The 60948-nt window shown below is 52.0% G+C and overlaps 2 long non-coding RNA genes across 4 annotated transcripts in view; both read right to left on the reverse strand.

Moving 5' to 3' along the window:
• Window positions 1–9337, reverse strand: part of LOC140001456 (uncharacterized) — a 9522-nt gene extending 185 nt beyond the window's left edge. Inside the window, exons 1-4 of one of the 3 annotated variants that reach the window (XR_011806687.1) lie at window positions 8842–9337; window positions 8660–8767; window positions 8218–8406; window positions 1–1330 (exon numbers count right to left, since the gene is read on the reverse strand). The exon at window positions 1–1330 is cut by the window's left edge and continues 185 nt beyond it. This is a non-coding gene — a long non-coding RNA (uncharacterized lncRNA). Of the gene's footprint in view, window positions 1331–8147; window positions 8407–8659; window positions 8768–8841 lie in introns of those variants that run through there. The other 2 variants (XR_011806688.1, XR_011806686.1) reach the window with 2 other exon arrangements.
• Window positions 9338–48631: 39294 nt separating this feature from the next.
• LOC139999336 (uncharacterized) lies at window positions 48632–59046 on the reverse strand. The gene is made up of 3 exons (XR_011804724.1): window positions 58792–59046; window positions 58168–58356; window positions 48632–49013 (listed from the first exon to the last, which is right to left on the reverse strand). It is a non-coding gene; the product is annotated as an uncharacterized lncRNA (long non-coding RNA).
• Window positions 59047–60948: the final 1902 nt, after the last annotated feature.

The following is a 60948-nucleotide window of genomic DNA, read 5'->3' on the forward strand; positions in this document are numbered from 1 at the left end:
CATTTTTGCAAGTAACCCTTTAACCACATTGTGTTGGGTCTGTCTGAGCTGGAGTCACCTTTTCCCTGCAGCAGCCCGCACAGTGCTGTGCTCTGCACTCGTAGCTGGAACAGCACTGATATCACTCCAGTGTTGTGTCTATTGCTGCGTAGTGCTGGCACAGCATCAGGACTCCTAAGCCCCCAAGAGCCAGCAGGCTGGGGGTGGGCAAGTGATGGGGAGGGGACATTGCCGGGGCAGCTGACCTAAACCAACCAAAGGGATATTCCATAACACCTGATGTCACACTCAGCAATAAAAGGGGGGGCTCTCGTGGGGGAGGGGGCTGTTCCTCCTGAACAACCACTACGCGTTTGAGGCCCTGCTTCCCAGGACGTGGCCGAACACCGCTCGCTGATGGGAAGTAGAGAATAATTTTTCTCTCTCTCTGTGCTTCCGCGCGGACTGATTGTTTCTTTTGTACCTGTTTCTCCTTCCCGTTCCCTTTCCCTTTAATTAAACCTTTCTCATCTCAAACCTCGAGTTCTCTGTGTTGTATTTTCTCCCCCTCCTTCTGAGGAGAGGGGGAGTGAGAGAGCGGTTGTGGTGGAGCTTGGCTGCCCACCTGAGTAAAACCACCACACACATTTATCACAATACTACATGCAATGATGATTGACACCACAGCGAACAGAATCCCTAATCCCTCTTTGACTAATACCAGTAACCATCTATGCATTGTTTCAACCAAATCAGTGAACCATTGATTGGAAGGGTTGATACCATATTGAATCTTTCTCATGTGCTCTTTCAGGAAAGTAATGAATTTGTGAATTGACTCATTATGATCAAAAAGGTTTAAACAGTACATTCCCTTAAATTTCTCCAAGTGGCTACTTCAAACACTGACTCCGTACTTGTGAAACATGATTTTGCTCGACCGATTGCAACTAGTCCTGCTAGTTGCTTACAATCGACTCCCCGTTTTTCTAAAAAGCGCTGTAATAAATCTAGGGCTACTTCGGCCTCCATTTTCCTATGATTTTTGCCGGCACCAATTTCCTATGCTTTCAGCCTGCACTATGGCAATAACCTGCACTATGGCAAAAGCATGCTCTCACTCACACAGTACACAGCACAATCGCACACACAGAGCACAATCGCACACCCAGAGCACCCAGATGTCCCTCTGGCACATCCCAATCTCAGTCATACCACAATCTCATTCACAAGAATATAATTTAGCTGCTGACTCTATCTGCTGTTTACTCTTCAATATTCTCCTTCTGGCGACAGCCGCCTGTGTCTTCAACGGCTGGTTTTACGCATCGGCTAGGCACCCAGATTGCACCTGTAGGGGAAGAAACACAAGCGTAACCGCGCCCCAGGTAGATCACTTCAGCAGGGCCTAGCCATTGCCCTGTTTTCATGTCTCTGTATAACACCTTCACGCGTGGTGGCTTAGAAGTTTCTGCCCCGGCATGGTGACGTACTATAGGGGGCTCAGTGCTGTCCCCAAACACACATAAATGGTTAAGTACAAAGAGAGCCTTTCCTATTCTTTCTTTTACGTCTTCAACGTCTCTGAACTTTTCTAAGTATCGTTTCATTCTTCCATTTGCCCTTTCCACTATCGCCTGTCCTGTGGAGGAGTGTGGGATACCAGTGACATGATTGATACTCCATAATTGCATAAATTGTTTCAGTGGCCCACTAGTATAAGCTGGACCATTGTCAGTCTTGATAGTGCTAGGTACCCCTAACACAGCAAAACAACTAGTTAGGTGACGCCGCACATCCCGAGCCTTTTCCCCAGGTTGTGCAGTAGCCCATATCATGTGGCTATAGGTATCTATCGTTACATGCAAGTATTTTAACCGTCCCAAGGCTGTAACACGAGTGACATCCATTTGCCACACTTCATTAGCTTTCAACCCTCTTGGGTTAACTCCACACCCGAGTCCCATTCCTAAATTATGATTACATATGGGACAAGCCTTCACGATTGCTTGAGCGTCAGCATTAGACAAATTGTAGGCTCGAGCTAGTCCCTTCGCGTTCTGGTGAAATATGGAATGAGCTTCTCGAGCTCGGCAAAATGGTGATAGTGGAGCTTCAGTGACTGTAGCAGCAACTAATCGGTCGGCTCGGGCATTGCCTTCTCCGAGCCCTTGTTCCCACTGATGACTGCAAATATGAATCACTGCATACGGCTTACTTCTCTGTGCGATTGCAAGCTGCAAACTTGTCAATAGTTGAACCAGTCGTCCATTCTGCACTTCTCGCAAACTCGAGTCCTCAATGCGATTGGCTATGCCTACTACATAAAGAGAGTCAGATACAACATTCAATGGAACATCTTTCCATTTTACAAACGCCCATACTACTGCGAACAGTTCTAGTGTCTGTAATGAATCCTCTTTCTGAGCTTGCAAAATCTGATGTTGCCAGCCATGCTCATCCTTCCATGTCACTGCAGCAGTTCTGGAGCACTTACCGGCATCTGTAAAGACTGTTATTGCATCTGCAACTGGTTGGGGTGATCGCTTTGGTCTACTTATCCAGCCCTGGTTTTTCATCCAGGACAAGACAGGAGATTGTAATGGTTTTGCTATTAACATGGCTCCATCATGCAATAGAGCAGTTTGCAGTTCCTCAGAATTTTGTATATACCATTCCACTTGACTTCATGGGTAACCATATGGTGTTAGGAGGGGCCCCGTCTCCTTGCAAGGTTCTACTTCGTCCCTTTTTAATTAATTCTGCTAGTGTGGTGATTTTTTCTTGAATTGTTTGTCGTGGCCGCAACGGAGGAGCTAGCCATTCTAGTACCACCGTATCTCCCTGCTTCTCCCCCGTTTTTATTTTTTGCTGTGTTATCGCACCCATCAAATATTGGGGGCCACACAGAGTAGTTAGATCAAGAGGCGCACCCTCTATACGCCAATGTGTAGCCCGTGTTGTAATCATTGAGGCTATTAGCTGTAGTGCTTGTTTTTGTTGGTCTGTAAGCTGAATTGGTGCTGCTGGATCTGTCCCTCGTAGCAAAGGTCATAGCTGATTTAACAGCTCGTTGGGAATACCAACCACTGGTCGAATCCATTGCAAATCACCCATCAGCTTCTGAGCGTCGTTAAGAGTCTTAAGGTCTGATTGTATTGTCAATTTCTGCGGTTGGATCGTAGCATCGGTGATATGTCGTCCAAGATATTTCCATGGGCTTGTCTCCTGTACCTTCTCGGGGGCAACTACTAATCCTCTCTGTTTAAGTTGTTTCGTTAGTTCATCCTTTTGCTGTGAAGAAAATGGTGTTGACTGGGCCAATAGAATATCGTCCATATAATGATAGATTATTGTTCCTGACCGTTTTCGTCGCAACGGCTGTAGAGCATCGTCGACATAGAGTTGGCGAATTTCGCATTCCCTGCGGCAGGACCGTCCACTCAAATCTCTGGTCCGGCCCTTCTCGGTTTATTGCAGGAAGTGTAAAAGCGAATCTTTGTTTATCGTTTTCATGGAGAGCAATTGTGAAGAAACAGTCCTTTAAGTCCACTATGAGTAAATGCCATCCTTCAAGTATCATCGCACGATTAGGCAACCCTGGCTGCACTGCTCCCATATCGTACATCTGCTTATTTACCGCGCGCAGATCGTGGAGCAGTCAATACTTTCCCGACTTCTTTTTAATCACAAAGATAGGTGTATTCCACGGGCTTGTTGACAACCTTAAGTGCACCTGTTGAAACTGTTCTTAAACCAGCTCATGCGCTTGTATCAGGCTTTCCCTTTTTAACGGCCATTGCTCGACCCACACAGGATCATCATTCTTCCACCGGAGCGGGATCGGGAAAGTCCAAACAATGGCCATATCTATAAAGGGCGTTCCGAGGTAAGGACCATTCCCATTGGAGCAAGGATGTCCTGCCCTATTAGTGCGTGCACCCCGTCAGGCAACGGAATAACAGAGACACAACATTTCACCACTTTGTCCCCTATTGTCCACCGCAGGGGTGGTGACTGACGGGCAAGTGTCATTCCTCCTACCCCGGCCACCGTGGCATTGGTTTCAGATGTTGGCCAATGCTGCGGCCAGTTTTGTGTGCTGATTATAGATACATCGGCTCCCTCTTGTGGCTGGTCGGAGAGGAACGGGTTCCCCCTCGGTGTTGCTGTGTATGCGGCAGCGTTTTGTGTCGTCACGGGGCGACTCTTCCCGCTCTTCCGGCCGTTTCCCAACACCTTGCGTCGACATGCCGCTTCATTGGGATTGCCCGACTGACAATTTGAGCACCATACTGCCCCAGCTTTGCAGTTTCGTCTCACGTGTCCAAAACCACCACAACCAGAACATCGCAAGCGGGGTGGTATTTGGCCACTAGGGGTGGTACTTGACCACCAGAGCGTGAACCGGCCATTTGCAAAGGAGCAAGAGTTGCAAGGACCTGACTCTGTGTAAACTGAGCATGCTCTTTCATAGCCTGTGCCTGCTCTCGCATGCTGTCACCTAATTGCTTTACTGCTTCTACTAACATAGCCTGGGGGCCTACTGGTACCTGAGCCAATATTTCCAACCCTTCCTCGATTGTCCATGTCCCGGGTAAGGAAGCCAATATATTGCGAGTAGAGGGGTTGCTATTCCGAATTGCGCACTGTTTTAATATCATGCCCTGGAGGTAATCAGGCACCCCAGCCGCCTGTATGGCGTTTGCTACGCGGTCAATAAAAAGCCCAAATGGTTCCTCTCTACCCTGTTTGATTCCCATGTAGGAAGGTATTCCCCCTGGCCCCTTTATCCGATCCAATGCTCTTCTGGCCATTCTCATCGATTCCTTCGCTTTATCAGGTCCCCGCGAGGCCTGTGCTTCTGTCCTAAAATACGGTCCTACCCCCATCAACTCTTCCAGCGTGACCCCATGTAAAGGGTCCCCAGGTGCTCTTATCACTGCGACTGCTTCTTGACAAGCAGCCTGCCAATGGGCATTAAATAAGAGCTGCTGGTGTTGGGTCAATATTAACTTCATTATGCTATGTATGTCTCCTGGAAGCAAAATATTTGTTCCCCAAATATAGTCCAACATCTGTCTCGTGGGTTCACCTTTCAGACCTGAGTCGTTCACTGTGGACCACAGCTGAGTTAACAATTTCCAGTCCAAATTCACTAGATTAACCGTAACATTACCCTGGGCGTCCGGTGGTGAATATACTACCGGGAAGGCCTCTTGAACCAATTGTGCAGCTATCCCGTGTTCACCCTCGTGTAGAGCCTCATCTGCTATTTGCTTCCACACCCTCTGCCTCTCTTGAACACCTTCTATAAACGGGCTTGTATTTTTTCTTTCTGGTTTTTGCTCTCTTATTTCCTCATCCATTTCCCCACTTTTGTGAGAAGGAGCCGGTGGTGCTGCTGGTGATGGCGAGAGCACCAACGCCGACTCTGAGAAGGATGATGAGAGAGGAGGAGGCTCCCATTGCCCCATAGCCCCCTGAGGCAGCGTTATCGTCCTCACTGAAGGCGGCAATGGGTAATCCCCAGCTCCCCCCATCCCTCCCTGTTGAGGGTTAACACTACCAGCACTTCCTGGCAATCCCAGTCGCTCTGTAGCAGCAGCAGCGACTCTCTGCTCAGCCTGATGTATAGCTAAGGCATTAGTGACTGCTCTCCAAGGCTTCAATAATTTTTTAGCAGCCTTATTTTCATTAATAACTTCATCAAACAATTTGTCCCCAAATTTACGCCACTCTGTTTGTTCAAAAACTGTATCCGGATTGATAAAACAACCCTTTGTTACTCCATATTCTAATAATCCTGGTAAATCCTTTTTGCAGTCTATACCCTGCGTGCTCCGCTTATCTAAAAAGCATTTGAGCAAATCATACGCCGCTTCTCTCTCCATACCTTTATTTATGCTGTTGCAGCCTTTGCGAGACCTCGTTCCCGCGTCCCTGCGCAGTTCCGTTTCCCGCATTTCCCCGCGGATCTCTTCCCACGCTCCCCACGGTTTCTTTTCCCCGTGTCTCACCGTGAGTCCTTTGTCCGGGTCCGTGCGTGGAGTTTCTCAGTGCCTCTCAGGTGTTCCAGCTTCTGTCAGGTCTGTGTCTTTCAGAGCCATCCGTGGCTCTGCAGCGTCTCTCAGGGCTCTCTCCGTCCGGCAGGAGTCCCTCTGTGTGCCTCGGGTGTCCCGGCGCCGCTCCGATGTGCCGATGCTGCCGCTCTGATGTCCCGGCACCACTGCTCTCCCTGGGCTCCCGGCGCCGCCGGTCTCCCGCTGTGCTGCGATGTCCCGGCGCCGCTGCGATGTCCTGTTCAGGTCTCAGCCTGTTCGGGCGCCATTTGTTAGGAAGCACGGCCGAAAGCATGACAGACACCGGTTGAGTCAGATCATGCTGCTCCATTTTATTGCCCAAATGGCCTAACTTTTATAGTGAACTTAACAGGGGCAGACAGTGTTTCACACAAGATTATTGGTCAGCAGCACTCAGACAAACAACTAGAAGAAAACAACCCCACCTGCAAGAAAACAACCCCCCTTGTGTTTGTATGGGCGGGGGGAACGCTCTGCCCTTCCTGCTCCCCCTACCTGCGCTAACTGCTGCGCCACAGCCTTCTGACACGCCGTGCCCTGTTTGCCCAGCCATGCCCTGCGCCCCACATTTGGGGACCTTGCAGTAGCACGATTCTCAGAGAACCCCTTTCCCCCCCATTATTTTTATTCCCAACTCAGGTAGCCATGCCTTTAACAGCAGCTTCAATTTTTCTTCCTTTACTCTCACCGTCTCTGCATGGTCACGCTGGTAGAACCACAGGGTGGCACGGGCCTTGGTCCCGCTCTGCTCTCTTCCTTTCACAGAAGGACGCTTTCCCCAATACCTCAGAAACTGGTTTGTACAGCTCGATAGGCATGAGCCAGGCCCCAGCACGTTACAATGATTTGTGTTACTTTGGAACTGCCAGAGTCAAGACACCTTTTTTTCAAGCATTCTATCAGTTTTTTAGGATTTTGCAGTTGTTCGGGGGTGAATTTCCAGAACACTGGAGGTGCCCGCTGCTCTAGATGCCTGCCCATATCCTCCCATACTCCCTGCCACTCGCAACTATCCTGCCTCCAGGCAGATATCTGGATGAGATTCCTAAATAGTTGTTTAACTTCAAGCAAAACCTGAAGCATATTCAGGAGGCGTAACAACAAGAACATGCTGGTCTGAGTATCCCAAGGATATTCAATATCTTGGAGAACTATTGTAACTAGCTTGGAGGATTAGAGGGTGGTGAAGGAGAAAGGGAGAGTGAACGAGTATGAAAAAGTATCTTCCCCTTTCCCCGCCACAGACTGCCTCCATGATGAAAAAAGGCGATAGGTATAATTGCTAATAGTTTCCGAGATATGGTTTCCAGAGTATAGAGTTGACGACATCACTGAGTACAAATACCAAGTTAGAGTCATGACCAGATATTTCATCGTCTCATAAGCCACTGCTACAACACACAGTACCATAATGATCTTAAACCAGGGCCCAGAGAGGATAAACAACATGACAGAGAGCACATACGGAAAATAATGTGCTATAATGCTCAATTTGGAAAACAGGCACAGCAGACTTGGGATAAAAGCAATCAGTATTATGACAACTAACTATTAAGCAAGTCTAATACTTATAACAATTTTAGTTTAACACACTCTGGTCAGATCTGTTATTATCTCAAAACTTTGTGCCCCACGTTGGGCGCCAGAATGGACTGTTGTGGTTTAACCTGGCTGGCAGCAAAACACCACATAGCCATTTGCTCAACATCCCCCCTCCCTCTCTGGGATGGGGGAGAGAAACGGGAAAGTGAAGCCCGTGAGTTGAGATAAAGAGAGTTTATTAAGACACAACAACACTACTAATACTGTGTAAAAACAAGTGATGCGCAACGCAATTGCTCACCACCCGCTGACCGATGCCCAGCCTAAACCCGTGCAGTCCGGCACACCTCCCCAGGCTAGCCAATCCTATATATTGTTTAGCATGACGTCAGATGGTATGAAACACAGCTTTGGCTAGTTTGGGTGACCTACCCTGAGTCTGACCCCTCCCTTCTCTTGCTGCGCAGCCAGCCTGCAGATCTGGGGACCAGATCTGGGGACCTTGCAGTAGCACGATTCTCAGAGAACCTCTTTTCCCTCATTTTTTTTTTATTTACAACTCAGGTAGCCATGCCTTTAACAGCAGCTTCAATTTTTCTTCCTTTACTCTCACCGTCTCTGCATGGTCACGCTGGTAGAACCGCAGGGTGGCACGGGCCGTGGTCCCGCTCTGCTCTCTTCCTTTCACAGAAGGACGCTTTCCCCAATACCTCAGACACTGGCTTGTACAGCCTGGGAGAAAGATAGTCTCTCCTCACTGGTGGACCTATTCCAAATCTTTCTCCATAGCCGAGACGCAGGCCTGCAGGGAAGAGGAGAGGCTTTCTTCATACTGCTTTTGACTTACATGTTGTGAAAGCGGCATTTCTTTTAGGAACAGCACAGTCTCGCAACTTCCACTTAGTGAAAGTTATGATAACTCCACCTGTACCTTCCCCATCGCTTTCGTCTCACTGCAAGGCATAATCTGAGTGCACATTAAGGCACCTTTTTCCACACTGCCTGTTGTTGAATCCTAACAAATAGTTAAGAACATTCTTCAAAGTCATGCTTACCTGTAAGCACTTGAGCTTCTGAGTTGGTGGGGCTTTCTTTTTAGCTTTCATTCTCATTATATTTGGAAGGGCTGGAAAGGGAGCTTAGAAGCCACAGAAGTAATTTCACTGAAAACAGACAAGGTGAAGGAAGTACTCAAACTCCTCAACATTAAAGAACCGTAGAACCCAGGAACACTTACCTGCCAGCTCCTGAACTTGAGTCACTTCCACGCTGCTTCACAGTGACTTCGCGTAACCAGGGTCTCACTGTACTGAGAGGGCACCAACAACGTAGCTAGCTCATAGAGTCACTAAAACTGTTTCACAGAGATGGGAGAAAACGTGAAGAAATAGCAGCCCACCGAGGAACACTGAATCCGCTCCACCACAACAGCAGAAAAGCACCCTAGAGAACCTGAGCCTCAAACTCTCCCACCGGGAAGGCAATTCCCCACAAGTCCTCAGGCTTCCTATATAGCAAAAGTCAAATGATCCACACCTGGCAGGTTTCACTTCACAAGGGTGGAGCCAAGAGACCTCCTGGAATAGGCTCATCTACCTGGCTTCAGTCTTTTAAGCTTAATTGCTCCTTGTCACTACTAGAAATAACCTGACAAGGGGCTTAGTGGTTAGAGCTGACCTAATGAATTAACTACAAAAAGTGCACAAGGGTCATATTTCTGTTAGTCATTCTGTGAGGACAAGTAGTACAGAGCCTGTTTAAATAAATAAATAAACAGACAAACAAACAAACGAAAGAAAAGACATCAAAGGAAAAAAGAAAATGACCTTAAAGGCAAAATTGCTCTCATAGATTTTCATCTGTCTAGTCATGACAGATAAAGAATATAGCAATCAGAGTTACTTTTCTTGGCATTAATGGTATTTAAATCTGCTTTTCTGAGATGTCTTCTTTATGCAGGACTTTTCAAAATCTAGCCCCGTGACCTCCGACTACACTGTTTACTTCCACTGCGTATAAGCTATCACGTATGAATGCCAGGATCCGGATCGTCACTCACTATTCAGGTCAAGGACTGGTCCAAAGGTTTGGGTTTTGATTTGGGTACATGCCTACCTTGCTGTTTCCTGGCAGGTCATGGGAAGAAGATTGGCTGGCTTGGGGGAGCTCCTGTACACGTGGCTTTTAGGCTGCAGCCAAAGTGTTCCTCTAGATCTGGAAGTCTGAAGAGGGTTGCAGCCTCCAAGCTCAGATACAACCACATGTTAGTCTGGCGCAACTGATTTTTGTGTTCCTTGCACTGGCTGTGCAAGGAACCTCCTCTCCAGAGGCAAGGACATGCGTCTCTTTCGTGCTCCTTCGTTAGTGTCGCATTAAGGGGTGTAGCTGATTAACCGTTATGGGACCGGTCGGATTCAGGGTACCGAACCTGTCAGATACACCAATGACGCGTTAACTGTCTGGGGTCCGGTCAGATATTCACCAATAACGTGTTAACCGTCTGGGGTCTGCTTGGATTCAGAACACTGAACTATCACGGTCACAGATGCACCAATAACGTATAACCACCCTTACCCTAGTTGCACTTAATGAGAGCTATGACAATGCAATCAAGTGTGGTTTATTACAGCAACAGATAACCAGGTTCTTTGGATTGCCGGCGATAGTGCCTGTCTGCAAAAGCAAGCTAGCATGCATGAAATACACAGGTGTTTCAGGTGCGCAGCCTAGAAATTAATGTGTTAAATGGATCAAAGATTCTAGAAAGATTTTTAACTGTTATATATGGAGTGGTAATTCGTGTCGAGGAAACGGTTGATATTAATAAAGAAGGGGAACTTTGGGAATGTGGCCATGGGCGTTGGAAAGCCCTGTGGTTGAGATAACATTAGACTCTTAACGACGAGGCCATCAGGAATATAAAAATGTTTAGAGGGAACAAAGAAGGGTGATTCAGGAGACACCATGCAGTCTCCCGTTTCTTGTTCTCCAGTTAAGGCGTGGATGTTTCTGGGTGTTTGCTGTTGTCGTTACATTCAAAGTTGTTTGAGCAATGAAAAGTTGTTTTGAAAAGAACTGCTGTGGAGAGAAGGGTATAAGAGGAGAGCCTGCCCTCAAAATAAAAAAAAAAGGCAACACGATGAAGTTGCATCAATAAAGAAGCAGGAACAAGAAGTGAAGAGGAACAGGCTGGCAGAATGGAGACCAGGACGGGAACAGGCACTTTGATTGCCTCATGAAGATAGGTTCGGCCAAACTCAGCAAACTGCTCAGAGAAGCTCGTACAGAAAGTCGCTGGAAATAGGCGCACTGGAGCTGGAGAGAAGCTCGAGCTGAGAGAAGCGGAGCTGTGCACACAACTGCCTCTCGCTGGTAAGCAGTTGTGCATTATGGGGAATCATTCGTCCTTAGGAACAAAGACCGTCCTGGTAACCTTACAGCTTATTCTCCTTATTAACAATTGGACAGTTTATGAGCCTCAAATATGGGACCAAACTGAGGTTAAGGTGTGGGTCTCTGCAACTAAAAATGACAAGGTTGCAGTGGGATTTATCGGCACCTGGCGAGCAGTCTCTGAGGCCTTAAAGAGCCACGTGGAGCCACAATCACAAACGCGTGGCTTGCCAGATAGTGAGGGAGCTGCAGGCCCCTTTACTGATCTGACTGCTACGCCATGGGCCCCTCTGCTGTTACAGCCATCGAAGGCTTTTGCTGTTTCGCCCCCTGCTGACCTGAACGTGCCTTTTGACCCAGGCCTATTGGCCTTGAAAAGGAGATGGATATGCTTTTCTTCGATCTGGGAAGAACGAGATACATAAGGCCTGAAGACCGAGTTGCTTGACAACTTAAAGCGAGACACATCGCTCAAAAGGAATGGAAAATGGAGACTGTTAAGTCATGGAACTTAAAGGATTGTTTGTTACCTTTTCTGATCGTGCATATGTATAGGCGTACTCGATTTTTATTAAGTTATGGAACATAGAGGATTGTTTGCTACCTTTCCTGATTGTACATATGTAGAGGCATACTTGCGTTTAGTATGTAAAGCAATGTTCTGTATATTTAGAACGTTTGATGTTTGTGTGTGAGTGTTGGTGGAGCGTAGATCCCCCGCACGCCCAGCGCTGTTTACTTGCTGTTTATGCTTTTTATAGCTTTTATACCTTTTAGAAATGTTTGTTTTATAAATATTACAAAATTCAGATTGAGTTGAGACCTCATTTATAACAATGACCAAGTGTTCAAATCTCACCCAAAGGCATTCCAAATGGGGGGGGGGGGGGGGGGGGGAGAGAGAGAAGAGAGAGAGTCTCAGCCCATCGACTGGTCCCAGGAGTCAGGAGGTCCTAAGGATGTTGTATTCCCTCGGGGTGGTATCTCCCCTAACATCCCCTCTCTCTTAGGCCAATTTATATTATTTTCTCTCTTTTGGGTGGAGCTTGAGTGGCTCTAGTCAAGCATATCTTAGTTATGATTGGTGAAAAGTTCTCCCGTCTCCGTTTAAAGTAATAGGCTCCGAGAAATTCAGAGCGCATGCTCGGTGAGGGGTGGTTGCTAGTGAACAAAGCAGGAGAGATTAAAGCCTCCTTCTTCAAGTCAGTAAGATACTGGGCTACAAAGATGGCAAAGGGCCTAGAGGGGAAGTCGTATGAGGAGCGGCTGAGGTCACTGGGCCTGTTCATCCTGGAAAAGAGGCGGCTGAGGGGAGGCCTCGTCGCAGCCTACAGCTTCCTTGAGAGGGGGAGTGGAGGGGCAGGGACCGATCTATTCTCTTCAGTCACCACTGATAGGACCCACGGCAACGGTGTCAGCCTGAGGCAGGGGAGGTTTAGGCTAGACATCAGGAAGAGGTTCTTCACGGAGAGGGTGGTTGCACACTGGAACAGGCTCCTCAGGGAAGTAGTCGCTGCACTAAGCCTGTCAGCATTCAAGAAGTATTTGGACTGCGCACTTGGTCACGCAGCCTGAATTTTTGGGTACACCTGGGTGGTGCCAGGAGTTGGACTCGATGATCCTTATGGGGCCCTTCCAACTCGGGATAATCTATGATTCTATACCCGCCTTTGGTTTCAGTGAGAATTCAGGCCCTGAAAACAACCGAAGTTTCTTCTGGGTGGTGTTTTTTTTCTGAATAGGGTAACTTCATTTCCCTTTGAAGACTTACGAGGATGTCCTAACAAAAGTTACAAGGGCAGGAAACAGTACCTGAGGCATAGGCTACTTTGCAGCCGGCAGCAGACTATAGGTATGATATTATCATTGCAGACAACTATAATCTATGTAATGTGAAGTGTTCCAGCATGCTAACACTCTGCCAAGGGCCAGAAAATGGGACCTTCATTTTAAGACTGTATCAAAAAGGAAACAGAAGCAACAACAGAAACAATGGCGGCGAGGCCTGGCGGCGGCGGCGCTGCCACCGCCCGCCCGGTAACGACCACGGAGGAGGCTGCGTCACTTCTGGACGCCTGCGGGTCACCGGTGCGCAAGGCCCACGCCAAGCGCACGGCGGCCGCGCCCCTGCCGGAGGCTCCTGAGCAGAAACGGCGCCGCTCCTGGTCCCTAGCGGCCTGGGCTCCCAGCAACTGCACCCCGTTGCGGGCTATCAGCGTCCCGAAAGCACCAGGCCCAGGGCTTTTCACCAGCCAGTGAAAAGGACTCGGGGGCGGCTTCGGGATCGGCAGTGCCGCCTCTGGTACCGGGGGTGCTGCGGTGGGCGGCGGGGGACCCGAGGGGGCAGCTGGCGGAGCTGTGGGAGAAGACGCGGGGCCTGGAGGATGACATCCGCTCTCTGCGCACGGAGCTGCAGCAGTCCCGGGAGGAGTGCTCCAGGTGGCAACGGGAGGCGGAGGCGGGCGAGTGGTGGCGGCTGGCGGCCGAGCTCCAGCAGCGGAGTGCGGCCAAGCGGCAGCGGCTGGCGGCTGAGCTCCAGCAGCGGCACCGGGAGCTGGAGGAGCTCCGTGTGGCGGCACGGGACCGGGAGGAGCGGCTGGGGGCCGTCCAGATTTTGGGGGCTCTTCCCCGAATTCTGCTTGGCTTTTCCTGCAAACTTTGGGGGAGTTTCCACCAATTCTGTGCGTTTCCCAACCAAAACTTGGCAAAGCTGCGGGAGGTGTCAGGGGCGCTGTCGCGGCGCGAAGCGGAGGTGTCGGAGCTGGAGCGGCACCGCCTACACAACCAGCTGCAGGAGCTCAAGGCAAAGCTGCGGGAGGTGTTGGGGGCGCTGCCGTCGTGCGAGGCAGAGGTGTCGGAGCTGCGGTAAAATTCTTCTGTTACTTTAATTTTTCCAGGGAACTACAGGCCGCTCAGTTTGACCCCAGTACCAGGGAAGCTCATGGAGCAGATCCTCTTGAGAGTCATCACACAGCACTTGCAGGGCAAGCAGGCGATCAGGCCCAGACAGCATGGGTTTATGGAAGGCAGATCCTGCTTGACGAACCTGATCTCCTTCTATGAAAAAGTGACGCGCTGGGTGGACGAGGGAAAGGCTGTGGATGTGGTCTACCTTGACTTCAGCAAGGCTTTTGACACCGTCTCCCACAGCATTCTCCTCAAGAAACTGGCTGCTCTTGACTTGGACTGGCACACGCTTCGTTGGGTTAAAAACTGGCTGGATAGCCGGGCCCAAAGAGTCGTGGTAAATGGAGTCAAGTCCAGCTGGAGGCCGGTCACTAGTGGCGTCCCCCAGGGCTCGGTACTGGGGCCGGTCCTCTTTCATATCTTCATCAATGATCTGGACGAGGGCATTGAGTGCACCCTCAGTAAGTTTGCAGATGACACCAAGCTAGGTGCGTGTGTCGATCTGCTTGAGGGTAGGAAGGCTCTGCAGGAGGATCTGGATAGGCTGCACCGATGGGCTGAGGTCAACTGCATGAAGTTCAACAAGGCCAAGTGCCAGGTCCTGCACCTGGGGCGCAATAACCCCAAGCAGAGCTACAGGCTGGGAGATGAGTGGTTGGAGAGCTGCCAGGCAGAGAAGGACCTGGGAGTGATGGCGGACAGTCGGCTGAATATGAGCCAGCAGTGTGCTCAGGTGGCCAAGAAGGCCAACGGCATCCTGGCTTGTATCAGAAACAGTGTGACCAGCAGGGCTAGGGAGGTGATCGTCCCCCTGTACTCGGCTCTGGTGAGGCCGCACCTCGAGTGCTGTGTTCAGTTTTGGGCCCCTCGCTACAAGAAGGACATCGAGGTGCTTGAGCGGGTCCAAGAAGGGCGACGAAGCTGGTGAGGGGCCTGGAGAACAAGTCCTACGAGGAGCGGCTGAGGGAGCTGGGCTTGTTCAGCCTGGAGAAGAGGAGGCTCAGGGGTGACCTTCTTGCTCTCTACAGATACCTCAATGGAGGCTGTAGCGAGGTGGGGGACAGCCTGTTCTCCCACATGCCTGGTGACAGGACGAGGGGGAACGGGCTTAAGTTGCGCCAGGGGAGTTTTAGGTTAGATGTTAGGAAGAACTTCTTCACTGAAAGGGTTGTGAGACGCTGGAACAGGCTGCCCAGGGAGATGCTGGAGTCACCATCTCTGGAAGTCTTTAAAAGACATTTAGATGTAGAGCTTACGGATATGGTTTAGTGGGGACTGTTAGCATTAGGTCAGAGCTTGGACTCGATGATCTTGAGGTCTCTTCCACCTAGGAATTTTGTGATTCTGTGAACAACAAGAGAGAAGGAAGTTTTCCTTCACCTAAAGTTTATGATAATTTTGCAACTCCAGCAGGTGTCCACAAGAAATTTTGCCCATGCCCCCAAACTCCCCCAAAGAGAATAAAAAAATAAAAAATAAAAAAACACACAGAAAAAAAGAGCGACTCTGCGCCCCAGCGACTCTGCGCCCCAGCGACTCTGCGCCCCAGCGACTCTGCGCCCCAGCGACTCTGCGCCCCAGCGACTCTGCGCCCCAGCGACTCTGCGCGTCTGTTTCTACTGACCACAATGGATATTCTGCATTCACGTTAATGCACCTTTTTCAACAGCCCGTTTTTCAATCTTCCAAATACTTAAGAACATTCTAAGGCACGGTTACCTGTGTGCACTTGGGTTTAGGAGGCCTTTTCCCCCCCACCCCCCAGTGCTTTGAATGGAGCCTAGAACCCACGTAAGTAATTTCACGGAAAACAGACAAGGTGAAGCAAGTACTCAAACTCCTCCACAGTAACAACCACAGAACCGAGGAACACTTACCTGTAGTCTTCTGAACTTGAGTCACTTCCAAAGCGCTTCGCTGTGTAATAGTGCCACCAGCGTTTTACTGAAGAAGGCACCACCAATGTAACTGGCTTATAGAGTCTCTAAAACTCTTTCACAGAGAGGGCAGAAAAGTTGAAGGAAAAGCAGCCTACTGGGGAACACTGAGCCCAATTCACCACAAGAGAAAAACACCCTAGGCAACCCAAGCCTCAGTTTCTCCTGGGGAGGCAACTCCCCCCACCTGTCCTCAGGCTTCCTATATAGCAAAGGTCAAATGACCCACACCTGGCCGGTTTCACTTAACAAGGGTGGAACCAAGAGACCTTGTGGAATAAGCTCGTCTACCTGGCTTCAAAGTTTTGAGGTCAATTGCTCCTTATCACTAGTAGAAATAACCTGACAAGGGGCTTAGTGGTTAGAGTTGACCTAATGAATTAACTACAAAATTTGCACGAAGGTCATATTTCTGTTAGTCATTCTGTGAGGAACATTAGTACAGAGCCTGTTAAAAAAATAAATACTAATAAATAATAGATATGAATAAAAAAGAAAATGACCTTAACGGCAAACTTGCCATCATAGAATTTCATCTGTCTAGTCATGACAGATAAAGAATGTAGCAATCAGATTTCCTTTTCTTGATATTAATGTTATTTACATTTTCTTTTCTGAGATCCCTTCTTTATGCAGGACTTTTCTAAATCTAGCCCCATGACCTCTGACTGCTCTATTTATAGAATCATAGAATATCCCGAGTTGGAAGGGACCCATAAGGATCATCAAGTCCAACTCCTGGCACCGCACAGGTCTACCCAAAAGTTTAGACCCCGTGACTAAGTGCACAGTCCAATCTCTTCTTAAATTCAGTCAGGCTCGGTGCAGTGACCACTTCCCTGGGGAGCCTGTTCCAGTCGGTTGGGAGTTTATTGTTCCCACCGTCGTGGTCCTCCAGCTCAGGGCACCCAGGGTGTATTTACTTTGGCTGCGTAGAAGCTATCACGCATAAATGCCAGGATCCGGATCCTCACTCCCTATTCAGGTCAAGGACTGGGCTGCAAGTTTTGGCTTTAATTTGGTTACCTGCCTACATTGCTGTTTCCTGGCAGGTCATGGGAAGATTAGCTGGCTTGCGGCAGCTTACATACACGTGGCTTTTAGGCCGCAGTCAAAGCATTCCTCTAGATCTGGAAGTTTGAAGATGGTTGGAAAAGCCATCTGAGTGGTTAGAAAGCTGCCTGGCAGAGAAGGACCTGGGAGTGATGGTGGACAGTCGGCTGAATATGAGCCAGCAGTGTGCTCAGGTGGCCAAGAAGGCCAACAGCATCCTGACTCGTATAAGAAACAGCATGGCCAGCAGGACTAAGGAAGCGATTGTCCCCCTGTACTTGGCTCTGGTGAGGCCGCAGCCCAAGTACTGTGTTCAGTTCTGGGCCCCTCGCTACAACAAGGATATTGAGGGGCTCCAGTGAGTCCAGGGAAGGGCAACAAAGCTGGTGAGGGATCTGGAGAACAAGTCCTACGAGGAATGGCTGAGGGAGCTGGGATTGTTCGGTCTGGAGAAGAGGAGGCTCAGGGGCGACCTTATCGCACTCTACAGATACCTTAAAGGAGGCTGTAGCGAGGTGGGGGTTGGTCTATTCTCATATATGCCTGGTGATAGGATGAGGGGGAATGGGCTAAAGTTGCACCAGGGGAGGTTTAGGTTGGGTGTCAGGAAGAACTTCTTCACCAAAAGGCTTGTTAGGCATTGGAACGGGCTGCCCAGGGGAGTGGTTGAGTCACCATCCCTGGAGGTCTTTAAAAGATGTTTAGGTGTAGACCTTAGGGCTACGGCTTAGCGGAGGACTTGTTAGTGTTACGCCAGAGGTTGGACTACGTGATCTTGGAGGTCTCTTCCAACCTAGGTGATTCTGTGTTGTGGTCTCCAAGCTGGGATACAACCACCTGTTAGTTCGGCATAACTGAATTTTGTGTTCCTTGCACTAGCTGTTCCTTTGCCTCCTCTTCAGAGACAAGGACATGAATCTCTTTCACGCTCCTTCATTAGTAAGCAAACCAGGATAGATAAAGCCCCTTTCTTCACGTCAGTAAGATACCTGCCTTTGGTTTCAGTGAAAATTCAGGCCCTAGCACCTGAAGTTTCTTCTGGATGGTGTTTCTTTTGTATAGGGTAATTTCATTTCCCCGTTGAAGACTTACAAGGATGTAGTAACAAAAGCAAAGGCATAAAACAGTCCAGGAGGCATAGGCTGCTTTTGAGCCTGCAGCAGACTATAGGTATGATATTATCGTTTCAGACAAATACAGTCTACGTAACGTGAATGGTTCCAGCATGCTTGCAATCTGCCAAAAGCCAGAAAATGGGACCTTCATTTTATGACCAGATGGAAAAGAAAAACAACAACAACAAAATTAAGAGAAGGAACTTTTCCTTCACCTAAATTTTATTATTTTGCAACTCCTTCAGGTGTCCCCAAGGAATTATCAACACCCTCCTCACCCCTCCCCAACCCTCCCTCCCACCCCCAATAAATAAATAAATAAATAAATAAATAAATAAATAAATAAATAAATAGAGGGACATTGTGGCAGAGAGGTATAATTTCAGTTCACACCAGAAGACGTTCTTCTCACTGAGGTACAGTTAAGCCCCACAAAGCATCAAAACAAAACAAAAAAAAGAATGCCAACAAGGGATATATCTACAAGTTAGTTTTACGTGCTGGCATTATTTCCTTGTCTGGTGTCGCATTCAAGATCTATCTGGGGGGGGAACGTGTAATGCCGTGCAAGGTTGTTTGGTGGTATGACTGACAACATGACTTTAAAATTTTGAGCTGTTTGTATAGAAGCAAAGTACAGAAGAGTACACTATCCCCAAGGGCAATGTAGAAACTACCTGTTGCTTCTCAGGTTTAAAAGTTAAAAGGTGTAAGCAGCTGTTTGAGTACAATACTGACGTATACATGAACATTTTCCTCTCCAATGTACAAGTTTGTGTGCAACATTTTTCATCGTGCTCTCAGATCAGGATTCTGATTCTAACAATGGTTCCTAGTGCAAACTTCCAGAGAAGAGGGAAGCAAACCAGTCCTGACTGCTTTGAATGAGATGGAGAGAGCAAGCAAATGTAAATGAAGAAGATAAATCTGTAGGAATGTTTTCAGATAATTGCCACTGTCCAAAAGCTTTAAAGTGGTTGAATCCTTGAAAGTTCATTACTGAAAACTCCGGCTGCATCACTGAATTTGAAGGAGTAAGATAGACTTGCACCATCGCAGAGCCTCAGTCACAGTTTAATTGGGCACTGCCTCTAACTTCACAAGAATGAAAGAGAAAAGGTCATCTTTCTACCTTGTCAGCTACTGGCAGACCTAGAGAAAGAAAAAACAAGAGCTGTTAACATTAAGATGTAATGTATTTTTTTTTAGGACTTCTCACCAAAGGTGTAATATTGAGTAGTAACCTGACAACAAATGAAAGGGAAGATGAAAGAGTAGAAGGTACTTGCATGGCCTTAATTTACGTGGCAATTGACAACAACCACAATCCGCAATGATTTCTAAGTGCCTTACACCATTGACCCTTGAGGCACAAAAACGGGATTCCCATATTAGGTAAGGGGAGTACAATCCCTCTCAAAACACGGGAGTCTGGGGTACACGACTGAGTACTGGAAATCTAAAGACTAGGGTGGTCACGTACCAGAAAGGAAACTCACATTTTAGCACTAAACAACTATCTTTAGAGACAGGCTGGGAACCATAGAATCACAGAATTTCTAGGTTGGAAGAGACCTCAAGATCATCGAGTCCAACCTCTGACCTAACGCTAACAGTCCCCACTAAACCATATCCCTAAGCTCTACATCTAAATGTCTTTTAAAGACTTCCAGGGATGGTGACTCCACCACTTCCCTGAGCAGCCTGTTCCAGAGTCTAACAACCCTTTCAGTAAAGAAGTTCTTCCTAACATCTAACCTAAAACTCCTCTGGTGCAACTTAAGCCCATTCCCCCTCGTCCTGTCACCAGGCACATGGGAGAACAGGCCAACCCCCACCTCATTACAGCCTCCTTTAAGGTATCTGTAGAGAGCAATAAGGTCACCCCTGAGCCTCCTCTTCTCCAGGCTGAATAAGCTCAGCTCCTTCAGCCGCTCCTCGTAGGACTTGTTCTCCAGGCCCCTCACCAGCTTCGTCGCCCTTCGTCGCCCTTCTCTGGACCGGTTCTTTTTAACCCAGGGTCCATTTCAGCATCTTCAAAGCTAAAGAAATGGTTGACTGCTCTGTTGAATTGTGTTCCAGGCAGAAAGACTCACGTTCCTATTAACATAAAGAGCTTAATACCTTGTGTAATAAATAGCTCAGTCTTCAAAATAGGACTATAATCAAAGTTTACAATTTATTAAAGGAATAAAGGTAAGCAAACAGCGCTGGGTGCACCAGGAGTCTCTGCTCCACCAAGACGCATACCAGTTACATCAAGCAGCTGATTTTTATGCTCCTAGGCTAATACATATTCATTACTACTTCTAAAAAAAAAACAACACAGGGTTATTATAATTAGATTCCGGAATCCAAACCCTCCTACTGGAGCATGCGTATCAGTCTCCAGTGGTCCCTCTGGGGGTCTCTCGTGCTGAAGGCTCATAGTCTTCCTCTCTCTTTTCCAACTTGGCTGTATGTCAGAGACTTGTGCAACATCCCCTGCAAGCTTTGTCTTTTAGTTGTTCTTCAGCTCTTCCCGTCTCCTTAATCTCCTGCCCAGATATCATGGACTTGCAGCGACTCCGCGCCCCAGCGACTCCGCGCCCCAGCGACTCCGCGCCCCAGCGACTCCGCGCCCCAGCGACTCCGCGCCCCAGCGACTCCGCGCCCCAGCGACTCCGCGCCCCAGCGACTCCGCGCCCCAGCGACTCCGCGCCCCAGCGACTCCGCGCCCCAGCGACTCCGCGCCCCAGCGACTCCGCGCCCCAGCGACTCCGCGCCCCAGCGACTCCGCGCCCCAGCGACTCCGCGCCCCAGCGACTCCGCGCCCCAGCGACTCCGCGCCCCAGCGACTCCGCGCCCCAGCGACTCCGCGCCCCAGCGACTCCGCGCCCCAGCGACTCCGCGCCCCAGCGACTCCGCGCCCCAGCGACTCCGCGCCCCAGCGACTCCGCGCCCCAGCGACTCCGCGCCCCAGCGACTCCGCGCCCCAGCGACTCCGCGCCCCAGCGACTCCGCGCCCCAGCGACTCCGCGCCCCAGCGACTCCGCGCCCCAGCGACTCCGCGCCCCAGCGACTCCGCGCCCCAGCGACTCCGCGCCCCAGCGACTCCGCGCCCCAGCGACTCCGCGCCCCAGCGACTCCGCGCCCCAGCGACTCCGCGCCCCAGCGACTCCGCGCCCCAGCGACTCCGCGCCCCAGCGACTCCGCGCCCCAGCGACTCCGCGCCCCAGCGACTCCGCGCCCCAGCGACTCCGCGCCCCAGCGACTCCGCGCCCCAGCGACTCCGCGCCCCAGCGACTCCGCGCCCCAGCGACTCCGCGCCCCAGCGACTCCGCGCCCCAGCGACTCCGCGCCCCAGCGACTCCGCGCCCCAGCGACTCCGCGCCCCAGCGACTCCGCGCCCCAGCGACTCCGCGCCCCAGCGACTCCGCGCCCCAGCGACTCCGCGCCCCAGCGACTCCGCGCCCCAGCGACTCCGCGCCCCAGCGACTCCGCGCCCCAGCGACTCCGCGCCCCAGCGACTCCGCGCCCCAGCGACTCCGCGCCCCAGCGACTCCGCGCCCCAGCGACTCCGCGCCCCAGCGACTCCGCGCCCCAGCGACTCCGCGCCCCAGCGACTCCGCGCCCCAGCGACTCCGCGCCCCAGCGACTCCGCGCCCCAGCGACTCCGCGCCCCAGCGACTCCGCGCCCCAGCGACTCCGCGCCCCAGCGACTCCGCGCCCCAGCGACTCCGCGCCCCAGCGACTCCGCGCCCCAGCGACTCCGCGCCCCAGCGACTCCGCGCCCCAGCGACTCCGCGCCCCAGCGACTCCGCGCCCCAGCGACTCCGCGCCCCAGCGACTCCGCGCCCCAGCGACTCCGCGCCCCAGCGACTCCGCGCCCCAGCGACTCCGCGCCCCAGCGACTCCGCGCCCCAGCGACTCCGCGCCCCAGCGACTCCGCGCCCCAGCGACTCCGCGCCCCAGCGACTCCGCGCCCCAGCGACTCCGCGCCCCAGCGACTCCGCGCCCCAGCGACTCCGCGCCCCAGCGACTCCGCGCCCCAGCGACTCCGCGCCCCAGCGACTCCGCGCCCCAGCGACTCCGCGCCCCAGCGACTCCGCGCCCCAGCGACTCCGCGCCCCAGCGACTCCGCGCCCCAGCGACTCCGCGCCCCAGCGACTCCGCGCCCCAGCGACTCCGCGCCCCAGCGACTCCGCGCCCCAGCGACTCCGCGCCCCAGCGACTCCGCGCCCCAGCGACTCCGCGCCCCAGCGACTCCGCGCCCCAGCGACTCCGCGCCCCAGCGACTCCGCGCCCCAGCGACTCCGCGCCCCAGCGACTCCGCGCCCCAGCGACTCCGCGCCCCAGCGACTCCGCGCCCCAGCGACTCCGCGCCCCAGCGACTCCGCGCCCCAGCGACTCCGCGCCCCAGCGACTCCGCGCCCCAGCGACTCCGCGCCCCAGCGACTCCGCGCCCCAGCGACTCCGCGCCCCAGCGACTCCGCGCCCCAGCGACTCCGCGCCCCAGCGACTCCGCGCCCCAGCGACTCCGCGCCCCAGCGACTCCGCGCCCCAGCGACTCCGCGCCCCAGCGACTCCGCGCCCCAGCGACTCCGCGCCCCAGCGACTCCGCGCCCCAGCGACTCCGCGCCCCAGCGACTCCGCGCCCCAGCGACTCCGCGCCCCAGCGACTCCGCGCCCCAGCGACTCCGCGCCCCAGCGACTCCGCGCCCCAGCGACTCCGCGCCCCAGCGACTCCGCGCCCCAGCGACTCCGCGCCCCAGCGACTCCGCGCCCCAGCGACTCCGCGCCCCAGCGACTCCGCGCCCCAGCGACTCCGCGCCCCAGCGACTCCGCGCCCCAGCGACTCCGCGCCCCAGCGACTCCGCGCCCCAGCGACTCCGCGCCCCAGCGACTCCGCGCCCCAGCGACTCCGCGCCCCAGCGACTCCGCGCCCCAGCGACTCCGCGCCCCAGCGACTCCGCGCCCCAGCGACTCCGCGCCCCAGCGACTCCGCGCCCCAGCGACTCCGCGCCCCAGCGACTCCGCGCCCCAGCGACTCCGCGCCCCAGCGACTCCGCGCCCCAGCGACTCCGCGCCCCAGCGACTCCGCGCCCCAGCGACTCCGCGCCCCAGCGACTCCGCGCCCCAGCGACTCCGCGCCCCAGCGACTCCGCGCCCCAGCGACTCCGCGCCCCAGCGACTCCGCGCCCCAGCGACTCCGCGCCCCAGCGACTCCGCGCCCCAGCGACTCCGCGCCCCAGCGACTCCGCGCCCCAGCGACTCCGCGCCCCAGCGACTCCGCGCCCCAGCGACTCCGCGCCCCAGCGACTCCGCGCCCCAGCGACTCCGCGCCCCAGCGACTCCGCGCCCCAGCGACTCCGCGCCCCAGCGACTCCGCGCCCCAGCGACTCCGCGCCCCAGCGACTCCGCGCCCCAGCGACTCCGCGCCCCAGCGACTCCGCGCCCCAGCGACTCCGCGCCCCAGCGACTCCGCGCCCCAGCGACTCCGCGCCCCAGCGACTCCGCGCCCCAGCGACTCCGCGCCCCAGCGACTCCGCGCCCCAGCGACTCCGCGCCCCAGCGACTCCGCGCCCCAGCGACTCCGCGCCCCAGCGACTCCGCGCCCCAGCGACTCCGCGCCCCAGCGACTCCGCGCCCCAGCGACTCCGCGCCCCAGCGACTCCGCGCCCCAGCGACTCCGCGCCCCAGCGACTCCGCGCCCCAGCGACTCCGCGCCCCAGCGACTCCGCGCCCCAGCGACTCCGCGCCCCAGCGACTCCGCGCCCCAGCGACTCCGCGCCCCAGCGACTCCGCGCCCCAGCGACTCCGCGCCCCAGCGACTCCGCGCCCCAGCGACTCCGCGCCCCAGCGACTCCGCGCCCCAGCGACTCCGCGCCCCAGCGACTCCGCGCCCCAGCGACTCCGCGCCCCAGCGACTCCGCGCCCCAGCGACTCCGCGCCCCAGCGACTCCGCGCCCCAGCGACTCCGCGCCCCAGCGACTCCGCGCCCCAGCGACTCCGCGCCCCAGCGACTCCGCGCCCCAGCGACTCCGCGCCCCAGCGACTCCGCGCCCCAGCGACTCCGCGCCCCAGCGACTCCGCGCCCCAGCGACTCCGCGCCCCAGCGACTCCGCGCCCCAGCGACTCCGCGCCCCAGCGACTCCGCGCCCCAGCGACTCCGCGCCCCAGCGACTCCGCGCCCCAGCGACTCCGCGCCCCAGCGACTCCGCGCCCCAGCGACTCCGCGCCCCAGCGACTCCGCGCCCCAGCGACTCCGCGCCCCAGCGACTCCGCGCCCCAGCGACTCCGCGCCCCAGCGACTCCGCGCCCCAGCGACTCCGCGCCCCAGCGACTCCGCGCCCCAGCGACTCCGCGCCCCAGCGACTCCGCGCCCCAGCGACTCCGCGCCCCAGCGACTCCGCGCCCCAGCGACTCCGCGCCCCAGCGACTCCGCGCCCCAGCGACTCCGCGCCCCAGCGACTCCGCGCCCCAGCGACTCCGCGCCCCAGCGACTCCGCGCCCCAGCGACTCCGCGCCCCAGCGACTCCGCGCCCCAGCGACTCCGCGCCCCAGCGACTCCGCGCCCCAGCGACTCCGCGCCCCAGCGACTCCGCGCCCCAGCGACTCCGCGCCCCAGCGACTCCGCGCCCCAGCGACTCCGCGCCCCAGCGACTCCGCGCCCCAGCGACTCCGCGCCCCAGCGACTCCGCGCCCCAGCGACTCCGCGCCCCAGCGACTCCGCGCCCCAGCGACTCCGCGCCCCAGCGACTCCGCGCCCCAGCGACTCCGCGCCCCAGCGACTCCGCGCCCCAGCGACTCCGCGCCCCAGCGACTCCGCGCCCCAGCGACTCCGCGCCCCAGCGACTCCGCGCCCCAGCGACTCCGCGCCCCAGCGACTCCGCGCCCCAGCGACTCCGCGCCCCAGCGACTCCGCGCCCCAGCGACTCCGCGCCCCAGCGACTCCGCGCCCCAGCGACTCCGCGCCCCAGCGACTCCGCGCCCCAGCGACTCCGCGCCCCAGCGACTCCGCGCCCCAGCGACTCCGCGCCCCAGCGACTCCGCGCCCCAGCGACTCCGCGCCCCAGCGACTCCGCGCCCCAGCGACTCCGCGCCCCAGCGACTCCGCGCCCCAGCGACTCCGCGCCCCAGCGACTCCGCGCCCCAGCGACTCCGCGCCCCAGCGACTCCGCGCCCCAGCGACTCCGCGCCCCAGCGACTCCGCGCCCCAGCGACTCCGCGCCCCAGCGACTCCGCGCCCCAGCGACTCCGCGCCCCAGCGACTCCGCGCCCCAGCGACTCCGCGCCCCAGCGACTCCGCGCCCCAGCGACTCCGCGCCCCAGCGACTCCGCGCCCCAGCGACTCCGCGCCCCAGCGACTCCGCGCCCCAGCGACTCCGCGCCCCAGCGACTCCGCGCCCCAGCGACTCCGCGCCCCAGCGACTCCGCGCCCCAGCGACTCCGCGCCCCAGCGACTCCGCGCCCCAGCGACTCCGCGCCCCAGCGACTCCGCGCCCCAGCGACTCCGCGCCCCAGCGACTCCGCGCCCCAGCGACTCCGCGCCCCAGCGACTCCGCGCCCCAGCGACTCCGCGCCCCAGCGACTCCGCGCCCCAGCGACTCCGCGCCCCAGCGACTCCGCGCCCCAGCGACTCCGCGCCCCAGCGACTCCGCGCCCCAGCGACTCCGCGCCCCAGCGACTCCGCGCCCCAGCGACTCCGCGCCCCAGCGACTCCGCGCCCCAGCGACTCCGCGCCCCAGCGACTCCGCGCCCCAGCGACTCCGCGCCCCAGCGACTCCGCGCCCCAGCGACTCCGCGCCCCAGCGACTCCGCGCCCCAGCGACTCCGCGCCCCAGCGACTCCGCGCCCCAGCGACTCCGCGCCCCAGCGACTCCGCGCCCCAGCGACTCCGCGCCCCAGCGACTCCGCGCCCCAGCGACTCCGCGCCCCAGCGACTCCGCGCCCCAGCGACTCCGCGCCCCAGCGACTCCGCGCCCCAGCGACTCCGCGCCCCAGCGACTCCGCGCCCCAGCGACTCCGCGCCCCAGCGACTCCGCGCCCCAGCGACTCCGCGCCCCAGCGACTCCGCGCCCCAGCGACTCCGCGCCCCAGCGACTCCGCGCCCCAGCGACTCCGCGCCCCAGCGACTCCGCGCCCCAGCGACTCCGCGCCCCAGCGACTCCGCGCCCCAGCGACTCCGCGCCCCAGCGACTCCGCGCCCCAGCGACTCCGCGCCCCAGCGACTCCGCGCCCCAGCGACTCCGCGCCCCAGCGACTCCGCGCCCCAGCGACTCCGCGCCCCAGCGACTCCGCGCCCCAGCGACTCCGCGCCCCAGCGACTCCGCGCCCCAGCGACTCCGCGCCCCAGCGACTCCGCGCCCCAGCGACTCCGCGCCCCAGCGACTCCGCGCCCCAGCGACTCCGCGCCCCAGCGACTCCGCGCCCCAGCGACTCCGCGCCCCAGCGACTCCGCGCCCCAGCGACTCCGCGCCCCAGCGACTCCGCGCCCCAGCGACTCCGCGCCCCAGCGACTCCGCGCCCCAGCGACTCCGCGCCCCAGCGACTCCGCGCCCCAGCGACTCCGCGCCCCAGCGACTCCGCGCCCCAGCGACTCCGCGCCCCAGCGACTCCGCGCCCCAGCGACTCCGCGCCCCAGCGACTCCGCGCCCCAGCGACTCCGCGCCCCAGCGACTCCGCGCCCCAGCGACTCCGCGCCCCAGCGACTCCGCGCCCCAGCGACTCCGCGCCCCAGCGACTCCGCGCCCCAGCGACTCCGCGCCCCAGCGACTCCGCGCCCCAGCGACTCCGCGCCCCAGCGACTCCGCGCCCCAGCGACTCCGCGCCCCAGCGACTCCGCGCCCCAGCGACTCCGCGCCCCAGCGACTCCGCGCCCCAGCGACTCCGCGCCCCAGCGACTCCGCGCCCCAGCGACTCCGCGCCCCAGCGACTCCGCGCCCCAGCGACTCCGCGCCCCAGCGACTCCGCGCCCCAGCGACTCCGCGCCCCAGCGACTCCGCGCCCCAGCGACTCCGCGCCCCAGCGACTCCGCGCCCCAGCGACTCCGCGCCCCAGCGACTCCGCGCCCCAGCGACTCCGCGCCCCAGCGACTCCGCGCCCCAGCGACTCCGCGCCCCAGCGACTCCGCGCCCCAGCGACTCCGCGCCCCAGCGACTCCGCGCCCCAGCGACTCCGCGCCCCAGCGACTCCGCGCCCCAGCGACTCCGCGCCCCAGCGACTCCGCGCCCCAGCGACTCCGCGCCCCAGCGACTCCGCGCCCCAGCGACTCCGCGCCCCAGCGACTCCGCGCCCCAGCGACTCCGCGCCCCAGCGACTCCGCGCCCCAGCGACTCCGCGCCCCAGCGACTCCGCGCCCCAGCGACTCCGCGCCCCAGCGACTCCGCGCCCCAGCGACTCCGCGCCCCAGCGACTCCGCGCCCCAGCGACTCCGCGCCCCAGCGACTCCGCGCCCCAGCGACTCCGCGCCCCAGCGACTCCGCGCCCCAGCGACTCCGCGCCCCAGCGACTCCGCGCCCCAGCGACTCCGCGCCCCAGCGACTCCGCGCCCCAGCGACTCCGCGCCCCAGCGACTCCGCGCCCCAGCGACTCCGCGCCCCAGCGACTCCGCGCCCCAGCGACTCCGCGCCCCAGCGACTCCGCGCCCCAGCGACTCCGCGCCCCAGCGACTCCGCGCCCCAGCGACTCCGCGCCCCAGCGACTCCGCGCCCCAGCGACTCCGCGCCCCAGCGACTCCGCGCCCCAGCGACTCCGCGCCCCAGCGACTCCGCGCCCCAGCGACTCCGCGCCCCAGCGACTCCGCGCCCCAGCGACTCCGCGCCCCAGCGACTCCGCGCCCCAGCGACTCCGCGCCCCAGCGACTCCGCGCCCCAGCGACTCCGCGCCCCAGCGACTCCGCGCCCCAGCGACTCCGCGCCCCAGCGACTCCGCGCCCCAGCGACTCCGCGCCCCAGCGACTCCGCGCCCCAGCGACTCCGCGCCCCAGCGACTCCGCGCCCCAGCGACTCCGCGCCCCAGCGACTCCGCGCCCCAGCGACTCCGCGCCCCAGCGACTCCGCGCCCCAGCGACTCCGCGCCCCAGCGACTCCGCGCCCCAGCGACTCCGCGCCCCAGCGACTCCGCGCCCCAGCGACTCCGCGCCCCAGCGACTCCGCGCCCCAGCGACTCCGCGCCCCAGCGACTCCGCGCCCCAGCGACTCCGCGCCCCAGCGACTCCGCGCCCCAGCGACTCCGCGCCCCAGCGACTCCGCGCCCCAGCGACTCCGCGCCCCAGCGACTCCGCGCCCCAGCGACTCCGCGCCCCAGCGACTCCGCGCCCCAGCGACTCCGCGCCCCAGCGACTCCGCGCCCCAGCGACTCCGCGCCCCAGCGACTCCGCGCCCCAGCGACTCCGCGCCCCAGCGACTCCGCGCCCCAGCGACTCCGCGCCCCAGCGACTCCGCGCCCCAGCGACTCCGCGCCCCAGCGACTCCGCGCCCCAGCGACTCCGCGCCCCAGCGACTCCGCGCCCCAGCGACTCCGCGCCCCAGCGACTCCGCGCCCCAGCGACTCCGCGCCCCAGCGACTCCGCGCCCCAGCGACTCCGCGCCCCAGCGACTCCGCGCCCCAGCGACTCCGCGCCCCAGCGACTCCGCGCCCCAGCGACTCCGCGCCCCAGCGACTCCGCGCCCCAGCGACTCCGCGCCCCAGCGACTCCGCGCCCCAGCGACTCCGCGCCCCAGCGACTCCGCGCCCCAGCGACTCCGCGCCCCAGCGACTCCGCGCCCCAGCGACTCCGCGCCCCAGCGACTCCGCGCCCCAGCGACTCCGCGCCCCAGCGACTCCGCGCCCCAGCGACTCCGCGCCCCAGCGACTCCGCGCCCCAGCGACTCCGCGCCCCAGCGACTCCGCGCCCCAGCGACTCCGCGCCCCAGCGACTCCGCGCCCCAGCGACTCCGCGCCCCAGCGACTCCGCGCCCCAGCGACTCCGCGCCCCAGCGACTCCGCGCCCCAGCGACTCCGCGCCCCAGCGACTCCGCGCCCCAGCGACTCCGCGCCCCAGCGACTCCGCGCCCCAGCGACTCCGCGCCCCAGCGACTCCGCGCCCCAGCGACTCCGCGCCCCAGCGACTCCGCGCCCCAGCGACTCCGCGCCCCAGCGACTCCGCGCCCCAGCGACTCCGCGCCCCAGCGACTCCGCGCCCCAGCGACTCCGCGCCCCAGCGACTCCGCGCCCCAGCGACTCCGCGCCCCAGCGACTCCGCGCCCCAGCGACTCCGCGCCCCAGCGACTCCGCGCCCCAGCGACTCCGCGCCCCAGCGACTCCGCGCCCCAGCGACTCCGCGCCCCAGCGACTCCGCGCCCCAGCGACTCCGCGCCCCAGCGACTCCGCGCCCCAGCGACTCCGCGCCCCAGCGACTCCGCGCCCCAGCGACTCCGCGCCCCAGCGACTCCGCGCCCCAGCGACTCCGCGCCCCAGCGACTCCGCGCCCCAGCGACTCCGCGCCCCAGCGACTCCGCGCCCCAGCGACTCCGCGCCCCAGCGACTCCGCGCCCCAGCGACTCCGCGCCCCAGCGACTCCGCGCCCCAGCGACTCCGCGCCCCAGCGACTCCGCGCCCCAGCGACTCCGCGCCCCAGCGACTCCGCGCCCCAGCGACTCCGCGCCCCAGCGACTCCGCGCCCCAGCGACTCCGCGCCCCAGCGACTCCGCGCCCCAGCGACTCCGCGCCCCAGCGACTCCGCGCCCCAGCGACTCCGCGCCCCAGCGACTCCGCGCCCCAGCGACTCCGCGCCCCAGCGACTCCGCGCCCCAGCGACTCCGCGCCCCAGCGACTCCGCGCCCCAGCGACTCCGCGCCCCAGCGACTCTGCGCCCCAGCTCCAGATATCCATCATTGTCTGTTTCTACTGACCACAATGCAAATTCTGCGTTCACATTAATGGACCTTTTTTACACAGCCTGTTTTTCAATCTTCCAAATACTTAAGAACATTCTTCTAAGTCAGGCTTACCTATGTGCACTTGGGTGTAGGAGGCCTTTTTTTTCCCCCCCCAGTGCTTTGAATGGGGCCTAGAACCCTCGTAAGGAATTTCACAGAAAACAGACAAGGTGAACGAAGTACTCAAACTCCTCAACAGTAACAACCACAGAACCCAGGAACACTTACCTGTAGTCTTCTGAACTCGAGTCACTTCCAAAGCGCTTCGCTGTGAAATAGTGCCACCAGCGTTTTACTGAAGAAGGTGCCACCAATGTAAGTAGCTCACAGAGACGCTAAAACTATTGCACAGAGAGGGCAGAAAACATGAAGGAAAAGCAGCCTACTGGGGAACACTGAGCCCAATTCACTTCAAGAGCAAAATACCCCAGGCAACCTAAGCCTCAGTCTCTCCTGGGGGAGGCAATTCCCCCCACCCCTCCTCAGGCTTCCTATATAGCAAAGGTCAAATGACCCACACCTGGCCGGTTTCACTTAACAAGGGTGGAACCAAGAGACCTTGTGGAATAAGCTCGTCTACCTGGCTTCAAAGTTTTAAGGTCAATTGCTCCTTATCACTAGTAGAAATAACCTGACAAGGGCCTTAGTGGTTAGAGTTGACCTAATGAATTAACTACAAAATTTGCACGAAGGTCATATTTCTGTTAGTCATTCTGTGAGGAACATTAGTACAGAGCCTGTTAAAAAAAAAAATACAAATAAATAAAAGATATGAATAAAAAAGAAAATGACCTTAAAGGCAAACTTGCCATCATAGATTTTCATCTGTCTAGTCATGACAGATAAAGAATTTAGCAATCAGAATTCCTTTTCTTGATATTAATGTTATTTAAATTTTCTTTTCTGAGATCCCTTCTTTATGCAGGACTTTTCTAAATCTAGCCCCATGACCTCTGACTGCACTATTCATAGAATATCCCGAGTTGGAAGTGTGAGGAATGTTTTAACAATTCCAATTCGTGTCCATAAATTCGTGTCCATAAATTCATGTGCATAAAGAATAATTCTGTTTGAATCCTGTCTGCCTCTGGGCCCTGCACTGGCAGTTTAATTCTTGAACCACAGATGCAGTGTGCCCCAGTCTCCCCCTCATTCTAGTCAATTTATCACGTCTTCAGAAAACACTCCTTAAATTTATGAACCTGTTTGCTTTTGTTATTCCTGACTTCTAGTTCTAACAGTTACAGGTTTTTTTTCTGTCTTCTTCGAGATTGATTTAACACTGCTATAGATGTTATGTAGATGACTGTGAATAGCTGGGAAAGAATGTTTTAATTGCTCGTGAGTCGTCAACCTGTTTGGGAGTTTCAGAACAACTGATAATAACTGGTGACTGCTGGTGACTGTTATGAGATCCTTGGTATCTGGCCAGGGGGGGCCAAGAGATTAAGAGGAAGAAAAAAGAAGCTGAAGGACGGTTGGGAGACAAGACCTGCGGAGAGTGTACAGAGAGTGTTCCATAAACTTGGAATAGTGCCGAGTAAGTACAAAGGGTGAGAGGAAGACTACGAGCCTTCAGCATGAAAGACCCCTAGAGACCCCCAGAGGAGACTGATGCGCATGCTCCAGTAGGAGGAACTGGACTCCGGAAGCTAATTATAATAATCTACTTTTTTAGAAGTAGTAATGAATATGTATTAGTCTAGGTGCATAAAAATCAGCTGCTTGATGTAACTGGGGTGCGTCCTGGTGGAGCGGAGACTCCCGGTGCACCCAGCGCTGTTTGCTTACCTCTATTCCTTTATATTCTTTTAATAAATCCTATTTTTTTATTTAATCCTAATTTGAATCCTGAGCCATTTATAACAATTTGGGGGCTCGTCCGGGAGGGCTATAGTTCCTGAATTCTGATTTAATCTAGGAGAGGCGCCCCACCATTTGGTGGCTCCTGTTTGAGTCAGATCGGGACTAATGCCATCCTGAACCTGAATAAAGGTAAGCAAAGAATTTGATTTTTTTTGAGCTCCCTTGTTGCCGGCTGTTTTTTGCCCGTAATTCTGCGCGCGAAGATCCGGACGAAGACGACAGAGTCGTTTGGATACCGTTCGGTTGGATTCCGGTGCCCGGAATCGAACCGGATGAAGATGACAGTCGTTTGGATACCGTCTGGTTCGATCCCAGACGAGGACAGCAGAGACGCTGGTGGATACCGTCCGATTGGATTCTGGACGAAGACGACTGATTCCTAAGATACCGTCCGGTTGGGTAAGGGTACGGTTGCCATTTTTTGTGTGTGTGAGTGTAACTGAGACTTCTAAAGTCAGCGTGGAGGTCTTTTTGTTTTCTCACTGGTTCTAATCTCCTGTCGGGGGGGCTGGGCTGGTGAGAAGAGGGATACGTGGGTGGGTGATAGGTCCTAAACCCCCTGCAAGACACTCTCACTGGGCAGCCAAGGGCTGTGGGAATTGCCACTAGTAAAATTCCCGGATGGGTCAGATAAAATCGAAGACCAAGGACCAGAAAGGGAGCAAATTACCAGATATATGACCAAAAAGTCCATTATGAATAATGATTAGAAATTGGAACAATAGGGGCCCCAGAAAATTAAAGAGTAAATTAAAAATGATCCAGTATTTTATGATAGACTGACCAAAAGAACCCTTAAGACCCCCTGTATTTTGATCCACGGAGGACGGGGTCTGTCAGGCTTTGAACATTAATAGTAGAATACCCGTGGATCCAGAAAAGAGCAAGCTGAAACATTGGAATTAGAAATTAGAGAGCAATTGATTAAGAATGAATATGTGCTACTGTGCTGTGCTGCGCTTATACCTCCAGATAACAGGAGCCTCTCGGGCCCCGAGAACCAGATCAAAAACAACCTCATGGTTCAGACTTTAATCAAGGGGTCTAAGATAAGGAGGACTGTTCATAAAGGGACAGGTTATGTATATGTATAGGAATGTTTATGTATATGTAACTCTTTACTAAAGCAAGTTGCCACATTAGGCGTGCACGACTTTGGTGGGACTACCTGCCCCGTGCCGCCCAGAACTGAGTAAACATACCTACTTTACAATCCTACTGATTGTGGAGTCAGCTTTCTGTGAGTCATTTTGGTGAGCCAGGCAGGAGACACTCTGCTTGGCTGCGGGATCGGCTGCAGCGTGGACGCCCCTAGGTGCACCCTGAGTGTTTTTGCTCGGAGGGGACTCCACTCTCAGCTGCTCACCGCAGGAGCAAAGATCTCCTGAAACTGCAGACAAACGGTATGTTTTCAGCTGCTGGAGGGATACTAACTGGAGTGTTAATAATTGTATGTGTTTTTATGTATGTATTTTGTGTTGAAAGTATTTGTGTAAATGTAAGGGTTTGAAACAAAGTGTTACAAGTCACTTCACGAAGAACACAGTCAGAGACAATACTTATTTGGTTGGTTATCATTCTAAATTATATTCCTGTGGTATGAATGAGATGTGCTGGAGGCCTCTGTGTGCGAGTGTGCTGTGTGAGTGAGACGCAGCGTTGCTGCAAAGCGAGTGCAGAGTTCCGATCCGTTGTTCCTTACTCTCTGCAAGGGAGTGGGCAGAGACGAACAAAGTGCTTGACAGACTGGAAAGAAGTGCCGTTTTATCCAAGTTTTGAGTGGTGGTGCCTAATATATGGGCCCGGTGTATCTTGTGTATCTTGTGTATCCTATTTTTGCTCTTAAATGTTTTGACTGTGACAAGAAAAAGGCAGGAGCATGATATGACATGCTTCCTGCAACATATGAGGCCCGCACAGGCCGAGACCTGGACTCGCTGAGACCTGAACAGGCCAAGAGACCGGAGCGGCGCCAGGAGACCCGAGACACTACGGAGGGGCTACCGCTGGACGGAGAGAGCCCTGAGAGATGCTGCAGAGCCACGGACAGCTCTGAGAGACACAGAATAGACCTGACAGAAGCTGCAAAACGCGGGGAAATTGAAGTAATTGCAGTGCGACGCGGGACATCCGAGATCGAGTTGCTACGGGAGACCAGAGGCGTCAGTGGACACCGGTAGCTGACCCTCAGCGTGTGGCGAGTCGGCACAGAGCAGAGGGGCGGACATCAGGACCCTGCAGCCTGTCTGACATAACCATGGAGGCAGCGGCAGCAGCGGCTGTGCTGCTTCACTCTAGCATTCTTTTTATAAAAGGTTTATCTTGCAATGCAAAAAAAAAGACTATTCATCCTCAGATCGGTGTTATAACTATTACTAATGACGACTTAGCTCTATTGCAGGGCAGGAGTGCAGAGACGCAGATCACACTGCCAAATGACCACCGGCAGGCTCTTTCACAAACCTAAGGTTGCAGCTGGCACTGCCTGCAGCCGTATAGCAGACGTTACACTCTCTTTCCTAACTAGTAATCATGTGTCTCATCCATTTGTGGTGAATGGCCAGTGACAAAAAGAAAAGGGGGGAGACAAAGACAGAAACGGTACAAGGAGGATGCCACTGACACTAACAGCATGGGTAACAGGAGTAGTATAAGTGACACAGGTGACGGTGCGGGGTGCTCTGCCTGCTGCTCGCCCTCACCTGACTGTGCACTGCTGACGACAGTGCTAGAGTAAAATGTGAAGACTGCTCAGATGGCAGTGATGAGAGTGAAAAAGATGTGTGCTGAATCTGACTTTGTGTGCAACAGTGGTCAGTGTGTGCCAAACAGATGGCAGTGTGATGGGGATTCGGATTGTGAAGATGGGTCTGACGAAAGTGCTGAGCTGTGTCATATGAGAACATGCCAGGTAAATGAAATCAGCTGTGGTCAGCTGTGGTCCTCAGTCGACCCAGTGTATCCCAGTGTCGTGGAAATGTGATGGTGAAAGAGACTGTGACAGTGGAGAAGATGAAGAGAATTGTGGCAATGTGACTTGTAGTGCAGCAGAGTTCACATGCAGTAGTGGACAATGTATTTCCAAAAGCTTTGTCTGCAATGGTCAAGGTGACTGCTCTGACCACTCAGATGAATCTTTGGAGCAGTGTGGCTGCCAGCCTGCACCTCCGGTGAAGTGTTCTGTGAGTGAACACTCTGTGAGTGAATGGCGCAGGAGCGGTCTATTCCCATGCGCCCAAAGATGAGCCAGCGGGGAAGAAGACCAGCCTGGCTCAACAGAGAATTGTGGCTTGAGCTAAGGAGAAAAAAGAGGGTTTATAATCTTTGGAAAATTGGGCAGGCCACTAAGGAGGACTATAAGGATGTAGCGAGGCTGTGCAGGGACAAGATTAGGAAGGCCAAAGCTCATCTGGAGCTCAATCTGGCTACTGCTGTTAAAGATAACAAAAAACGCTTTTATAAATACATCAACACCAAAAGGAGGAGTAGGGAGAATCTCCATCCTTTACTGGATGCGGGGGGAAACTTAGTTACAAGAGATGAGGAAAAGGCGGAGGTGCTTAATGCCTTCTTTGCCTCAGTCTTTAGCGGCAAAACCGGTTGCTCTCTGGATACCCAGTACCCAGAACTGGTGGAAGGGGACGGGGAGCAGGATGTGGCCCTCACCATCCACGAAGAACTGGTTGGTGACCTGCTACGGCACTTGGATGTGCACAAATCGATGGGGCCGGATGGGATCCACCCGAGGGTACTGAGAGAACTGGCAGAGGAGCTGGCCAAGCCCCTATCCATCATTTATCAGCAGTCCTGGCTATCGGGGGAGGTCCCAGCTGACTGGCGACTAGCAAATGTGACGCCCATCTACAAGAAGGGCCGGAGGGCAGACCCGGGGAACTACAGGCCGGTCAGTTTGACCTCAGTACCAGGGAAGCTCATGGAGCAGATCCTCTTGGGAGTCATCATGCGGCACTTGCAGGGCAAGCAGGCGATCAGGCCCAGCCAGCATGGGTTTATGGAAGGCAGGTCCTGCTTGACGAACCTGATCTCCTTCTACGACAAAGTGACGCGCTGGGTAGACGAGGGAAAGGCTGTGGATGTGGTCTACCTTGACTTCAGCAAGGCTTTTGACACCGTCTCCCACAGCATTCTCCTCAAGAAACTGGCTGCTCTTGGCTTGGACTGGCGCACGCTTCGTTGGGTTAGAAACTGGCTGGATAGCCGGGCCCAAAGAGTTGTGGTGAATGGAGCCAAGTCCAGTTGGAGGCCAGTCACTAGTGGCGTCCCCCAGGGCTCGGTGCTGGGGCCGGTCCTCTTTAACATCTTCATCAATGATCTGGATGACGGCATTGAGTGCACCCTCAGTAAGTTCGCAGATGACACCAAGCTAGGTGCGTGTGTCAATCTGCTCGAGGGTAGGAAGGCTCTGCAGGAGGATCTGGATAGGCTGCACCGATGGGCTGAGGTCAACTGTATGAAGTTCAACAAGGCCAAGTGCCGGGTCCTGCACCTGGGGCGCAATAACCCCAAGCAGAACTACAGGCTGGGAGAGGAATGGTTGGAGAGCTGCCAGGCAGAGAAGGACCTGGGAGTGATGGTGGACAGTCGGCTGAATATGAGCCAGCAGTGTGCTCAGGTGGCCAAGAAGGCCAACGGCATCCTGGCTTGTATCAGAAACAGTGTGACCAGCAGGGCTAGGGAGGTGATCGTCCCCCTGTACTCGGCTCTGGTGAGGCCGCACCTCGAGTACTGTGTTCAGTTTTGGGCCCCTCGCTACAAGAAGGACATCGAGGTGCTTGAGCGGGTCCAAAGAAGGGCGACGAAGCTGGTGAGGGGCCTGGAGAGCAAGTCCTATGAGGAGCGGCTGAAGGAGCTGGGCCTGTTCAGCCTAGAGAAGAGGAGGCTCAGGGGTGACCTTATTGCTATGTATAAGTACATTAAAGGAGGCTGTAGAGAGGTGGGGGTTGGCCTGTTCTCCCATGTGCCTGGTGACAGGACGAGGGGGAATGGGCTAAAGTTACGCCAGGGGAGTTTTAGGTTAGATGTTAGGAAGAATTTCTTTACTGAAAGGGTTGTGAGGCACTGGAACGGGCTGCCCAGGGAGGTGGTGGAGTCACCATCCCTGGAAGTCTTCAAAAGACGTTTAGATGTAGAGCTTAGGGATATGGTTTAGTGGGGACTGTTAGTGTTAGGTTAGAGGTTGGACTCGATGATCTTGAGGTCTCTTCCAACCTAGAAATTCTGTGATTCTGTGATTCTGTGAGGTGCAGTGCGGCTCAGGTGAATGTATCTACAAGAAGTGGTGATGTGACAGAGATCCTTATTGCAAGGATGGAAGTGATGAAATTAACTGCCCTTCCTGGACCAGTTCAGATGTGAAGATGGGAACTGTGTCCATGTGAGTAGGCAGTGCAGTGGTGTGAGAGACTGTCTGGATGGCACTGATGAAGTAAACTGTAACAATGTTATTCAGTGCTCTGGACCTGGCAAATTCAAGTGCAGATCAATAAAGTGTGTAACCAGCAGAGAGACTGCAAGGACTGGGGTGATGCCCCTGAAGGAATGCAACATAAATGAATGTGACTGTCCAGCTGGGAAACTGTGGAGATAGTGATGAATGCCAAAACCCTGGTATCTGTAGTCAAATCTGTATCAACCTGAAAGGCTATCAGATGAATCCTGCTACGGGAACCTGAAAAGGGCCATACGGCAAAGTAAATTAGATAACTGTTATTTAACTTGTCAGAAGATAAAAAAGAAAGTGTTTCAACAAGCAGCCAGGGGAGGGAAGAATCACTGAACCCTCGATGTGAGGGACTGTACCTTGTTTTACTGACTACTGAAACAGCTGTGAGAACTGCAGAAAGGGACCCATGCATCCAGAATAAAAGGACCAGTAACTACTGAAACTTGGAGAGTTGAGTCCGCTCCTGGGAAACTGAAACTCAAGCTAAGGAAGAACTAATATTCTGGCAACGAGGCTCTGCATGAATTAAGGATGCCAAATAAAGGGGACAAGTCTGAAGGGAGGAAAGGGAGAAGGCAAGACCAGGGCAGGACCCTCCACTGCGGTGTGTATGGTCTACCGAGGGAGGCAACCCCTATGGGTATTGACTGCCGAGTGAGAGGGCCTCGACTGGACTTCTCCCACACTAAGGTCAGGTTGTCCTGAGAAAATAACATAAGAACCTTTTTTTTAACCTATATAAAATTGTGATTCGTTTTCCAGGAGCTGGATCACCCTGACAGGCCGAATGGTAACACAAGCCTGAATCAACCCTGAAGGTGTTTGCCTATTATGATCCAGATACGTGGGCAGAAGACAGATCCTGGGACTATAGGACCCCAGTATATATACTTAATAGAATAATTAGGTTATTAGCTGTAATAGAAATAGTTATAAATGATGAGAACTGCTTTGTATCAAAATAGCCTAGCTTTGGATTATTTACTAGCACAAGAAGGAGAAGTCTGTGGAAAATTTAGCTTTAGTAATTGCTGTTTAAAAATTGATAAAAAGGGTGTTTCTTCCTAGTAGCTGATAGAAAGTTATGTTCTGGTTTAGGATGAGAAGAATGTTAATAATATGCTGATGTTTTAATTGTTTTTAATTGTTACAGAGCAGTGCTTACATCAAGCCAAGGACCAAGCTAAATTCAGCTTCTCACTGTCCTGTCAGCAGGCAGGCTGGGAGGAGGGCCGGACTGCTCGGGGTTAGGTTGGGCATCGGACAGCAGGTGGTGAGCAATTGCATTGTGCATCACTTGTTTCGTACACATTATTACTAGTAGTACTATTATAATCATTATTGTTATTATTATTATTGTTATTATCTTCTTGTTTTTATCTCAACTCACAGGCTTCACTTTCCCATTTCTCTCTCCCATCCCAGAGAAGGAGAGGGGGGAGGTGAGCGAGCAACACAAACCTGGAAGGATATGGAATGGGATTTATTTTCATTTATTTTCATTTATTTTTATTTTCATGGCTGCCTGGTGGACCATGGGTTAAAAGAGTGTTATTTTTATTGTTATGTGGTGTAAAGATGTTATTGTTTATACCTTGTATGATACCTTGTCTTACATTATTAATACACCGGGTGATAAATAGTACATTGGTAATAACTTCATTTAAAAAAAAAGAAGAGAATATGTCAATTATGATGCTTAAGAATTGGACCCTCCAAGAACAAACTGATGAAATCCAATTATTAATAACAGAAGAGACACGAATTGGGGATATTAAAAAGAAGATAAGGGATTGTGAGGAATGTTTTAACAATTCCAATTCGTGTCCATAAATTCGTGTCCATAAATTCATGTGCATAAAGAATAATTCTGTTTGAATCCTGTCTGCCTCTGGGCCCTGCACTGGCAGTTTAATTCTTGAACCACAGATGCAGTGTGCCCCAGTCTCCCCCTCATTCTAGTCAATTTATCACGTCTTCAGAAAACACTCCTTAAATTTATGAACCTGTTTGCTTTTGTTATTCCTGACTTCTAGTTCTAACAGTTACAGTTTTTTTTTCTGTCTTCTTCGAGATTGATTTAACACTGCTATAGATGTTATGTAGATGACTGTGAATAGCTGGGAAAGAATGTTTTAATTGCTCGTGAGTCGTCAACCTGTTTGGGAGTTTCAGAACAACTGATAATAACTGGTGACTGCTGGTGACTGTTATGAGATCCTTGGTATCTGGCCAGGGGGGGCCAAGAGATTAAGAGGAAGAAAAAAGAAGCTGAAGGACGGTTGGGAGACAAGACCTGCGGAGAGTGTACAGAGAGTGTTCCATAAACTTGGAATAGTGCCGAGTAAGTACAAAGGGTGAGAGGAAGACTACGAGCCTTCAGCATGAAAGACCCCTAGAGACCCCCAGAGGAGACTGATGCGCATGCTCCAGTAGGAGGAACTGGACTCCGGAAGCTAATTATAATAATCTACTTTTTTAGAAGTAGTAATGAATATGTATTAGTCTAGGTGCATAAAAATCAGCTGCTTGATGTAACTGGAGTGCGTCCTGGTGGAGCAGAGACTCCCGGTGCACCCAGCGCTGTTTGCTTACCTCTATTCCTTTATATTCTTTTAATAAATCCTATTTTTTTATTTAATCCTAATTTGAATCCTGAGCCATTTATAACAGAAGGGACCCATAAGGATCATCAAGTCCAACTCCTGGCACCGCACAGGTCTACCCAAAAGTTTAGACCACGTGACTAAGTGCACAGTCCAATCGCTTCTTAAATTCAGACGGGCTTGGTGCAGTGACTGGTTCCCTGGGGAGCCTGTTCCAGCGTGCAACCACCCTCCTCTCGGTGAAGAACCTCTTCCTGACGTCCAACCTAAACCTTCCCTGCCTCAGCTTAACACCATTCCCGTAGGTCCTATCACTGGTGATTACAGAGAATAGGTCAGCACCTGTCTCTGCACTCCCCCTCGCGAGGAAGTTGTACGCTGCAATGAGGTCCCCCCTCAGCCTCCCCTTCTCCAGGCTGAACAGGCCCAGTGCCCTCAGCCACTCCTCATACGTCTTCCCCTCTAGGCCCTTCACCATCTTCGTCGCCCTCCTCTGGACGCTCTCCAGCAGTTTACTGTCCTTTTTGTACTGTGGTGCCCAGAACTGCACGCACTACTCGAAGTGAGGCCGCACCAGCGCAGAGTAGAGCGGGACAATCACTTCCCTTGATCTACTAGCAATGCTGTGCTTGATGCACCCCAGGATACGGTTGGCCCTCCTGGCTGCCAGGGCACACTGCTGGCTCATGTTCAACCTGCTGTCAACCACCACCCCCGGATCCCTCTGTGCGGGGCTGCTCTCCGGCATCTCATCACCCAGTCTGTACGTATAGCCAGGGTGGCCCCGTCCCAGGTGCAGGACCCGGCACTTGCTCTTGTTAATCTTCATGAGGTTGGTGATCGCCCAGCTCTCCAATCTGCCCAGATCTCTCTGCAAGGCCTTTCCACCCTCAGCCCCTCAGCTGAGTCTACAACTCCTCCAAGTTTGGTGCCATCAGCAAACTCGTTCAAAACACCTTCTAGTCCTACATCTAAATCGTTTATAAAAACATTGAAGAGGACTGGCCCTAAAACGGAGCCTTGAGGGTCCCCACTAGTGACCATGTACCAGCCTGATGTGGCCCCATTTACCACAAGCCCTTGAGCCCTGCCTGTCAGCCAATTGCTCACCCATCGCATGATGTTTTTGTTAGGTTGTATGCTGGACATTTTGTCCAGTAGGATCCCACGGGAAACCATGTCAAAAGCTTTGCTCAGGTCCAAAAAGATCACGTCAGCTGGTTTCCCTGGATCGACCAGATGGGTGATCTTATCATAAAAGGAATTCAGATTTGTTAGGCAGGACCTACCCCTCATGAACCCATGTTGGCTGGGACCAATGACTGCATTGTCCCCCAGGTGCGCTTCAGGAACTTCAAGGATCATCTTCTCCATAATTTTACCAGGTGCTGATGTGAGACTAACAGGCCTGTAGTTGCCACGGTCTATTTTCTTGCCCTTCTTGAAAATTGGTACGACATTTGCCAGCTTCCAGTCCACTGGGACCTCTCCAGATTCACAAGACCGTTGAAAAATAATTGAGAGAGGTCCCGCGATGGCCTTAAGGAGTTAGCCAGCTCCTTAAGCACCCTGGGATGAATCCCATCCGGACCCACAGACTTGTATAGATTCGGGTGGAGCAGCAAATCCCGCACACGTTCAGGGTCGGTTGGGAGTTTATCGTTCCCACCGTCATGGTCCTCCAGCTCAGGGCACCTGGGGTGTATTTACTTCGGCTGCATAGAAGCTATCGTGCATAAATGCCAGGAACCGGATCCTCACTCCCTATTCAGGTCAAGGACTAGGCTGCAAGTTTTGGCTTTAATTTGGTTACCTGCCTACATTGCTGTTTCCTGGCAGGTCATGGGAAGAAGACTGGCTGGCTTGCGGCAGCTTACATACACGTGGCTTTTAGGCCGCAGTCAAAGCGTTCCTCTAGATGTGTGTGAGGAATGTTTTAACAATTCCAATTCGTGTCCATAAATTCGTGTCCATAAATTCGTGTCCATAAAGAATAATTCTGTTTGAATCCTGTCTGCCTCTGGGCAGATCTGAAAGATTACTTTCAGTGCTCCCTTAAAAGTGTACACTCCACACAATGTCAGAAGCATCTTACAACAGAGAGCGGAGAAATGGTTAACAGACAGTCGGATCCTAAAGTATGAAGCTATACTAATTGACTCCCCTGATTTAGAACTGAAGGTAACTTCTGCTCAGAGCCCAGCACAATTTTTATTTGGAAAACCATCAGAGGAACTACAACATAATTGTCTGGAGGTAATCGAGACCCAGACTAAAGTAAGACCTGATTTGAGAGATACTGAATTAGAGAAGGGGGAGATAATATTCATAGATGGTTCCTCCAGAGTAGTGGAGGGAAAAAGAAAATCAGGGTATGCCATAATTAATAAACACCTGGAATCTGTGGAATCAGGCCCCCTGAGTCCATCATGGTCAGCTCCGGCTTGCGAGCTGTATGCCCTACATAGGGCCCTGGAACTATTGAAGGGAAAAAGTGGAACTATATATACAGATTCTCAATATGCATATGGAGTGGTTCACACCTTTGGAAAGATTTGGGAGGAAAAAGGTTTAATTAATACTCAAGGGAAGAATCTTAGACATCAAGAATTAATAAGGAAAATTTTAAAAGCATTAAGGGAACCTAAAGAAATAGCAGTAGTACATGTAAGAGGGCACCAGAAAGGATTGGAATACCACACTAGGGGAAATAATCTAGCAGATAAAGAAGCTCAGGAAGCAGCTTTAAGAATTCAGGCTGCTAAAATTAATATAGTACAGGAAGAAGAAAGACAAGAAGAAGAAAAAGAAGAAGAAGAAAAGAGGTTCACTCCTGAAGAACAGACAAAACTGGAGAAAATAGGTGCTAAATTAGAGCGAGGAAAATGGACATTGCCAGACGGGCGAGAGATGTTACCGAAGGCTTATGCAAGACAAATATTGGAACGTTTGCATACACAAACACACTGGGGTACAAGAGCATTAAGTAATCATTTACTTAAACAATTTGGTTGTATAGGGGTTTTTGAATTAGCAAAGCAAGTCGCACAAGGTTGTTTAACTTGTCAGAAAATAAATAAGAAAATATTCCGACAGGCGGCAGCGGGACGAAGAAAAACAGCATATCGGCCTTTTGAGAGAGTACAAGTTGATTTTACCAAATTGCCTAAAGTAGGGAGGATCAAGTATTTATTGGTAATTGTGGATCATTTAACACAATGGGTGGAAGCTTATCCTGTGGCACGAGCTACGGCACAAGTGGTGACAAAAATTTTTTTGGAACACTTGATACCTAGATATGGGATAATCCAGTACATTGATTCTGACCAAGGCACACACTTTACTTCTAAAATAATAAAATTATTATGTCAATCATTAGGTATTCAGTGGGAATATCATACTCCGTGGCACCCACAAAGCTCAGGGAAAGTAGAGAGAATGAATCAAACAATAAAACAGCAATTGGCTAAATTAATGGTTGAGACACAAATGCCTTGGACTTGATGTTTACCATTGGCACTTTTAAACATAAGAACTAAATCACACAGTGAGACTGGATTATCACCATATGAAATGTTATATGGTATGCCTTATTCACAGGGAATGCCTCTGGGAGACAATGTAGTTGAGGATCGTAGTATCCAGAAATATATAATTACTATTGGGAAAAGGTTGCAAGAACGAAGAGAAATTGGAATACTGGTTCAAACACCACCTTTAGGATTTGCCATCCATAAAATACAACCAGGGGATGAGGTCTTAATAAAAACTTGGAAAGAAGAATCTTTACAGCCCCGGTGGGAGGGACCGTACCTTGTTTTACTTACCACTGAAACAGCTGTGAGAACAGCAGAAAGGGGTTGGACCCATGCATCCAGAGTAAAAGGACCAATAAATACCAGAACTTGGAGGGTTGAGTCCGCTCCTGGGGAACTGAAGTTAAAACTAAAAAGAACTAATGTTCCGGAAATAGGGCACGCTTTACATGAAATACCAGAAGAAGGGGACAAGCAAGCCTGGAATGAAGAAAGGTGAGAAGGCAAGACCGGGGCAGGACTCTCCACTGCGGTGTGTATAGTCTACCGAGGGAGGCAACCCCTACGGGTATTGACTGCTGAGTGTGAGGGCCTCTACCGGACTTCTCCCGCACTGAAATCAAGCTGTCCCAGAGAAAGAAACAAATGAGCAAACAGAAAATGTATGTATATAGTAAGAATTTTGTTTTATTAACCTATTGTAATTAGTTTTCCAGGAGCTGAACCACCCTCGAAGGCTGAACAGTGACACGAGTTTAAATAGATTCTGGAGGTGGATCCAACCCCAAGGCATTTTTCACACCTTTACAATACTCTCTGGACGACGCAGAAGGATGTTATACTTCCTGGTACTATTCTTACAAGGGCAATTGAGCCATGGAAATATTTTTTTCATTTTGGGGGAGGAGGTGGCTAAGGCTTTTAATCTTAGCAATTGCTGGGTTTGTGGGGGACCAGGAGGAGCTGAAAGTTGGCCTTGGGTAGCTGGCCCAGTCGAACCTAAGTGGTGGGTTAGTAATTCAAGTGAAGTTCATAATGGAACACAGTTCTGGAAAGAGGAGGAGGACCCGTGGCAATTGCATTCATCAGAAAAAGGTATATATTGTTTAAACCGAACAGGAACAGTAAAAGTAGGAGAAAGCATTTGTAAATGGACTCTGTCCCCTGGATATGAATGTACTGATCCTGAATGTGGACCTATAAACTGTACAGCAAGTAAAGGGAAATGGAATACCACACATGTCCAGCTGAAAAATGGGACTTGGCTGAGATGCTCATCTAAGGAATTTTTTGGGCCTGGGTGTAAAGCCATGGCAAAAGCACAATCAAAAGGACAATTCGATGTTCAAATCTTGAGTTGTCAGCGTGATAACACCACTAGTGAACAGCATGTGGTAAAAGTCTACCGCTGGAGGTGGCAAAATGAGAACGGGACACAAGTTTTTTTTAAACATTTCTGGTCAGCTCGTAATATGACAAATCGTGAAGGAGAAATTAGTTGTAATTGTGAGTGGGAATCTAGTGGGGGGGCTTGGAAGTGTATATATACAAGTATTAATGAGGCAAACATTTTAACGGGGCCACTTGGTAATGAGAACACCTTGTATTTTTATGCCCCAAGGAATAAAAAGGATTGGGATGGTCCTTTTCCAAATGGGGTGTGGGCTTTAAGAGGACATTATTGGATATGTGGCAAACGGGCCTACAAAAGGCTACCAAAAGATTGGTCAGGAGTATGCTACGTGGGATACATAAGACCTTTATTCTTTTTATTATCTCAAATACAAGGGAATCACTTGGGAATAAAATTATATGATGACATTGATAGGGAGAAACGATATATTGATACCTCTTTAGCTGGAGGTAGTGCTCAAAAATGGAGAGAAAATGAATGGCCTCCTGAAAGAATCATACAGTATTATGGACCAGCTACATGGAATCCGAATGAAGTAATATCTGGAGCTCGAGAACCCATTTATAATTTGAATCGCATAATTAGGTTACAAGCAGTTCTTGAAATAATAACTAATCAAACAGCAACAGCTCTGGATCTCTTAGCTGACCAATCTACCCAGATGAGGAATGCTATTTTCCAACATAGAATGGTCTTAGACTATTTACTAGCCGAAGAAGGGGGTGTGTGTGGTAAACTAAATTATTCTAATTGTTGCTTACGAATTGACGATAATGGGAAAGTAGTTAAAAAGATAACCAAGGAAATTAGAAAATTAGCCCACGTTCCAACACAAACCTGGAAGGATATGGAATGGGATTTATTTTCATGGCTGCCTGGTGGACCATGGGTTAGAAGAGTGTTATTTTTATTGTTATGTGGTGTAATGACGTTATTATTTGTACCTTGTATGATACCTTGTTTTACATTATTAATACGCCGGGTGATAAATAGTACATTGGTAATAACTTCATTAAAAAAGGAAGGAAATACATCAATTATGATGCTTAAGGATTGGACCCTCCAAGAACAAACTGATGAAATCCAATTATTAATAACAGAAGAGACACAAATTGGGGATATTAAAAAGAAGATAAGGGATTGTGAGGAATGTTTTAACAATTCCAATTCATGTCCATAAATTCGTGTCCATAAATTCGTGTCCATAAAGAATAATTCTGTTTGAATCCTGTCTGCCTCTGGGCCCTGCACTGGCAATTTAATTCTTGAACCACAGATGCAGTGTGTCACAGTCTCCCCCTCATTCTAGTCAATTTATCAAGTCTTCAGAAAACACTCCTTAAATTTATGAACCTGTTTGCTTTTATTATTCGTGACTTCTAGTTCTAACAGTTACAGGTTTTTTTTCTGTCTTCTTCGAGATTGATTTAACACTGCTATAGATGTTATATAGATGACTGTGAATAGCTGGGAAAGAATGTTTTAATTGCTCGTGAATCGTCAAGCTGTTTGGGAGTTTCAGAACAACTGATAATAACTGGTGACTGCTGGTGACTGTTATGAGATACTATGTGGATCCTTGGTATCTGGCCAGGTGGGCCAAGAGATTAAGAGGAAGAAAAAAGAAGCTGAAGGACGGTTGGGAGACAAGACCTGCAGAGAGTGTACAGAGAGTGTTCCATAAACTTGGAATAGTGCCGAGTAAGTACAAAGGGTGAGAGGAAGACTACGAGCCTTCAGCATGAAAGACCCCTAGAGACCCCCAGAGGAGACTGATGCGCATGCTCCAGTAGGAGGAACTGGACCCCGGAAGCTAATTATAATTATCTATTTTTTTTGAAGTAGTAATGAATATGTATTAGTCTAGGAGCATAAAAATCAGCTGCTTGATGTAACTGGGGTGCGTCCTGGTGGAGCAGAGACTCCCGGTGCACCCAGCGCTGTTTGCTTACCTCTATTCCTTTATATTCTTTTAATAAATCCTATTTTTCATTTAATCCTAATTTGAATCCTGAGCCATTTATAACATCTGGAAGTTTGAAGATGGTTGGAAAAGCCATCTGAATGGTTAGAAAGCTGCCTGGCAGAGAAGGACCTGGGAGTACTGGTGGCTAGTCGACTCAATATGAGCCAGCAGTGTGCTCAGGTGCCCAAGAAGGCCAACAGCATCCTAACTCGTATAAGAAACAGCGTGGCCAGCAGGACTAAGGAAGCGATTGTCCCCCTGTACTTGGCTCTGGTGAGGACGCAGCCCAAGTACTGTGTTCAGTTCTGGGCCCCTCACTACAAGAAGGATATTGAGGGGCTCCAGTGAGTCCAGGGAAGGGCAACAAAGCTGGTGAGGGATCTGGAGAACAAGTCCTACGAGGAACGGCTGAGGGAGCTGGGATTGTTCGGTCTGGAGAAGAGGAGGCTCAGGGGCGACCTTATCGCACTCTACAGATACCTTAAAGGAGGCTGTAGCGAGGTGGGGGTTGGTCTGTTCTCATATGTGCCTGGTGATAGGCTGAGGGGGAATGGGCTAAAGTTGCATCAGGGGAGATTTCGGTTGGGTGTCAGGAAGAACTTCTTCACCAAAAGGCTTGTTAGGCATTGGAATGGGCTGCCCAGGGGAGTGGTTGAGTCACCATCCCTGGAGGTCTTTAAAAGATGTTTAGGTGTAGAGCTTAGGGCTACGGCTTAGTGGAGGACTTGTTAGTGTTACGCCAGAGGTTGGACTATGTGATCTTGGAGGTCTCTTCCAACCTAGGTGATTCTGTGTTGTGGTCTCCAAGCTGGGATACAACCACCTGTTAGTTCGGCATAACTGAATTTTGTGTTCCTTGCACTAGCTGTTCCTTCGCCTCCTCTTCAGAGACAAGGACATGCATCTCTTTCACGCTCCTTCATTAGTAAGCAAACCAGGATACATAAAGCCCCTTTCTTCACGTCAGTAAGATACCTGCCTTTGGTTTCAGTGAAAATTCAGGCCCTAGCACCTGAAGTTTCTTCTGGATGGTGTTTCTTTTGTATAGGGTAATTTCATTTCCCTGTTGAAGACTTACAAGGATGTAGTAACAAAAGCAAAGGCATAAAACAGTCCAGGAGGCATAGGCTGCTTTTGAGCCTGCAGCAGACTATAGGTATGATATTATCGTTTCAGACAAATACAGTCTACGTAACGTGAATGGTTCCAGCATGCTTGCAATCTGCCAAAAGCCAGAAAATGGGACCTTCATTTTATGACCAGATGGAAAAGAAAAACAACAACGACAAATATTAAGAGAAGGAACTTTTCCTTCACCTAAATTTTATTATTTTGCAACTCCTTCAGGTGTCCCCAAGGAATTATCAACACCCTCCTCACCCCTCTCCAACCCTCCCCCCCACCCCCAATAAATAAATTAATAAATAAATAAATAGAGGGACATTGTGGCAGAGAGGTATAATTTCAGTTCACACCAGAAGACATTCTTCTCACTGAGGTACAGCTAAGCCCCACAAAGCGTCAAAAGAAAACAAAACAAAACAAAAAAAAGAATGCCAACAAGGGATATATCTACAAGTTAGTTTTACGTGCCGGCATTATTTCTTTGTCTGGTGTCGCATTCAGGGCAAGATCTATCTGGGGGGGGAACGTGTAATGCCGTGCAAGGTTGTTTGGTGGTATGACTGACAACATGACTTTAAAATTTTAAGCTGTTTGTATAGAAGCAAAGTACAGAAGAGTACGCTATCCCCAAGGGCAATGTAGAAACTACCTGTTGCTTCTCAGGTTTAAAAGTTAAAAGGTGTAAGCAGCTGTTTGAGTACAATACTGACGTATACATGAACGTTTTCCTCTCCAACGTACAAGTTTGTGTGCAACATTTTTCATCGTGCTCTCAGATCAGGATTCTGATTCTAACAATGGTTCCTAGTGCAAACTTCCAGAGAAGAGGGAAGCAAACCAGTCCTGACTGCTTTGAATGAGATGGAGAGAGCAAGCAAATGTAAATGAAGAAGATAAATCTGTAGGAATGTTTTCAGATAATTGCCACTGTCCAAAAGCTTTAAAGTGGTTGAATCCTTGAAAGTTCATTACTGAAAACTCCGGCTGCATCACTGAATTTGAAGGAGTAAGATAGACTTGCACCATCGCAGAGCCTCAGTCACAGTTTAATTGGGCACTGCCTCTAACTTCACAAGAATGAAAGAGAAAAGGTCATCTTTCTACCTTGTCAGCTACTGGCAGACCTAGAGAAAGAAAAAACAAGAGTTGTTAACATTAAGATACAATGTGGTTTTTTTTAGGACTTCTCACCAAAGGTGTAATATTGAGTAGTAACCTGACAACAAATGAAAGGAAAGATGAAAGAGTAGAAGGTACTTGCATGGCCTTAATTTACGTGGCAATTGACAACAACCACAATCCGCAATGATTTCTAAGTGCCTTACACCATTGACCCTTGAGGCACAAAAACGGGATTCCCATATTAGGTAAGGGGAGTACAATCCCTCTCAAAACACGGGAGTCTGGGGTACACGACTGAGTACTGGAAATCTAAAGACTAGGGTGGTCACGTACCAGAAAGGAAACTCACATTTTAGCACTAAACAACTATCTGTAGAGACAGGCTGGGAACCACAGAATCACAGAATTTCTAGGTTGGAAGAGACCTCAAGATCATCGAGTCCAAGCTCTGACCTAACACTAACAGTCCCCACTAAACCATATCCCTAAGCTCTACATCTAAACGTCTTTTAAAGACTTCCAGGGATGGTGACTCCACCACTTCCCTGAGCAGCCTGTTCCAGAGTCTAACAACCCTTTCAGTAAAGAAGTTCTTCCTAACATCTAACCTAAAACTCCCCTGGCGCAACTTAAGCCCATTCCCCCTCGTCCTGTCACCAGGCACGTGGGAGAACAGGCCAACCCCCCCCTCATTACAGCCTCCTTTGAGGTATCTGTAGAGAGCAATAAGGTCACCCCTGAGCCTCCTCTTCTCCAGGCTGAACAAGCTCAGCTCCTTCAGCCGCTCCTCGTAGGACTTGTTCTCCAGGCCCCTCACCAGCTTCGTTGCCCTTCGTCACCCTTCTCTGGACCGGTTCTTTTTAGCCCAGGGTCCATTTCAGCATCTTCAAAGCTAAAGAAATGGTTGACTGCTCTGTTGAATTGTGTTCCAGGCAGAAAGACTCACGTTCCTATTAACATAAAGAGCTTAATACCTTGTGTAATAAATAGCTCAGTCTTCAAAATAGGACTATAATCAAAGTTTACAATTTATTAAAGGAATAAAGGTAAGCAAACAGCGCTGGGTGCACCAGGAGTCTCTGCTCCACCAAGACGCACACCAGTTACATCAAGCAGCTGATTTTTATGCTCCTAGGCTAATACATATGCATTACTACTTCTAAAAAAAACACAGGGTTATTATAATTAGATTACGGAATCCAAACCCTCCTACTGGAGCATGCGTATCAGTCTCCGGTGATCCCTCTGGGGGTCTCTCGTGCTGAAGGCTCATAGTCTTCCTCCCTCTTTTCCAGCTTGGCTGTATGTCAGAGACTTGTGCAACATCCCCTGCAAGCTTTGTCTTTTAGTTGTTCTTCAGCTCTCCCCATCTCCTTAATCTCCTGCCCAGGTATCAGAGACTTGCATAGTGTCCCACGCAATAGTCATCATAGTTAGCAGTTATTCTGAAACCCCCCAGATACCAGAGACTTCAAGGAAAAGTCTACAAATACATTTCCCTTCAAGCTCTCTATTGACACGAATTGCTAAAACATTCCTTTGCAAGGTACAAGAACTATATACATTAACCACTCTTTTTTTCTTAGACTTGTGGTTATACAAGGGTATGTAAGACAGATCACATTCATCATACAATGCTGCCCTAGCATTGTTCCATACTGACACGAATCAGGTGAACATATCTCACACTTGCTTCTGTCCTAAAGATGAGTTTTGGATTCAGATGTACCCCCTCCAAGATGAACAACTACCTTAACTTTGTGGGGTTGATATTCTGCATAAAACATTTGTAACGTCAAGCTTCACAGCTTCTCCTCTGGATGCAGGAAAGAGGTTACAGATGTATAAAAGGGCAAGACAACTTCCAAAACTACATTGCATTGCCACAAAACTACTTTAACGTATCCCTGCAGGCACAGAAACTCCTTTGCAAGCCACCACAGATTAGACATTACGGCTAAAGAGCGTGGAAAGGATTGTTGAACAACTCTATGAGCGACTTCTGCGGCAGACTTCTGTGTGGTGGTTTTACCGTGCTGGGCAGCTAAACCCCACAACCGCTCTCTCACTCCCCCTCTTTTAGATGAGGAGGGAGAGAAGTAAAGCAACGAACAACTCACGGGTTGATATAAGGATAATTTAATTAAAGGGAAATAATAATAACAATTAAATAAAGATTATTATGAACTAAACAATTTAACAAAAGGTAAATAAAAAGGGAAAGGGGAAAAGGGAGGGGGAAAGGGAAAAAATAAAAAGACAGGAGGAAAACAAACAATTAAAATAAATGAAGGCTATATGGAAGTGCAGAGGAAAGAAATTGCTTTCTACTTCCCACAAATGAGCGATGATTGACCACATCCTTGAAGCAGGGCCTCAACGCACGCAGCCAGCACTCGAGAGGAGAACCGACGTTTTCCCAAGGAGAGCCCAGCCCTCCCCTCTTCTTCCTGTTTCCACCTTTTATTGTTGAGTGTGACATCACATGGTATGGAATATCCCTTTGATTGGTTTAGGTCAGCTGCCCTAGTGATGTTTCTCTTCCCACTTTTTGCCCACCCCCTAGGAGGGTTAGAGAAACACCCGATGCTGTGCCACTGCTGCTCAGCCGTAGACAAAACACTGGTGTGATAACACTCCTGTTCCAGATACAAGTACAGAGTACAGCACTGTATGGGCTGCTGCCGCACATCCCGAGCCTTTTCCCCGGGTTGTGCAGTAGCCCATATCATGTGGCTATAGGTATCTACCATTACATGCAAGTATTTTAACCGTCCCAAGGCTGTAACACGAGTGACATCCATTTGCCACACTTCATTAGCTTTCAACCCTCTTGGGTTAACTCCACACCCGAGTCCCATTCCTAAATTATGATTACATATGGGACAAGCCTTCACGATTGCTTGAGCGTCAGCATTAGACAAATTGTAGGCTCGAGCTAGTCCCTTCGCGTTCTGGTGAAATATGGAATGAGCTTCTCGAGCTCGGCAAAATGGTGATAGTGGAGCTTCAGTGACTGTAGCAGCAACTAATCGGTCGGCTCGGGCATTGCCTTCTCCGAGCCCTTGTTCCCACTGATGACTGCAAATATGAATCACTGCATACGGCTTACTTCTCTGTGCGATTGCAAGCTGCAAACTTGTCAATAGTTGAACCAGTCGTCCATTCTGCACTTCTCGCAAACTCGAGTCCTCAATGCGATTGGCTATGCCTACTACATAAAGAGAGTCAGATACAACATTCAACGGAACATCTTTCCATTTTACAAACGCCCATACTACTGCGAACAGTTCTAGTGTCCGTAATGAATCCTCTTTCTGAGCTTGCAAAATCTGATGTTGCCAGCCATGCTCATCCTTCCATGTCACTGCAGCAGTTCTGGAGCACTTACCGGCATCTGTAAAGACTGTTATTGCATCTGCAACTGGTTGGGGTGATCGCTTTGGTCTACTTATCCAGCCCTGGTTTTTCATCCAGGACAAGACAGGAGATTGTAATGGTTTTGCTATTAACATGGCTCCATCATGCAATAGAGCAGTTTGCAGTTCCTCAGAATTTTGTATATACCATTCCACTTGACTTCATGGGTAACCATATGGTGTTAGGAGGGGCCCCGTCTACTTGAAAGGTTCTACTTCGTCCCTTTTTAATTAATTCTGCTAATGTGGTGATTTTTTCTTGAATTGTTTGTCGTGGCCGCAACGGAGGAGCTAGCCATTCTAGTACCACCGTATCTCCCTGCTTCTCCCCCGTTTTTATTTTTTGCTGTGTTATCGCACCCATCAAATATTGGGGGCCACACAGAGTAGTTAGATCAAGAGGCGCACCCTCTATACGCCGATGTGTAGCCCGTGTTGTAATCATTGAGGCTATTAGCTGTAGTGCTTGTTTTTGTTGGTCTGTAAGCTGAATTGGTGCTGCTGGATCTGTCCCTCGTAGCAAAGTGACGGTCATAGCTGATTTAACAGCTCGTTGGGAATACCAACCACTGGTCGAATCCATTGCAAATCACCCATCAACTTCAGGGCGTCGTTAAGAGTCTTAAGGTCTGATTGTATTGTCAATTTCTGCGGTTGGATCGTAGCATCGGTGATATGTCGTCCAAGATATTTCCATGGGCTTGTCTCCTGTACCTTCTCGGGGGCAACTACTAATCCTCTCTGTTTAAGTTGCTTCGTTAGTTCATCCTTTTGCTGTGAAGAAAATGGTGTTGACTGGGCCAATAGAATATTGTCCATATAATGAGATATTATTGTTCCTGACCGTTTTCATCGCAACGGCTGTAGAGCATCGTTGACATAGAGTTGACATAGAGTTGGCGAATTTCGCATTCCCTGCGGCAGGACCGTCCACTCAAATCTCTGGTCCGGCCCTTCTCGGTTTATTGCAGGAAGTGTAAAAGCGAATCTTTGTTTATCGTTTTCATGGAGAGCAATTGTGAAGAAACAGTCCTTTAAGTCCACTATGAGTAAATGCCATCCTTCAGGTATCATGGCAGGATTAGGCAACCCTGGCTGCACTGCTCCCATATCGTACATCTGCTTATTTACCGCGCGCAGACCGTGGAGCACTCAATACTTTCCCGACTTCTTTTTAATCACAAAGATAGGTGTATTCCACGGGCTTGTTGACAACCTTAAGTGCCCCTGTTGAAACTGTTCTTTAACCAGCTCATGCGCTTGTATCAGGCTTTCCCTTTTTAACGGCCATTGCTCGACCCACACAGGATCATCATTCTTCCACCGGAGCGGGATCGGGAAAGTCCAAACAATGGCCATATCTATAAAGGGCGTTCCCAGGTAAGGACCATTCCCATTTGAGCAAGGATGTCCCGCCCTATTAGTGCGTGCACCCCGTCAGGCAACGGAATAACAGAGACACAACATTTCACCACTTTGTCCCCTATTGTCCACCGCAGGGGTGGTGACTGACGGGCAAGTGTCATTCCTCCTACCCCGGCCACCGTGGCATTGGTTTCAGATGTTGGCCAATGCTGCGGCCAGTTTTGCGTGCTGATTATAGATACATCGGCTCCCTCTTGTGGCTGGTCGGAGAGGAACGGGTTCCCCCTCGGTGTTGCTGTGTATGCGGCAGCGTTTTGTGTCGTCACGGGGCGACTCTTCCCGCTCTTCCGGCCGTTTCCCAACACCTTGCGTCGACATGCCGCTTCATTGGGATTGCCCGACTGACAATTTGAGCACCATACTGCCCCAGCTTTGCAGTTTCGTCTCACGTGTCCAAAACCACCACAACCAGAACATCGCAAGCGGGGTGGTATTTGGCCACTAGGGGTGGTACTTGACCACCAGAGCGTGAACCGGCCATTTGCAAAGGAGCAAGAGCTGCAAGGACCTGACTCTGTGTAAACTGAGCATGCTCTTTCATAGCCTGTGCCTGCTCTCGCATGCTGTCACCTAATTGCTTTACTGCTTCTACTAACATAGCCTGGGGGCCTACTGGTACCTGAGCCAATATTTCCAACCCTTCCTCGATTGTCCATGTCCCGGGTAAGGAAGCCAATATATTGCGAGTAGAGGGGTTGCTATTCTGAATTGCGCACTGTTTTAATATCATGCCCTGGAGGTAATCAGGCACCCCAGCCGCCTGTATGGCGTTTGCTACGCGGTCAATAAAAAGCCCAAATGGTTCCTCTCTACCCTGTTTGATTCCCATGTAGGAAGGTATTCCCCCTGGCCCCTTTATCCGATCCAATGCTCTTCTGGCCATTCTCATCGATTCCTTCGCTTTATCAGGTCCCCGCGAGGCCTGTGCTTCTGTCCTAAAATACGGTCCTACCCCCATCAACTCTTCCAGCGTGACCCCATGTAAAGGGTCCCCAGGTGCTCTTATCACTGCGACTGCTTCTTGACAAGCAGCCTGCCAATGGGCATTAAATAAGAGCTGCTGGTGTTGGGTCAATATTAACTTCATTATGCTACGTATGTCTCCTGGAAGCAAAATATTTGTTCCCCAAATATAGTCCAACATCTGTCTCGTGGGTTCACCTTTCAGACCTGAGTCGTTCACTGTGGACCGCAGCTGAGTTAACAATTTCCAGTCCAAATTCACTAGATTAACCGTAACATTACCCTGGGCGTCCGGTGGTGAATATACTACCGGGAAGGCCTCTTGAACCAATTGTGCAGCTATCCCGTGTTCACCCTCGTGTAGAGCCTCATCTGCTATTTGCTTCCACACCCTCTGCCTCTCTTGAACACCTTCTATAAACGGGCTTGTATTTTTTCTTTCTGGTTTTTGCTCTCTTATTTCCTCATCCATTTCCCCACTTTTGTGAGAAGGAGCCGGTGGTGCTGCTGGTGATGGCGAGAGCACCAACGCCGACTCTGAGAAGGATGATGAGAGAGGAGGAGGCTCCCATTGCCCCATAGCCCCCTGAGGCAGCGTTATCGTCCTCACTGAAGGCGGCAATGGGTAATCCCCAGCTCCCCCCATCCCACCCTGTTGAGGGTTAACACTACCAGCACTTCCTGGCAATCCCAGTCGCTCTGTAGCAGCAGCAGCGACTCTCTGCTCAGCCTGATGTATAGCTAAGGCATTAGTGACTGCTCTCCAAGGCTTCAATAATTTTTTAGCAGCCTTATTTTCATTAATAACTTCATCAAACAATTTGTCCCCAAATTTACGCCACTCTGTTTGTTCAAAAACTGTATCCGGATTGATAAAACAACCCTTTGTTACTCCATATTCTAATAATCCTGGTAAATCCTTTTTGCAGTCTATACCCTGCGTGCTCCGCTTATCTAAAAAGCATTTGAGCAAATCATACGCCGCTTCTCTCTCCATACCTTTATTTATGCTGTTGCAGCCTTTGCGAGACCTCGTTCCCGCATCCCTGCGCAGTTCCGTTTCCCGCGTTTCCCCGCGGATCTCTTCCCAAGCTCCCCACGGTTTCTTTTCCCCGTGTCTCACCGTGAGTCCTTTGTCCGGGTCGGTGCGTGCAGTTTCTCAGTGCCTCTCAGGTGTTCCGGCTTCTGTCAGGTCTGTGTCTTTCAGAGCCGTCCGTGGCTCTGCAGCGTCTCTCAGGGCTCTCTCCGTCCGGCAGGAGTCCCTCTGTGTGCCTCGGGTGTCCCGGCGCCGCTCCGATGTGCCGATGCTGCCGCTCTGATGTCCCGGAGCCGCTGCTCTCCCTGGGCTCCCGGCGCCGCCGGTCTCCCGCTGTGCTGCGATGTCCCGGCGCCGCTGCGATGTCCTGTTCAGGTCTCAGCCTGTTCGGGCGACATTTGTTAGGAAGCACGGCCGAAAGCATGACAGACACCGGTTGAGTCAGATCATGCTGCTCCATTTTATTGCCCAAATGGCCTAACTTTTATAGTGAACTTAACAGGGGCAGACAGTGTTTCACACAAGATTATTGGTCAGCAGCACTCAGACAAACAACTAGAAGAAAACAACCCCACCTGCAAGAAAACAACCCCCCTTGTGTTTGTATGGGTGGGGGGAACGCTCTGCCCTTCCTGCTCCCCCTACCTGCGCTAACTGCCTTCTGACACGCCGTGCCCTGTTTGCCCAGCAATGCCCTGCGCCCCACATTTGGGGACCTTGCAGTAGCACGATTCTCAGAGAACCCCTTTCCCCCCCATTATTTTTATTCCCAACTCAGGTAGCCATGCCTTTAACAGCAGCTTCAATTTTTCTTCCTTTACTCTCACCGTCTCTGCATGGTCACGCTGGTAGAACCGCAGGGTGGCATGGGCCGTGGTCCCGCTCTGCTCTCTTCCTTTCACAGAAGGACGCTTTCCCCAATACCTCAGAAACTGGTTTGTACAGCTCGATAGGCATGAGCCAGGCCCCAGCACGTTACAATGATTTGTGTTACTTTGGAACTGCCAGAGTCAAGACACCTTTTTTTCAAGCATTCTATCAGTTTTTTAGGATTTTGCAGTTGTTCGGGGGTGAATTTCCAGAACACTGGAGGTGCCCGCTGCTCTAGATGCCTGCCCATATCCTCCCATACTCCCTGCCACTCGCAACTATCCTGCCTCCAGGCAGATATCTGGATGAGATTCCTAAATAGTTGTTTAACTTCAAGCAAAACCTGAAGCATATTCAGGAGGCGTAACAACAAGAACATGCTGGTCTGAGTATCCCAAGGATATTCAATATCTTGGAGAACTATTGTAACTAGCTTGGAGGATTAGAGGGTGGTGAAGGAGAAAGGGAGAGTGAACGAGTATGAAAAAGTATCTTCCCCTTTCCCCGCCACAGACTGACTCCATGATGAAAAAAGGCGATAGGTATAATTGCTAATAGTTTCCGAGATATGGTTTCCAGAGTATAGAGTTGACGACATCACTGAGTACAAATACCAAGTTAGAGTCATGACCAGATATTTCATCGTCTCATAAGCCACTGCTACAACACACAGTACCATAATGATCTTAAACCAGGGCCCAGAGAGGATAAACAACATGACAGAGAGCACATACGGAAAATAATGTGCTATAATGCTCAATTTGGAAAACAGGCACAGCAGACTTGGGATAAAAGCAATCAGTATTATGACAACTAACTATTAAGCAAGTCTAATACTTAGAACAATTTTAGTTTAACACACTCTGGTCAGATCTGTTATTATCTCAAAACTTTGTGCCCCACGTTGGGCGCCAGAATGGACTGTTGTGGTTTAACCTGGCTGGCAGCAAAACACCACATAGCCATTTGCTCAACATCCCCCCTCCCTCTCTGGGATGGGGGAGAGAAACGGGAAAGTGAAGCCCGTGAGTTGAGATAAAGAGAGTTTATTAAGACACAACAACACTACTAATACTGTGTAAAAACAAGTGATGCGCAACGCAATTGCTCACCACCCGCTGACCGATGCCCAGCCTAAACCCGTGCAGTTCGGCACACCTCCCCAGGCTAGCCAATCCTATATATTGTTTAGCATGACGTCAGATGGTATGAAACACAGCTTTGGCTAGTTTGGGTGACCTACCCTGAGTCTGACCCCTCCCTTCTCTTGCTGCGCAGCCAGCCTGCAGATCTGGGGACCAGATCTGGGGACCTTGCAGTAGCACGATTCTCAGAGAACCTCTTTTCCCTCATTTTTTTTTTATTTTATTTTTTTTTTTTTATTTACAACTCAGGTAGCCATGCCTTTAACAGCAGCTTCAATTTTTCTTCCTTTACTCTCACCGTCTCTGCATGGTCACGCTGGTAGAACCGCAGGGTGGCACGGGCCGTGGTCCCGCTCTGCTCTCTTCCTTTCACAGAAGGACGCTTTCCCCAATACCTCAGACACTGGTTTGTACAGCCTGGGAGAAAGATAGTCTCTCCTCACTGGTGGACCTATTCCAAATCTTTCTCCACAGCCGAGACGCAGGCCTGCAGGGAAGAGGAGAGGCTTTCTTCATACTGCTTTTGACTTACATGTTGTGAAAGCGGCATTTCTTTTAGGAACAGCACAGTCTCGCAACTTCCACTTAGTGAAAGTTATGATAACTCCACCTGTACCTTCCCCATCGGTTTCGTCTCACTGCAAGGCATAATCTGAGTGCACATTAAGGCACCTTTTTCCACACTGCCTGTTGTCGAATCCTAACAAATAGTTAAGAACATTCTTCAAAGTCATGCTTACCTGTAAGCACTTGAGCTTCTGAGTTGGTGGGGCTTTCTTTTTAGCTTTCATTCTCATTATATTTGGAAGGGCTGGAAAGGGAGCTTAGAAGCCACAGAAGTAATTTCACTGAAAACAGACAAGGTGAAGGAAGTACTCAAACTCCTCGACATTAAAGAACCGTAGAACCCAGGAACACTTACCTGCCAGCTCCTGAACTTGAGTCACTTCCACGCTGCTTCACAGTGACTTCGCGTAACCAGGGTCTCACTGTACTGAGAGGGCACCAACAACGTAGCTAGCTCATAGAGTCACTAAAACTGTTTCACAGAGATGGGAGAAAACATGAAGAAATAGCAGCCCACCGAGGAACACTGAATCCGCTCCACCACAACAGCAGAAAAGCACCCTAGAGAACCTGAGCCTCAAACTCCCCCACCGGGAAGGCAATTCCCCACAAGTCCTCAGGCTTCCTATATAGCAAAAGTCAAATGATCCACACCTGGCAGGTTTCACTTCACAAGGGTGGAGCCAAGAGACCTCCTGGAATAGGCTCATCTACCTGGCTTCAGTCTTTTAAGCTTAATTGCTCCTTGTCACTACTAGAAATAACCTGACAAGGGGCTTAGTGGTTAGAGCTGACCTAATGAATTAACTACAAAAAGTGCACAAGGGTCATATTTCTGTTAGTCATTCTGTGAGGACAAGTAGTACAGAGCCTGTTTAAATAAATAAATAAACAGACAAACAAACAAACGAAAGAAAAGACATCAAAGGAAAAAAGAAAATGACCTTAAAGGCAAAATTGCTCTCATAGATTTTCATCTGTCTAGTCATGACAGACAAAGAATATAGCAATCAGAGTTACTTTTCTTGGCATTAATGGTATTTAAATCTGCTTTTCTGAGATGTCTTCTTTATGCAGGACTTTTCAAAATCTAGCCCCATGACCTCTGACTGCAGTGTTTACTTCCACTGCGTATAAGCTATCACGTATGAATGCCAGGATCCGGATCGTCACTCACTATTCAGGTCAAGGACTGGTCCAAAGGTTTGGGTTTTGATTTGGGTACATGCCTACCTTGCTGTTTCCTGGCAGGTCATGGGAAGAAGATTGGCTGGCTTGGGGGAGCTCCTGTACACGTGGCTTTTAGGCTGCAGCCAAAGTGTTCCTCTAGATCTGGAAGTCTGAAGAGGGTTGCAGCCTCCAAGCTCAGATACAACCACATGTTAGTCTGGCGCAACTGATTTTTGTGTTCCTTGCACTGGCTGTGCAAGGAACCTCCTCTCCAGAGGCAAGGACATGCGTCTCTTTCGTGCTCCTTCGTTAGTGTCGCATTAAGGGGTGTAGCTGATTAACCGTTATGGGACCGGTCGGATTCAGGGTACCGAACCTGTCAGATACACCAATGACGCGTTAACTGTCTGGAGTCCGGTCAGATATTCACCAATAACGTGTTAACCGTCCGGGGTCTGCTTGGATTCAGAACACTGAACTATCACGGTCACAGATGCACCAATAACGTATAACCACCCTTACCCTAGTTGCACTTAATGAGAGCTATGACAATGCAATCAAGTGTGGTTTATTACAGCAACAGATAACCAGGTTCTTTGGATTGCCGGCGATAGTGCCTGTCTGCAAAAGCAAGCTAGCATGCATGAAATACACAGGTGTTACAGGTGCGCAGCCTAGAAATTAATGTGTTAAATGGATCAAAGATTCTAGAAAGATTTTTAACTGTTATATATGGAGTGGTAATTCGTGTCGAGGAAACGGTTGATATTAATAAAGAAGGGGAACTTTGGGAATGTGGCCATGGGCGTTGGAAAGCCCTGTGGTTGAGATAACATTAGACTCTTAACGACGAGGCCATCAGGAATATAAAAATGTTTAGAGGGAACAAAGAAGGGTGATTCAGGAGACTCCATGCAGTCTCCCGTTTCTTGTTCTCCAGTTAAGGCGTGGATGTTTCTGGGTGTTTGCTGTTGTCGTTACATTCAAAGTTGTTTGAGCAATGAAAAGTTGTTTTGAAAAGAACTGCTGTGGAGAGAAGGGTATAAGAGGAGAGCCTGCCCTCAAAATAAAAAAAAAAGGCAACACGATGAAGTTGCATCAATAAAGAAGCAGGAACAAGAAGCGAAGAGGAAAAGGCTGGCAGAATGGAGACCAGGACGGGAACAGGCACTTTGATTGCCTCATGAAGATAGGTTCGGCCAAACTCAGCAAACTGCTCAGAGAAGCTCGTACAGAAAGTCGCTGGAAATAGGCGCACTGGAGCTGGAGAGAAGCTCGAGCTGAGAGAAGCGGAGCTGTGCACACAACTGCCTCTCGCTGGTAAGCAGTTGTGCGTTATGGG

The sequence above is a fragment of the Anas platyrhynchos genome, chromosome 1 (genome assembly GCF_047663525.1).
Source record: "Anas platyrhynchos isolate ZD024472 breed Pekin duck chromosome 1, IASCAAS_PekinDuck_T2T, whole genome shotgun sequence".
Classification (NCBI taxonomy): domain Eukaryota; kingdom Metazoa; phylum Chordata; class Aves; order Anseriformes; family Anatidae; genus Anas; species Anas platyrhynchos.